Genomic DNA, 72,089 nt, shown 5'->3' on the forward strand with positions numbered 1-72,089 from the left:
TAGATTTAAATCTGGCCTCATCTGTAAAATGACCTGGAGAAGTATCTCTTCCAAAAGAATCCCAAATAGTATCACAAAGAGTTGAACACTATTGAAAATGGCTGAACAAACAATAACAGAAATGAAGTTTCTAATAAAGAGATAATTTAAAGAGAAAAAGTCTCATCATTTTTTAAGAATGGAGAAAAATTTGTGAAGATGTATTTCATATTTATGGAAGAGCTAGATTCTTAATGAATCAGGATATAAAGATCATAATAAAATAATCAATATATTTTAAAGTAAATTAAAATATGGGAACTGAATTGAAGGTACTTATTTATTTGGGAAAGCAATTTGAAGAGATCGATGACAGATGGCAATATTTCATGACAACAGATTTTTTAATAGCAAGGGCATGGGGGAAAAATGTCCATTCATTGAGGAATGGCCAAAAAAAAAACTTATGGTACATGAACAAAATGGATTATTAACTATACCAAAAGAAAAAACAAATATAAACTAGAATAAATATAAACTAAAAGGAGAAAGGGCTTTTTGTATGATACCTTATCCACTTTCATCAACTACCTTAAATCCTGACCTTCTGAATGTTAAACCTTGTACAGAATGAGACCAAGTTGTCCAGAATATCTTTCCCTTAGAATACAAAGAAATCAGAGATGTTATGTCCATTTTTTTTTTTGCATAGAAAGATCCCAAAGATTTAAATCTGTGATCTGTGGTATACAGCAAATTAGGGGACTAATCCCATGGCAGCCAACCATAGTCAGACTTCAATATTCCATGGAGTTGTGAAATATTGATAAAGTTGCTATATGGAGAAACCAGCGAACACTGGGCCACTGGGCAGATTAAAGTAGGAATAAAAGCAATCATAAGAGGGCTTATCAAAGTTATAAACCACACTAAATGTATTTAGCAAGATGAGATTATTAATTTGGTGGAGAGTGCTCTCAGTTTGGGCTACTAAGCCTAACTCATTATAATGGAGAAAGTTTATTGGAAACCACTTAATTTGTTCAAACTGGCCTGCATTATGAACATCAAGTATTGCCATATGTCTGGGTTGTTGCAGAGGTTTTCAACCTTAGAGCAGACATGAACTATACTAAGGGAGAGTAAAACTGAGGAATATGTTAACATATTGGCCATTGGCACTATCATTCTCCATAAAAAGTTACTGATATTCCAATTGAGTTTTTTCCTCTCCTATTTTGGACTCTTGATATGGGGGAAGTTTCTGAGGATTTGGATATGTTAAAAACCCTAGTGTTTGATTTCTGGGGTGTTTCTAAGTATCTAAGTGTTTTTTGTTGGTCTCCCAGGGACCTTAGCTGGTCAATTTTTCTTGTTTATTTTTTCCTTTAAAATTATTTCAAAGAAAAATTGACTATATTGGGGAGAATAAAATAAAATAAAAACAAAAGACATTAATAAAGCACTAAAAAGAATGAAAAATTGGAGCAGCTAGGCTATACAGCAGATAGATAACTAGCTGTAGAGTTAGGAGGATCTGAGTTCAGTTTTGAAATCAGTCAGTAACTATGTGGCTAAGGATATGCTACTTAACCCTGATTATCACCTCCTTAAAAAACAGCAAACTTCTCTGAAATGCAAAGGAGAATATTGAAGAAAGGGGGGAAAAAAGACAGAGAGAAACAAAAAGGGAGAAAGAGAGACAGGGAATGGGGGGGAGAGAAAAAGAGAGACAGAGACAGAGACACAGAGAAAGAAACACAGACAGAGAGATAGAGAGAAAGAGGGAGAAAGGGAGGAAAGGAGGAAGGGGGAAGAAAAATGCAGGAAAGGAAATATTTTTCAGGTAGTCAGTAACTTGGACATATCTGCTATGCCCCTTCATAATATATTGAGCACAGTGTCTTAAGAAACCAGAAATATAAAGAACAAATCAGTGACAGTTTATAAACATCTACCTATTACATTTATTTTTATTTAATGATCTATCAAAAACATAATATTAAACATCAGCAAAGCCAATTTAACAAGCTTTGAAAGAATTAGCAATTAAATAATTTAAAATCATAAAATATAACATTTAATTATTCTCTTTAAATTTTCATTAATGTCTTTTACCCATATATTCCTATTCACTTTTCTCCTTAAAAAGTTCATATTTACTCTGTATTTTGTTGGTCGTATACTATTTCATGAGAATTTTTCCTTATTCTTAATCCTCATACTAATTCCGTCTTTTTCAAAATAGTATCTCATTGCATTAACTTATTCTACATCATTTACTTATAGGAATTTTCTCCCCTTTGAATCAAGGCTAAAATTGCTACTTTGCAACTGTTCTCCATTGGTTCTAGTTCTGGCTTCTCACATTAAGAACAAAACTTATCCTTTTTCAGCATAGCCTGAAGTATAGTGCTGAAGTACTATTATATTCACCCAAATAATCTCTACTTAGGAAACTTATCTCCTATTCAATTAACAGATTCACATATGGCATGATTTGAGACTCTTCACCATACCATGTCCTAAAATAGAGTCCAGAACTGGATGAGATACTTAAAATGGGGTCTAATCAAACTATAATTTGACATAGCTATCATTCCTTGGAAGCTATGTTTTTCATGATACATTTATGCCTTTATAAAAATGATTAATAAAAATGATATGCAAATACTATATGCAGCATAGCTGGTAAGTATCAAAAGAAGGATTGTGACCTCATTCTTCCTGACACAGACCAACATTCTATTATATATTCATGAGTCTTTCATCTGTCAAGGAGAATGTATTTTTCCACAAACTTTGTGAAGAGAAATATTCAACAATCTATCACAAGTTTGATGAATTTAATAGAAATGTTCAAAGGATATATAGCTAGTCAAATCCTATTAGCCATCTTTGTGGAAGGGTGCTAAATTCTCAAATACACAATAGGTTTTTTTGTACTAGGGATTTCTTTTTTTATAGCTTTTTATTTAAAAAAAGCATATGCATGGTTATTTTTTTCAACACTGACCCTTGCAAAATCATCTGTTCCAAATTTTCCCCTCCTTCCTCCCACCCTTCCCCTAGATGTCAGGTTGTCCAATACATGTTAAATATGTAAAAATATATATTAAATTCAATATAGGGATACATATTTATACAGTTATATTGCTGCACAAGAAAAAACAAATCTAGAAAAAAAATTGAGAAGGAAAACAAAAATACAAGGAAACAATAACAGGAAGAGTAAAAATGCTATGTTGTGGTCCACACAAATCCCAGTCCTCTCTCTGGATGTAGATGGTTCTCTTCATTACTGAACAAGTGGAACTGATTTGAATCATCTCATTGTTGAAGACATCTACATCCATCAGAATTGATCATCATATAATCTTGTGGTTATTATGTATAATGATCTGGTTCTGCTCATTTCAAGCAGCATCAGTCCATGTAAGTCTCTCCAAGCTTCTCTGAAATCATTTATATAAAAATAATATTCCATTAAGAACTCTCAATGTTTGAGAAAAATTGCTCAAGAAATTGGAAATTAGTATGGCAGAAACCAGACACTGAACAACAACTCCATACACCAAGATAAGGTCAAAATGGGTTCATGATCTAGGCATAAAGAATGAGATTATAAATAAATTAGAAGAACATAGGATAGTTTACCTCTCAGACCTGTGGAAGAGGAAGGAATTTGTGACCAAAGAAGAACTAGAGATCATTATTGATCACAAAATAGAAAATTTTGATATCAAATTTAAAATTTTTGTACAAAAAAAAATAATGCAGATAAGATTAGAAGGGAAGCAACAAACTGGGAAAACATTTTTACAATCAAAGGTTTCAATAAAGGCCTCTTTTCCAAAATATATACAGACTTGACTCTAATTTATAAGAAATCAAGGGATTCTCCAATTGATAAATGGTCAAAGAATATGAAGAGAAAATTTTCAGATGAAGAAAATGAAACTATTTCTAGCCATATGAAAACATGCTTCAAGTCATTAATAATCAGAGAAATGCAAATTAAGACAACTCTGAGATACCACTACACACCTATCAGATCAGCTAGGATGACAGAGAAAGATAATGCAGAATGTTGGAGGGGATATGGGAAAACAAGGACACTGATACATTGTTGGTGGAATTGTGAATACATCCAACCATTCTGGAGAATGATTTGGAACTATGCTCAAAAAGTTATCAAACTGTGCATACCCTTTGATCCAACAGTGTTACTACTGGTCTTATATCCCAAAGAGATCTTAAAGAAGGGGAAGGGAAATATATATGCAAGAATGTTTGTGGCAGCCCTCTTTGTAGTGACCAAAAACAAGAAACTGAGTGGATGCCCATCAATTGGGGAATGGCTGAATAAACTGTGGTATATAATTGTACAGCAAAATAACTGTTTGGACATGTATACATATATTGTATTTAATTTATACTTTAACATATGTAACATGTATTGGTCAACCTGCCATCTGGGTGGGGGAAGGAGGGGAAAAATTGCAACAAAAGATTAGGCAATTTGTCAGTGCTATAAAATTACCCATGCGTGTGTGTGTGTGTGTGTGTGTGTGTGTGTGTGTGTGTGTATATGTGTGTGTGTGTGTGTATGTATGTGTGTATACATGTGTATATATATATATATATAGCTATAATAATATTAAATAAAATTCATATACCATATTTAGTCATTCTCCAATTGATAGGCATGCACTTAATTTCTAGTTTCTAGCCACTACAAAAAAAGCCTGCAACAAACATTTTTGTACACGTGGGTCCCTTTCCCTCCTTTAAGACCTCTTTTCTATATAAGCCCAGTTGAAACACACTGGGCCAAAGGGTATACACAGTTCAATAACTTTTTGAGCATAGTTCAAAATTGCTCTCCAGAATGGTTGGGTTTCTTGGAAGTTTGATTGGTATAGCACTAAAGAAATAGATTACTTTAGGTAGTATTGTTATCTTTATTATATTAGCTTGTCCTATCCAAGAGTACTTGTGTTTTTTCAATTGTTTAGATCTGACTTTATTTGTGTGGAAAGTGTTCTGTGGTTTTGCTTACATAGTTCCTGACTTTCCCTTGGCAGAAAGATTCCCAAATATTTTATACTATCAACAGTTATTTTAAATGAAATTTCTCTTTGTATCTCTTGCTGTTGAATTTTGTTAGAGCTCATAAAAATGCTGGTGATTTATGGGGATTTATTTTGTTTCCTGCAACTTTGCTAAAGTTGTGGATTCTATTAGCTTTTTAGTAGAATTTCTGGGGTTCTCTAAGTATACCATCCTATCATCAGCAAAGAGTGATAATTTGGTTTTATCATTACTTACTTTAATTCCTTTAATTTATTTTTTCATCTCATTACCGAAGCTATCATTTCTAACACAATATTGAATAGTAATGGTGAGAGTGGGCAACCTTGCTTTACCCCTGATCTTATTGGGAATGGTTCCAGTTTATCCCTATTACATATGATGCTTACTGACTATTTTGAGGAAAATTCTATTTATTTCTATAGTTTCTTGCGTGTTTAGTAGGAATGAGTGTTGGGTTTCATCAAATGCTTTTGCTGCATCTATTGAGATAATCATATGTTTTTTGTTAATTTATTTATCGATGTAGTCAATTATGCTAATAGTTTTCCTAATATTGTACCAGCCCTGCATTCCTGGTACCAGTTCTACTTGGTTATCTTGTATTATCCTGGAAATGATTTTCTGTAATCTCTTTGCTAATATTTTATTTAAGATTTTTGCATCAATATTCATTAGGGACATTGGTCTTTAATTTTCTTTCTCTGTTTTAATCCTATCTGCTACATAAATATAGATAACAGTACTATGTGTCATAAAATGAATTTGTTAGGAGTCCTTCATTTCCTATTTTTTCAAATAGTTTATATAGTATTGAAGTTAATTGTTTTTTAAATGTTTGGTAAAGTTCACATGTAAATACATCTGGTCCTGGGGATTTTTTCTTAGGGAGTTGATTAATAACTTGTTCTATTTCCTTTTCTAAAATGGGACTATTTAAACAGTGTATTCCATCTCTGTTAATTTGGGCAATCTATATTTTTGTAAGTATTCCTCCATTTCATTTAGGTTATCAAACATATTGGCATAAAGTTGAGCAAAGTAACTCCTAATTATCGCTCTAATTTCCCCTTCATTGGTGAAATATTCCCCATTTTTATTTTTAAGATTAACAATTTTTATTTTCCTCTTTCCTTTTTCTAATCAAATTTACTAAATGTTTACTTATTTTTTTTTCATAAAACCAACTCAATTTTGTTTATTATTTCAATAGTTTTTTGTTACTTTCAATTTTATTAATCTCTCCTTTTATTTTTAGAATTTCAAGTTTGGTATTTGATTGGGGGTTTTTAATTTGATATTTTTCTAGATTTTTTAGGTGCAATCCCAATTCATTGATCTTCTCTTTCTCTATTTTATTCAGGCATGCCTCTAGTGCTATAAAATTTCCCTTATTAGCATTTTGGCTGCATCCCACAAATTTTGGTATGTTGTCTCATTATTGTCACTCTCCTAGATGAAATTATTAATTGTGTCTGTGTTTTGCTGTTTCACCCCTTCATTTTTTGCTTTTCCTTGCTATGAGATCAGGATTGCTACCTCTTCTTTTTTGACTTCACCTGAAGCATAATAGATTCTGCTCCAGCCTTTTACCTTTACTCTATATGTATCACTCTGCTTTAAATGTGTTTCTTGTAAACAACATATTGTAGGATTCTGGCTTTTAATCCAGTCTGCTATCCACTTCCACTTTATAGGAAAATTCATCCCATTCACATTTATGATTAAAACTACTAATTCTATATTTCATACCATCTTATTACCTCCAAATGATACTTTTCTCTTTCATTTTTCCCCTTTTCCCTCCTCTCCAGTGTTTAGCTTATGAGCACCACTTGTCTCAAGTAGCCCTCTCCCTTTAGAGTCCCTCCCTCTTTCTTATAACTTTCCCCTTTTATTTTTGTTTCCCCTTCTATTTAGCCTATTCCTTCACTTTTCACCTTCCCCTTACCACTTTTCAATAAAGTGAGAGAAGTTTCTCTGTAAACTAAACATATCTAATATTTTTTTCCTTTTGAGCCAGATCTGATAAGAGTAAGATTCACACAATGTTAATTACCCTTCTTTCTTTTCCTCAAATGTAATAGGTTTCCTTTGTCTCTTCATGAGATATAATTTACTCATTTTATTTCCACTTTTCCCTTTTTCTGGAACCATCTACTTTCCATCTCAATTTTTTTTAATTTTAATAGTATTTATTTATCTTATAACAGTAAAATCAAATTATACATGCACTCTCTATGGGTACAATTCTCAAGAGTTCTTTTTACCTTTTTATGCTTTTCTTGAGTCTTACATTTGGAGGTTTTTTTTTTTTTTTTTTTTTTTTTTTTAGCTCTGGTCTTTTCATCAGAAATAAATGGAATTCATCTGTTTCATTGAATGTCCATCTTATTCCCTGGAAGAACATGCTCAGTTTAGTGAAAAATTTATTCATGGCTGAATTCCAAGTTCCTTTGCTTTTGGAATATTAAATTTCAGGCCCTTCAATCCTTTAATGTGGAAGCTGCTAGATCCTGGGTGATCCTTATTGTGGCTCCTTGGTATTTGTTTTTTTTTGTTTTTTTTCTGGCTGCTTATAATATTTTTCCTTGATTCAATAGTTCTAAATTTAGTCATGATATTCCTTGGGTTTTAATTTTGGTGTCTCAGCTGGAGTTCAATGAATTAATTCTTTCAATGGCTATTTTACTTTATGATGCTATGACATCAGGGGAGTTCTCTTTGATAATTTCCTTAAAAATATTTAGGCTCTTTTTTTCCATTACGGTTTTTAGGGAGTTCAAGAATCCTTAGATTGTTTCTTTTTGATCTATTTTCCTGGTCAGTTATTTTCTCAAGTATGCATTTTACATTTTTATTTATTTTTTCTTTAATTTTTTTTGTTGTTTTGTTTTGCTTGACTGATTCTTGGTGTCTCATCAAGTCATTCATTTCTACTTGTGCAGTTCTGATTTTCAGTGAATGATTTTCTTCATTTACTTTTTTACTTCTTTTGGAATTTGTCCAATTGAGTTTTTAAATGAGTTGTTTTGTTCTAAAGATTTTTTTTTCTATTTCACAAATTCTGTTTTTTAAGGAGCTATTTTATTTTTTTCATTTGACAAATTCTGTTTTCATGGGAGTTATTTACCTTTTCTATTTTACAAATTCTCTTTTTTCAGGGAGTTGTTTTCTTTTTCCTTTTTGTCAAATCAATTTTTAATGAGTTATATGCCTTTTCCAAAACCTCTTGCAAAGTTTTTCTTCCCTTTCCCCATTTTCTTCTAGTTCTCTTTTGAGATACTTTTTAAATTTCTTCTAGGAGAGCCTTGTATAATTGGGACCAGGTTATATTTTCTTTTGCAGCTTCATCTGAAGACAATCTGTTTTTGGTTTCCTCAGAGTCTGCAATCTGTTCTTCTCTTTCACCATAACAATTTTCTATGCTTAGAGTTCTCTTTGTCTTTTTAGTCATTTTTTAAAAAGTAGTATCTGCTTTTAGGACCAAGGAGTTTTTGTTGTTGTTGTTGTTGTTTATTTGTTCGGTTTTTTTTGTTTGTTTTTTGTTTTTGTTTTTGTTTTTTCCCAAGCTTCCTCTAACAGTGGCTGCAAAGTGGCTGCAGGCTGCACTAGCATCATGCTGACTTACTCCCAGAGCTGGGTGGCTGTGGCCAGGTCGTGGGAGACTGAAGTTTTGGGGTTCACTATTTACCTTTTGAGTTTGTATTGGATTTTTATAAATTCTCTGCTGATCTACTGGCAAAGCAACCAAAGCAAAGTATTCAACACTGATACAGATTCTTCTCAGTAGATTCTCAGCCATTTGGAGTGTGTACTGCCCTGCAAAAACCACACCACTCCCTGGGTCTGCACAGCATGGGCTGGTTTCCATGCTTTGCCTACTTGTGCCTGGTCACCTCTGTACCTGATTAATTCTGGCAATCTTCAAAATCCTCTTCTGCTATTAATTTGCTGCTCTCCCAATATTCATGAATTTTGCCAATCCAGAACTAATTCTGAGACTGATTTTGATAAGTAGTTGAGGGTTGTAGAAGATCAGAAAGAAGAGTGTGTTCTCCCTGCCATCTTGACTCCATCCTACATCATTACTTCTGGGGATTTTTTATCTTTTCAAACTGTAACCCAATTAGCTTATATAATTTTGTTGCCCATTCCTTTTATGATATTCACAGAAGAAATATCCAAGACAAAATAATCTCAGCCAGATCACATATTTCAGTGGTGATTAGTAGGTTCCTAAAATATCATCAAAACGTAATCGTTGAACCTTATGAAATTAGATGTATGACACAATTAACAATTAATAGGCTAATTAATCTAGGATTCTTATCTTTTCTTAGATATCCAAGTAAGAACATATACTGATAATTAAGCTTATTAACCTACTATAATCATCTATCTGTGGATATATATAAGTATAAACATATAGAATAAGAATTAACAAAAGAGACTAGAGAAAAAAAGACATGGAAAAAATTAAAAGGGTAAGAAAAGATGAAAATAATACGATATAACAGGATATTAAAAACTGCTGCTGTAAGACAGTATATAGGAGATAAAAAATATGCTGTCTCTCCAGGAGATTACTAGTAAATGTGTAAAAATTGCCCCTGCAGAAAAAAAAATAATCATACATAATGCACTTTTCAGTTTAAGAGGAATTATTCACACTTTTCTCAATATAAATAAGCCACAAAACAATATGTCAGAACCTGATTTGTAGCATTTACAGATTTCTGAAGTATATATGTTCACTCTGAAAGTTTAATAATTGGTTCTTCAGAGCTTTGTCAAGTTGACTTGAGCACACCTCTGGTTCTACCATTCCTACAAAAATTCCTTGTTCATTTCTATATAAGTTTAGAGTTCCAATAAGACTGTCTTTTACTTTAACTATAAGACCAATAACTTTGCAATCCCAAGATATTCTCTGAAATTTTATGTTTAGGATGCTATCTATTGAATTTAATTAGAGAGAAATGGTTCCAGAAAAGTCATAGGAAATTCAGGAAAAATAGGATTATAGGAAGTCATGAGTCAAGTTTTAGTTGTATTAATCTTAGATGACAGTGGAACATCCTCTTAGAGATGTCCAATGAACTGTTGGAAATTTTACTCTCATGTTTGGGAGAGAGATCAACATGCTACATTAATATTTGGCAATATTTTACAGAGACAATAATTGAAATAATTCAAAAAATAAAGAAGAGAGAAAAATCATAGGTATAAAGATTAATTAATTCATACCTTAAAGTGATAGGAAAAAGAAGTGAATCCAATGAAAGTTATAAGAGAAGAAAATAATTATGCTCAAAAATGTTACATTATATACCCAAATTCACACAGCTTTCCAAAATTCTTATACCAGTTTATATTTCCAACAACAATGTATTTTTAATTTAAAAGTATTTTGTAACTATTATATATTTTATTTAATATGTTTTTCTTTTTTTATTATAGTTTTTATTTACAAGGTATATGCATGGGTAATTTTTCAGCATTGACAATTGCCAAACCTTTTATTCCAATTTTTCCCCTCCTTCCCCCGACCCCCATCCCTTGATGGCAGTTTGACTAATACATGTTAAATATGTTAACGTATAAGTTAAATACAATATATGTATACATGTCCATATAGTTATTTTGCTGTACAAAAAGAATCAGACATTGAAATAGTACAATTAATTTGTGAAGGAAATAAAAAATGTAGGTTAACAAAAATAGAGGGATTAGGATTTCTATGTAGTGGTTCATAATCATCTCCCAGATTTCTTTCTCTGGGTATAGCTGATTCAATTCATTACTATTTTATTGGAACTGATTTGGGTCATCTCATTGTTGAAGAGGGCCACGTCCATAAGAATTGATCATCATATAGTATTGTTGTTGAAGTACATAATGATCTCCTGGTCCTGCTCATTTCACTCAGCATCAGTTCCTATATGTCTCTCCAGGCCTTTTTGAAATCATCCTGCTGGTCATTTCTTACAAAACAATAATATTCCATAATATTAATATACCACAATTTATTCAGTCATTGTTTAATTGATGGGCATCTACTCAATTTCCAGTTTCCTGCCACTACAAAGAGGGCTGCCACAAACATTCTTGAACTTGCAGGTCCCTTTCCCTTCTTTAAGATCTCTTTAGGATATAGGCCTGGGTATCATGGGTGGAGCTGGGGAGGTGCTCTGTGAAGAGTCCAGCTTTGCAGATTAGTGACTGCCCTGGGGCTAGAGGCTGAGTAGGGAAAGTGTCACTACCCAAGCAAAAGCCAGCTGTGGGTATTAGCAGTTGCCCTGCCCTACACTGCACCAGAAGTTTCTCTGCCCAGAGGAGCATAGTTGAGCTGTGGCAGTTCTATTGCCCCATGCTGAGCCCCACACTGTGCCGATTAGAGGCTGCCCCAGGCTGTGCCCTCCTGCTGTTCAGATTTGTGACTGCCTGGAGCAAGCCCTCTGCTACAGAATGTGACTGAACTGCTGTGCAATTCACTCATTTCTGGTTTGGGGTGGGTGTATAGTCAGATCCTGTTATGTTCTGGCATTCATTAGAGTATCCTCTACCTTTGGCTTTAATTTCTCTGCTGGTCTCTTGCTTTGCAACCAAAGCAGAGTAGCCAACCTATGGTACAGTCCTCTCTGTAAATTTTCCAATCTCAGAGACCACCCCTGCCTGGTCTGCTCAATATGCTAGCCTCTGGTTCTATCCCTGTTTGCACTGATCTGCTCCTGCTGCTAAGGACAAACCTTTTCTGGCAATTTCAAGATTATCTTCAGCTGGTAAGTTGTTGCATTTCCAATCTTCGTGAATTTTGCCAATCAAGCACTTATTTTGAGGCTGAATTTAATGATTATTATTGAGGGTATGAGAGAAGCTCAGAAAGTTACATGTGCCTTCTCCACCATCTTGGCTCCACCCTTGTAACTATTATTTTATATTCTGTGGGCATTTTCAAGGGTCATTTTTGTTAATTATGATGTGTAAAGTGACACTTCACATTTGTTTTGATTTACATTTCTTTTTTCATTAGTAACATTCTTTCATTATGTTCTGATATTTTACAATTCTTCTTTGAGAATTGTTTGTTCATAGTTTTGCTCACTTTGGCAAGTGTAATTTTTTTTATTTAGAATTTTTTTCCACACTATATATGCATGAGTAATTTTTTTATAATATTATCCCTTGTATTCATTTTTTCAAATTATCCCTCCTCCCTTTACTCCCTTGCCTTGATGACAGGCAATCCCATACATTTTACATATATTACAATATAACCTAGATACAATATATGTGTGTAAATACCATTTTGGCAAGTGTAATTTTAATCAAAAGCAAGTAAGATGGACTATGCTTTTGGTAGGATGGGGAAAATTCCAAAGTCCAGTGAAAAAAGAGGTTGATTTTATCAAAACCAAAGTACTATTAGTCATATATTCCCATATCTCTTGGGAAAATATTCTCTAAATATGATTTTTTTATTATATTGTTAAGGAAAAACTACTCTCGTAATAGCATATATTATCAATAATCTCTTGGATATATATTATATATAAAATATTCAAGAATGAAAGCCAAGGTTACAAAGTGGATAGATATGTCCATAGAAGAAAATGAATATTAGCCATATTACATATCTCCCACCATTCCTCATTTATGTCTTTATGTTGTAAATAGTTTTCCATTTTCAAAACCCATCTTTTAAATTCTATATATACCTGGAATGTGTGACTAAATCTTAATTATCTGTTAACACATTGGGAAAGATAAGTTAATAGCAAAATGAAAGCAAATATATAAGGGGCATATAACATATATACCAGAAAATGGTGAAAGGAGAGAATACTATAGAGTGGAATAAAAGAGATGGAAGTATATAAAGCAAATACATACTTCACCTATTTTGTGAAGGAACCTGAACAAAACACTCCATTATTGCATTTTTAATGTGTTTTAAATTTCATTGCCATGAAATTCTTTATTTTTAAACCAGATCTGTTATATTTCAGATCAAAAAGTCTTTTTTCCTTTTCATTCCCGCATCAATAGAAATGAAAAACTGTTATTGTCCTCTATAAGAAACACTGACATAACTGAAGAATTATTAAATCAGCCTGCAGGCTTTTATTATGTAGGATGAATAATCAAAAGGTTTTCTACAGGAACTGAATTATACATGAATGATCCAAGACCAAGGCTTATTAGGGACTGGCACAATAATAATTAGTAATTTCATAGAACATTAATAATACTTGAACTTTGGAGTTTCAATTATCCCACTGGCTTTGATAAGTTTTTATTGTATCATTATTGTTGCTTCTTTTTTTTTTGGCATGATGACATTGGAAATAGATAAAATATCAACCAAAATTATTGTGGTGGCAGAATCAAAGAGGGAATTTTATGAAAAGAATCATTTTTAATACTATGGGCTGTATATTTGAAAAAACTCTAAAAAAATTTTGAAAGGATTCAAACCCTCATCATCATGATGTGCAAAGCTATTGAGATCCTAATTAAGTGACATAAAAATGAATAAACTTTTTTGATGGAAATGTTGGATTTTTTGAGCAAGAAGATTTAAAAAAAATACTATAATTGAGTCAGTATTCCTGGTCTTACTTTAAAAAAAAAAAGAATCTGTGTTTTTGTTCTTCTTGGTTCAATTCCAACAAAATATTATTCCCACCTTCATGTACATATTTTCTTTTCTTACCAGCATAAACCTGTGCTTAATGGAGAGTCAAGAATCCTATTATGAAAATAGATCTAAATCAATACTACATAGACAGTGCTTAATGATGTAAGGCAGCTTGTTCAAATACATTTCCTGACAGCATCCCATCCCTCTGGACACAAATTATTGGGAACACATCATGAAATGCACACTGTGATACAAAGAATGCATGCAGATGCCTACTGCTTGAGACTGAATTTAATCACCTCCTACTTGAGACCATTTGGCAGCTTTAGGAAAGTTCTCTTCTGAACCAAACCTCTGAAGCTGAGCTATTAAAGTGCTAATTAAAGAAATTCTATGGAAGACATGAACACTAGGAGTCTGGAGTAATTGGCAACAAAAAAGACAAGGCTCAAATATATCAGTTTATCTGCTCCTCCTGATTAAATTCTAATTTGAATACCGATATTTCATCACATGCTAAGGTACGTTGGGAGAGGTCTCAGCCTGTCAAGAGAATGGACAGCCCTTTACTAAAGGGTATGGGGGAAAGCACATTTTTATTCCATGTTTATTCTGTTAGTGCTATTGGAATCAACAGAGAAGCAAGCCTAGGAAACCCTTTCCTTTTCATCCTTCATGGTAAATTAAAAAAAAATCAGAAAAATATTAATTCAAAACAAACCCTTTATGGGAACACATAAGTGAATTATGAAGTAGAAGACATTTAGCAAATCTACTGCAACTGACAGAAAGTATTGAAAAGTTGATCATCTTCCTTTTAAATAAAATTAAAGCATGTATGTATTTCCATCTTTTCTTGAGGTGAAGAAAAACATGCTAGATAGAGATAATTCTTTAAAATAAAGTCTAATTTCAATCTACCTTTCTGCATTAATTTCATTTTTTGGCTGTTTCTTAATATTCGGAATTCTAGTCATGTTGGCTTACTAAAAGGAAGCCGATGTTCCATCTCCCACCTTCCATTTATGTATATAGTCTTTTCCATATGTCTAGACTGAATTCTCACTACAAATTTACTTTTTTGCAAACTGAAACTCTTGAGTCTCATCTCAGGTTCCACATTTTACATGAAGCTTTTTCCAATTTTCCTGTTTTCTAGAGGTCTTACTCCCTCACTTATATCATATTATATTTCCCTTATCTGTAATAATAAGATGTCATCCTTATAGAATGGAAGCTCCTCGTGGGAAGAGTTCTCTTGTTTTGTTTGTTTTTGAGTTTATATAATCAGCTATTAGAACAGCACCTTGTAGACAACAAATATCTTATTGATGCTTGTTTTCATTTTTATTATACAAAATTTAATTTAAAAGTCATCCAAGTAGTAGATAAAATTGATGAGAAAATATGTTAGGATTACTAGGTGAGAACTCAGGTTGACTTGACACTTCTCTGGCTCAGACCTGTAAAGGGAGTTTACACCTTAGGAATCCTAGAAGGAGCAAGCTCATTGGTTGAAGTGGTTCTTCCCAGAAGCCCTTGCATTATCCCACGCCCATTCTTTGGGAGGATAAAAAGAGGCAACATTGAGCTTGGAAAGCAGTCTGGACTGGGGAAGGACAAGGGCTGGAGGACAGCACTCCAGGAAGAGGAGAAGTCTCTGCATTACATCAGGCCTGACGGGGCTTTCTGCAGGAAGGGAAGTCACTTCTCTGGACAAGAGTTAACGGCAACTGCCTGGAGACAAGGGTTCTCTACAGGAAGAAGAATCTGTCTGAGAGATTTGAGTAGACACAGCAGATCTCTTCCCAGAGAGCGATCTGGCAGCTTCTGGAGACGACAGCTCGCTACAAAAATATATATTTTTTAAAGTTGATCTATCTTTGTAATTGTTTGGTGTTCCTGATAATATAAAGGAATGATAGATAAAATCTAATCTTTGTCTAGAAATGTCATGAGTTATGTGAGTAACTTTATGGAAAATGGCTATACCTTGTTCTTATGTGTAATTCAGCATATAGCTTAACAAAATAACAAGAATAAGAGAGTATTATGGAAGAATTGTTTAAAGCAACAAGTTATATTTCAACAAGCAACAAAACCTCAACATTTAACTAAAATTTTGAATCTGAGTGAAGATTTTCATTACCCAGAACACAGTAAAAACATGCTTAGAAATGAAAAAAAAAAAAAAAAAAAAAAAAGGAACTGTAGAAGCCATACATGTATTTGCTAAGACAGGGACCTTGAGTATGGAATCATTATCCAAATAATATGGAAATTTATAGATAGCATATTTTTATGTGAGTTTAAACTAGGATATGCTCATCTATCTTTTAAAACAATATTATTAATGTTACCTTCTTAATACATTTGGCATTATGTAGCAGTACAAAATAAGCAGCTAAGTGACAAAATGAGCCTGGAGTCAGGTTCAAATCTAGCCTCAGTTACTGGCTGTATGATTTTAGCATAGTCACTTAAACCTCCTGGCCTCAGTTTCCTCATCTGCAAAATGAGCTGGAGATAGAAATGACAAAACCATTCCAGTATTTTTACTAAGAAATGAGATCACAAAGAGACAAACATGACTCAAACAACTAAAATAATAACAACAAAACAGCATTAGATAAGGATTTTAAAACTATTTATTTGTTTGTTTGTTTATTTAATTTTGCTAGAGCAATTGGGGTTAAGTGACTTGCCCAGGATCACAGTGCTAAGAAGTGTTAAGTATTTGAGGATCAGATTTGAACTCAGGTCTTCCTGACTTCAGGGCTGGTGCTCTATCCACTGTGTCACCTAGCTGCCCTCAGAATTTTATACCTTTGAAATATTTTCCATACGCATCAGCATATTTTCTTCTCCAATTTCTATGAGGTACACAGGACAAAAATAATTATACTTATTTTACATACAGGAAAAATAAGTAGAGAAAGATTAAGTGAAATTTCATTATTACACAATGATGGAGATCAGGCTAGTTCTATTTATTCCTAATTCAGTGTTCTCATAACTAATGCAATGCCTTATCCTCTCATCAAAAATACTTCACAATGAGGGAGATATAATGGATTCTTATTTTCTTTAAGAAAGTACTCCAGTGTTATTTCTATATGAAATTTATTAGCTATGAGGTGAGTTTTGAACATTAGCTGTAGTTCTGAAAAACTATGTCATAACAAACTACTTTACATTGGTCTGTTAATTTATATCAAGAAAAGTAAAGCCCCAATAAAGTTTTAATATGTCAAAAATTCAATAAACCTTTAAAATCACACAATTAAAACTAACATTAAATATTATTAATGATAAAAAAATGTAAACAAAAAATATCTTACAATTAACATTATATCTGTATCTACATACATACTCATATATATATATATATATATATATATATATACACACACACACACACACACACACACACACACACATATGGACATATACATATTGACCACATATATTACAATCATATTTTCTTCTTGCTTCCTCATACCTGGGGCTTATGGTAAGCTAGCCATACTCTTAACAGGAAAAGAGAGGGACAGAGCCCAAGACATTCTGAGATTTAAACAGAATGAAAAAAAAAAATAGCATGGATAAGAAAAGTGGAAAGAAAAATAAAACTATGCATGAGGAAAAAGAAGGAAAATGTCTAGGGGAAAAAAAGGATATATGATTTTAATGAATGATATTAGCAGCCAACTCCTCAGGGAATATTAAATTCTGTTTTTGTTTGATAACATTATCTTTAAATTTTCCAAAGAATTGATGCACTGCACCAACTACCTGCCTCATTTTTCACAGGCTTAAGTATAAAATTATCACTAAGTTAACAATTTATTAATATTTTGATTTTAGATGAATGATACTGGAATTGTTGTTGAATTCTTCTTCACCAAGAAAACTTATTTTTAAGGAGTTTAAAAAATTATTACTGGGGAAGTATCAACTATTTCACTCATCCACTCTAAGTAATTTGTGTAATGTATGTTAACATGTAATAAACATCTATTTTTATTATTATAACTTTTTATTGACAACATGTGCCTGGGTAATTTTTTACAACATTATCCCTTGCACTCATTTCTGCTCCGACTTTTCCCTTCCCTCCTTCCACCTCCACCCCTAGAAGGCAGGCAGTCTTATACATGTTAAAAATGTTATAGTATATCCTAGATACAATATATGTAAACATCTTTTTTATTGTTCTTTTTGTCTTTTCAAGTGTTTAAAAGTATTGAGAGGCATCATGAAAGTGGTAAAGTCCCTGGACTTGGAGTAAGAAAACCTAATTTGAGTTTTAACTCTAGCACTGATTTGTTATAGAGGTATGAGCCAACGTGTTTTATTTCACTATGCCTCAGTTTCCTTATATTAAAATGGAGTTAGTAAAATTTGTCATTTTTCTTAAATATTTAAATTTTCAAATTACATGTAAAAATAAATTTTAACATTTTACTTTCTTTTTACCCCCTTTTTTCCAAGGCATCTGGGATTATATGACTTGTCCAGGATCATTCAATTAGAAGGTATCACGTGTTGGAGATAGATTTGAATTCTGGTCCTCCTGAGTTTAGAGCCAATGTTTTATACACTGCACAATCTAGCTGCTGCATTTTTTTAAACATTAAAAAAAAAATAAGTTCCAAATTAATTATCACTGTTTTTCACTCCCATCCCCTCTCAAAAAGAAGGCAAGCTGTTTATATATTATAAATGTGTAGTAATGCAAAACATGTTTCCATGTAACTTTTGTTAAAAGTTGTGATGTGTTAAAGAAAAGTTAGAGTAATGCTTAAAAAAATACAGGCAAAAAACTATGTTCTGATCCACATTCAGACTCCATCAGTTTTTTCTATGAAGGTGAATTGCATTTTTCATCATAAATTGTAGTGTGCTTTCTACAACCCCCACACTGGGGTGCCAAAATATATCATCTAACTCTAACTAGCTCTCTGGAGGATCTCGGGACCAGCCCGAATCCTTGGTCTTAGTGGAGGAGTGAAGAAGGCAGGAGACCCATGAGGATGGTCAACGATGGAGTCCGTTTATTTCAAGTCCTCTCAACCCCTAAATACCTTAGTAGGATTACATCACTACAGCACAATGCCAACTATAGAACCATTACATCACCACATCTTCACAGCACACTGTGCAAGTGCTAACTATAGTAGCATTACATCACCATAGCACACTGCTATAGATATGTCAATGCCTCTTATTGTAAATATCTCTGGCTTCAAATAGAATACACGTGGTTACACCCTCCTTGACCTTTCAGGAAAAGTGAGAGTCACCAAAGGGGATGGGGAGCCAAATCAGACATTGTCAGCAGGTTTCCTCTGTGCTGAAGGATCTTAAATTTACCCAGAGTTCCCCCACTATCTGCAGCCCTCTACAATATGTCATTCAGAATTCTCTTAGGTTACTGTATTGATGGGAATATCCATGTCATTCATGTTTGATCATTATATACTATTATAACTGTGTGCTATGTTGTCCTGTTTTTTCTTACATCGCTTTGCATCAGATCATGTAAGCCTCTTCAATTCTTTCTGAGAATATCATGCTTCTCATTACTTTTATAGCGCAATATTATTCCATCACAATCATGTACCAGGACTTCTTTAGCCATTACCCCGTGGTTCCCCAAATGATAAAAGGTCAAAATAAAATAATAGGTATTTTTCAGACTAAGAAATGAAAGTTATTTATAGTCATGTAAAAATGCTCTAAATTACAATTAATAAGAGAAACATAAATTAAAAACAAATTATTTGACCCCACCTCACATTCATTATATTAGATAATAGAAGACAATAAAATTCTTTTTTGTGTTTATGTGTTTCTTTTGGTTTGTTCTTCTTTTTAACATAAACAATAGGAAAATATAGGTCTATATCACACATGATTGTCTTGAGCAACTCCACATTGCAAGCTAATGTCTTCTCACTCTCATCCTACTGTAGGACCTCTCTCTCTCTCTCTCTCTCTCTCTCTCTCTCTCTCTCTATATATATATATATATATATATATATATATATATATATATATATACATATATATACATATATAATTTTTGAACCTTGTTATTGTGTATATTTTTCATTAATGCTAATGCATTAATACAATCTTCTGGTATGGTCCTGGGAGCTTCTCAGCTTGGCCTCTCACCAGGTCCAAACATTCATGAAGTCATGATTTTTTACTTGTAGAAAATAAAAAGAAAACAAAAACAAACAAACAAACAAACAAAAACAGAATTTGTCTCAATTTGTTCCAGAGCCTTCTTTGGTGTATCGTTTATCCCAGGCTTAATTGTACAAGAGGTTCATGAGATTAGGTCTTTATGAATATGGGCTACATATAGATTGCTAACCATTGAGTTGTCTGGATCATGTTTTCGGACAATTTCTACATTCAGTATATCATGCCAAAACAAGCATTAAACTCACCAACACTAAACTTCATTTGGGAAAGATATAGAATCATCTCATCCCTCTACCTGCTAATGTCCACAAATACTTAGTTTTCGTAGAGAGTGGATACTGCTGCTTCTTCAGAAAATCTAAAATTTTTGTATTTGAGAAGATACTAAATAACTAAAATTGTGCCTTTGTTTTTCCAAAAATAGCACACTGAATCATTAAAAAGACAGACACTGTAGGTCTTAAATTCATTCTTTCAGTTGTCCCACCTCAAACACATAACTCTCACTATCAATTTTAAAAACTTTTCTTTCATCCTACCTATCTTAAGTGACATTTGGTCCAAGACTTCTTTCAGTTTGATGACATACAATGGTGACTTTAATGAAAAGAACTTGAATTTTATGAAGACTATTAAATAGAAGTTGAGTGTAATGACGTATCCAATATGCTATGTTCAGCAACATAGGGTCCTCAATCACTGGTAAATTTATGATCCAGTGAATTTAGTCACTATTGACCTTTTAAAAATCTTCTTATAGTCTCAACTTTTTTCATGTGTGTTTCCCATAGGAAGGAAAGAAAGCACATATTTGGGTTTCATTGAAGTTAATGATATTGAAAAGAGTAAAAAATATATGCTCAGTATATGATTTCATAATGTTCACACATACAGAACCTGGGAACTTCTGAAGTTCCTTATATAATTAGAAAAAAATAAAGTCCAAGCTGCGTGTATAATAAAATCTTTTAAAGATGCTTCTGAATTATCTATCAAAAACTTATTAAAAAGGAAAAAAATGAGGAAAAAGTGCACAATTATAGATATTTTCAAAGCTCTTTTTCTGGGAATATGTAACAGAATGAATTACAGAAAGTGAATGAATTACATAAAGTGCAACCCTGAAATTCAAAATGTAAAAAAATGCCCTTTTATATATGGACATTTTAGCAGTCAAAAAGGGAAGGGGAAAATATTACATGAAAAATTGGATTAAGACAACTTTGAATACATGAGAAAGCAGCACCCTTGAGAGTATTTCATAGGCACAAGCACTGACCCAGAATGAGAATAGTTGCAAAACATTTCATATATCTATGCTTGTGTGTGTGTGTGTGTGTGTGTGTGTGTGTGTGTGTGTGTGTGTGTGTGTGTGTGTGTGTGTAAGATAGAACTGACTTGAGACTCTGTAATTCAAGCAAAGATAAGAGTGGGGAAGGCAGGTTAAACACTTGAATAGGAAGAAGACTATTGCTTGAAAGACTTAGAATGGAAGGGAAATAAGTTAATTAAAATTGAGTGGTTCAACAAGAATTAGCTCAGAGAGTGTTACAAAACCTGAAAAACACTAAAGTCACTGGGAGCTCATCTGAGAAAAGCTCATTGTATAAAGTGCTGGCTGAGTTTATTGTCCATCTATAGCTTAAGAGAAGAGCAAGAGAGCCTTTCTTTTTCTTGACCTTGTTGACCTCCTCTATTGGCCTCTTTAACTTCAGAGAAAAGAAGTGAGATACTTTACGGATTTTTAGTTTAAAGCAACTGCTTGTCACTGAAAAAAAATAGTACTTCCATGACAAAGGAGGAGTTCTGGAAAACTATAGATACTGGGTTTAGGGCTGCTATTTCACTTAAAGTGTGGAATGCCTTGCTTTACTAAAGAGAACTTCATTCTATTTGAACAGATCCAGAGTAAAAAAGAAACTGCTTTGTCCGGTATAAGACAAACTTTTCTCTAGATGAAATTTCTCAAGTCAATCTATAGTGTTTTAGAACAATTTTTTTGCATATGATTGGAAATGACTTTAATTTCTTCATCTGAAACTTATCTGTTCATATCTTCATCTTTTTATCTATTGGGGAATGGCTTATATTCCTATAAATTTGAATCAATGCCCTACATATTTTAATGAAGCCTTTATCAAAAACACTGGTCTATGGCTTCTTTTGACTTCTTGCAAGGACGAAGCAACGCGCTTGGCGCGCTGTCGACAACCTGAGTCCCTTGTGGTTCCTTCTTGCTCTTTTGGCGATGTTCCCTCTGTTTAGGAGGGCCTTGAGCCGCTTCTCAGTTCGCAGCTTTCAGCAAACTGTTGAAAGGCAGAACCATCAGGACAGGCTGCCTAATTTTCATAATAAGTATGGCACCCCGATATTGCTAAGTGGAGCCACTTTCTGTCTTGCCATTTGGGCATACGCAGCAACACAAATTGGAATCGAATGGAACCTGTCCCCTGTTGGCAGAGTCGTCCCAAAAGACTGGAGAAGCCAGTAAAGGAGAAATTCCTTTCCAGCAAAGCTGGCATCATTCTGGATTGATTATTCCAGAATTATAATAAGAAGTTAAAAGGTAGTCTGTCATCTACTGTAACGTGGCATTATTCCTGTAATAAAATGCATTTGAAATCTTTGTTGTGTAGATCTTATTCATTTCCCATATAAAAAAAAGCCTGTGCTCCAATTAGCTTAATGGTCTTGTGAATGTATTAGTATTAATATTAAGAAGCACTGTTGCATTTCTACATTAGCTTTTCCCCTTCCCAGCAAATGGAAATTTGGATACCACGGAAAAGCTAACTTGCTGTACTTATAACTTAAATAATTGAGAAGTAGCAGCGAGTTCACAAAGCTACATCCCATGTTACCTGAGCTTCCAAGAATTTGATATCAAGGTGGCCACCCAATTGCCATTCACTTCCTACTTTATCTTCTGTTAATAAGTCAAGGTGCTATGGAGCCTTTAGGGAAAGAGGTCTACTTCTGAGAGTTCCGCAGAATCAGTGAGAAAGGGTCTCCATCCTGTTCAGGCCATATCTGACAGTCATCTAGTCTCTGCTTAAAGACCTCCAGGGAAGGGAGAATCCACTGTTTCTTCAGACAGTCCCTTCCAGATGAAATCTAAATTTGCTTCTTTAATGACTTCCATCCCTAATTCTGCCCTTTGGGGCTAATCAGAATTTCTCTAATTCCTCTTCAGATAGCTCTTTAAATACTTAGTTGAAAATGATCTGTTAGTTTGAGTCTAGATTTTTATGGCTTGTATTGATGTAAATGTCTTCTTACATTGTCATTTAAAAATGAAAACATTTGTAAACTTGACACTTGATAATGAAAACTGCCTTCTATCCTACCCCCATTGGGAAAAAAAAAAAACCAACAAAAAACTTGTAACAAATATGTATAATTGAATAAAACAAATTTTTGGATTGACTATGTCCAAAAAATGTCTTGATATGTAACCTGAATCCATTACCTGTTTTGTCAAGGAGGTAGGTATTGTTTCATTGAGTCCATTGAAACTGATTGATCAGAGTTCTTTGTCTTTTAAAATTCTTGATAATGTTATTGTATAACTTGTTTTTCTTGATCTGCTCACTTCATTCTGCATTAGCTCATAAATCTTCCCATGTTTCTCTGAAAACATCTCCATTTCCTATAGTGCAGTAGTATTCTGTGACATTGTGATTAGCATACTTTGTTAAGCCATTCCTCAAGTGATGGGTATTTCCTTTCTAGTTCTTTGTCACCAGGAAAAAGTGTTATTCATATTTTTATTCCTTTTTTCTTCAATCTCTTTGAGGATATAGTCTTATTAGTGATATTGCTGGGCCAAAGGATATGTGCAGTTTACTAACTTTTCACATTGTTCCAAATTAATTTCTATAATGGCTGGGCCAGTTCACAGTTCCACCAATTGTACATTACTGTATCCATTTTCCCACATCCCCTCTGGCATTTGTCTTAACTTTTTGGTCAACATGTGTAATCTGATAGTTGTGAGGTATAATTTACAATTTTCTAATTAGTGATGTGGAACATTTTTTCATATGTGTATTGATAGCTTAGATTTCTTTGAAAACTGCATTTTTGTATCCTTTGACCATTTATCAATTGGGGAATGGCTTTTGGGCTTATTAATCTGAATCAATTCCCTGTTTTATCTTATTAGAGAAACTTGATGCAAAAATTTCCCAGTTATGCCCTTCTGATTTTCTCTGCATTGGTTGTGCCAAAATTTAAATTTTATGTAATCAAAATTGTCCATTTTATCATAAATTGGCTTTTGCTAGATAATGCAACACTGGGGAAGGGGGGGGGGTATATGTTATGTGCTTTGCCAAGTGTTTAAAAAATATTGTGCTTGATGTGCAAAATAAAGTTTCATTGAAACCAAAAAAAAAAACAACAAAAAAAAAAAAAAACACTGGTCTATAAAAATTGTTTCCTAGTTTTTTGGCTTCCAAAATCTTGGTTGCATTGGTTTTGCTTGTATAATACCTTTTTAATTCAATGTAAATAATATTATTCGTTTTGCATTTCCTAATGATTTCTAGTTCTTTCTTGATCATAAATTTCTCCCTTCTCCACACATCTGACAGGTAGCATATCCGTTGTTTTCCTAATTTGCTTATACTATTACCTTTAATGTCTAAGGCATGAATCCATTTCAAGCTTATCTTGGTATTAGAGTGTTAGATATTGGTTAGTGTGCAGCTTTTATCACACTATTTTCCAATGCTCTCAGCAACTTTTTGTGAAATAGTGAGTTCTTATATCTTAAGCAGGAGAGAATGAGGGATAGAAGGAAGAAAGAAGGGAAGGAGAGAAAGAAGAAGGGAAGGGAAAAAAGAGGGAAGGAGAGAAGGAAGGAAGAAGAAAGGAAGAAAGCAAGCAAGGAGAGAAGGAAGGAAGGAGGGAATGAAGAAATCTGTACTATTTCAAGTTAAAACAAAGTGGAATAAATGAAATGAAATGAAAATTGTGATTGAAATTCTTCATCATTTCCTCATTTGTAGCTTGATGCATACTAAATTCTTATATTAGAAGGCTTTTAGATGAAACATAAAATGTCCTCTAAGCAACTTTGACTTGCTAATAATTATAATTTAAATACTCACCTGGCAGTCTTTAAAATAGCAAATTAAATTATGTCACAGAGACTCTAAACATTTGTAAAATATCAGTGACATTCATAGCAATTAAATATACCAGTGATAAAAGGAAACATAACTCATTGTGGATATTGGAATAAGGTAATGTAATATGTGAATGAGGAAACCCTTCTGGATACAGATTTTCTGAAGAATAGAGGAATTTCATATTGAGATTTCATGCTAAAGTGTACCATTTCCTAAAAACCATAATTTCAAAAAGTGTAAATACAATTGAGGAAAAAAGAGGGATTGTAGGAGCAATATATGAAAAATGGGCTAGTCAATCAATAAACTTTAAGTGCCTATTATGTTTTAGGTGATATGACTTACAGTACTGGAAATTAAAAAAAAAAAACATAGAATGTAGCCACTGACCTCAAAAAGTTCACAATCTAAAGGAGAAGAAAAATATTCAAATAATAATTTAAATTAATTATTGTTAGGATTACCAGGTGAGAACTCAGGTTGTCTGGACAGTGACAAGGTGAGAATTCAGGTTGTCTGGACAATTACAAGGTGAGAACTCAGGTTGACTTGACAGTTCTCTGGCTCAGACCTTTGGTTTGGGCCTTTAAAGGGAGTTTACACCTTAGGAATTCTAGGAGGAGCAAGCTCATTGGTTGAAGTGGTTCTTCCCAGAAGCCCTTGCATTATCCACGCCCATTCTCTGGGAGGATAAAAAGAGGCAACATTGAGCCTGGAGAGCAGTCTGGACTGGGGAAGGACAAGAGCTGGAGGAGATTCAGAGCCAGGATTCAGGAAGAAGAGGCTGGCTGGAGGCTCCAGAAGCCTCCCAACAAACTTGCTCATAGAGGAAAAGATTATACAGAAAAGAAACCTCCTCCCAGAGAAGGATTACAACTGAGAGACGATCAGAACATTACAATTGGCGTCCACACGTGGGGCAAGGACTTTTGCTTATCCTGACAAGGACTTATTCTGAGCCCTTCAGAGGAGGTAGACCGGACCATCATAAATTATATAAAGAATAAGTTGAAGAAAACCAACAGTGAGAATGTAGAATAATTAAGCAAGATCAGGAAAGACTTTTTATTGAAGGTAGAATTTTGATAATGACTTGAAGGAAGGCAGAGAGAGAAAGCAGTAGGCAGAGATGAATAGACAAATCATTCCTGGCATGGTATGATAGTCAGTGAGCATGTTCAAAGTTAAAACTTTTTTAACATTTTGTTCAAAGAAGAAAAAGGAAATTAGTGTCCTTGGATGGCAAAATATTTGGGAGACAGATATAATAAGACAAAGAGGAGGAGCAGATTAGCTATAAATGACTGAATGCCAAAGGATTTCAGATTTGATCATAGAGGTAAAAGAGAAGAACTTAACTTTGATGGCTAGTAAGGTCATATGATCAAAGAAATTTTTTGGGAAGATCACTTTAAAAAAGTAAATAAAAGACAGACCTGAGTAGAAAGAGATTTGTGGAGGAAAGATTCTCATGGTGTCAGAGGAGAGATGGGGATACATGGGGGAAAACAGTTTTGGCAGATTTGAGAAGGAATGAAAATATTTGAAAAAGTTGTTGCAGCTATATGTAAAAGTATATCTTGCTTCAATGAAGGTGTAGTTGAAATTATGTAACATACATTTGCAGTGCATTCTATCAACAGAGTACTTTTTTTTCCAGTTTCATTCCACAGCATATTAGTTTTCTCAGCCCTTTAAAGATCTTTCTTTATTTTTTTTTATGATTTTCCTCATTGTTTTGTATGTTTGAATTCTTATTTCTTCTTTTTCTGTTGCATTTCTACTCTTTTATTTTCTTTAATTTAAAAATTTTATCTTCCCCAATTGTCTATGGAAACAATTTCAATTTTTTTTAAAAATTTCAGAATTCCAGATTCTCTCTCTCCCTTGCTTCTTACCTCATTTAGAAGATAAGCAATTTGATATAGGTCATACATGTGTAGTAACGCAAAAAAAAACTTTCCATGTTAGTCATTTTGTAAAAGAAAACACAGACAAAATAAAAGAACAAGAAAGAAAGGAAAGGAAAAGGATGCTTCAATCTATATTTGTACTCCATCAGTTCTTTCTCTGGACATGGATAGTATAAGTCCCTCAGAATTTTATTGGATTATTACATTGCTAAGAATAGCTTACTCCTTGACAGTTGATCATCATACAATATTGCTGCTATTGTATAAATGTCTTTCTGATTTTGTTCATTTCACTTTGCATAACATCATGTAAGTTTTTTCCAGGTTTTTCTGAGATCATCTTGTTCATCATTTCTTATAACATAATGGTATCACAATCCATATACAAAAACTTGTTCACGTCTATTCCAGAATTGACATTCCCCTCAATTTCCAATCTTTGCCACTACTAACAGTGATATAAATATTTTTGTACATATAGTTTTTTTTTTCTTTTTGTTTTTTTTTATTTCTTTGGGCTACAGACTTAGTAGTGATATTGCTTGGTCAAAGGATATGTTTTATAGTCTTTTGAGTATGATTCCAAATTATTTCACAGAATGATTGAATCAGTATAATACTTATTAGTGAATACATTTTCCATATCTATTCCAATATTTTTCAGTTTTCTTTTCAGTCATTTTAGCTAACTGGATAGGTGGGGCCTGTAGCTCAGAATTGTTTTAATTTGCATTTCTCTATTCAGTAGTAATTTGTAGTATTTTTTTTCAAATGTGTACAAATAAGTTTGATTTATTTGTCTGAAAATGCTCTGTTCATATCCTTTGACCACTTGTCAATAGATGAACATCTCTTATTTTCATAAATTTGATGCAATTATTTTTACATTTGAGAAATGATGTCTGTATCAGATCAATTTATTGTAAATTTTTTTCAGTTATGCTTACTAATCGTGTATTTCCCCCCATCCTATTTTCCATCTCTTTATTCTGTTCTCTCTCTTTTTTCTCTATCCCTTCTCAAAAATATTTTACTTCAGAATTTTGGCTCCCCCAAACCACTCTTCCTTTGACCAGCCGCATCCCTTTTTCTGATTTCTTTCCCCACCTAAATTCAGGTTAGGTAAGATAGATTTATTTCTATAACTACCTGAGTGTATATGTTATTCCTTTTTTGAACCAATTTTAATGAGAGTAAGATTCTTGAATTCTCCATCTCACTTTTTCTATCTTCCCATCCACTGTAAAATCTCCTTTGTGCATCTTATGTCAATTAATTTCCCCACATTCCACTGAACCTTTCTCCTCCTAGTGCATTTCTCTTTCTCACAGCTTAATTCTATTTATTTAGATATATATCTCATCACCTTCAACTCAAACCTGCACCATCTATTTGTACTCCTAACTAGACTAATAAGAAAGTTTTTATGAGTTACAAGTATCTATTTTCCCATGTAGCAATATAAACAGTTTAGTCTTATTGAATCCCTTAATGATTTCTCTGTCCTGTTTATCTTTTTTTATTCTTCTATTGAATTTTTAATTTGAAAGCTAATTTTTCTATTCACTCTGATTTTTCATCAGGAATGCTTGAAAGTTATCTATTAAATTGAACATCAATTCCCCCCCTAAAGGATTATATTTAATTTTGCAATATAAAGTGATTCTTGGTTGTAATCCTAGCTCCTTTGCCCTCTGGAATATCAGATTCCAAGCCCTTAGCTTCTTTAATGTAGAATCTATTAAATCTTGCATTATCCTGACTATGGCTCCATGATATTTGAATTTTGTTCTGCTTCTTTAATATTGCAGATGTCATGATCAATATAATGGGAATAGAACAATTACTTTTCTGGTTCTGCCAGTTATTACTTATATGATCTTAGGTATCAATTCCCCAATATATATAATAAAGTGTTTAATTCTCTTAATTGTTAAGGTCCATTATAGCTCTAATGTTCTAGGAAGCTATGCTTCAAGATCTCATTAAAGAAAAATAAAATAAAACAAAATGACCCTCTTACCATCATGAAACTTTCTGATCTTTAGTCTCTTTAGCTCCTACCACATAATTACTTTTTGTCATATCTCCCTGAATCATCAATCCAGCAGTTAGGAGTTAAATATTCACTGAGATCATAAATAGATTAGAGGAACAGAGGATAGTCTACCTCTCAGACCTGTGGAGGAGGAAGGAATTTATGACCAGAAGAGAACTAGAGATCATTATTGATCTCAAAATAGAAGATTTTGATTACATCAAACTAAAAAGTTTCTGTATAAACAATACCAATGCAAACAAGATTAGAAGGGCAGTAACAAATTGGGAAAATATTTTTAAAAGTAAAGGTTCTGACAAAGGTCTCATTTCCAAAATATATAGAGAACTGACCCTAATTTATAAGAAATCAAACCATTCTCCAATTGATAAATGGTCAAAGGATATGAACAGACAATTCTCAGATGATGAAATTGAAACTGTATCCACTCATATGAAAGAGTGTTCCAAATCACTACTGATCAGAGAAATGCAAATTAAGACAACTCTGAGATACCACTACACACTTGTCAGATTAGCTAAGATGACAGGAACAAATAATGATGAATGTTGGAGGGGATGTGGGAAAACTGGGACACTAATACATTGTTGGTGGAGTTGTGAAAGAATCCAGCCATTCTGGAGAGCAATTTGGAACCATGCCTAAAAAGTTATCAAACTGTGCATACCCTTTGACCCAGCAGTGCTACTACTGGGCTTATATCCCAAAGAAATACTAAAGAGGGGACAGGGACCTGTTTGTGCCAAAATGTTTGTGGCAGCTCTTTTCGGAGTGGCTAGAAACTGGAAGATGAATGGATGTCCATCAGTTGGAGAATGGTTGGGTAAATTATGGTATATGAAGGTTATGGAATATTATTGCTCTGTAAGAAATGACCAGCAGGATGAATACAGAGAGGCCTGGAGAGACTTACATCAACTGATGATGAGTGAAATGAATAGAACCAGAAGATCGCTGTACACTTCAATGTTGTATGAAGATGTATTCTGATGGAAGTGGATATCTTCAACATAAAGAAGATCCAACTCACTTCCAGTTGATCAATGATGGACAGAAACAACTACACTCACAGAAAGAACACTGGGAAGTGAATGTAAATTGTTAGCACTACTTTCTATCTACCCAGGTTACTTATACCTTCGGAATCTAATACTTAATGTGCAACAAGAAAATGGGATTTACACACATATATTGTATCTAGGTTGTATTGTAACACATTTAATATGTATGGGATTGCCTGTCATCAAGGGGAGGGAGGGGATAATTTGGAAAAATGAATACAAGGGATAATGTTATAAGAAAATTACTCATGCATATATACTGTCAAAATTTATAAATAAAATTTAAAAAATACATTCACTATGTACCAAGTACTAGTTTAGATGCTGGAGATATACAGACAAAAATACAAAGTCCTTGCTCTCCAGAAACTTACATTCTATTGGAAGAAATGACATTTAAGAAATTACAGTATATATTCAAAATAAATTTAAGGACATTTGGAAGGGGTGATACCTGTGGTAATTGTTGTGGTAATCAAAAAAGTGTTCACAAAAATTGTAATGCTTGAAGTGAGCATTCAAGGTAGCTAAGGGATTCTATGAAGTACAGGAAACATAGGAAGCAAAAATAATATCTTTTTCAATCTCTTAATTTAGTATTTTTTTCACTGTCAGTTCTGTATTAGCTCCCATTAATTTTTCAACTCTACAACTTCCAATTTATTCTTTATTTTTAAGCCAGTTGTAATGTAATTTGACCAGATATTCTACCTGGGATAAAAAATGGGGCTGTGTGCATGTACATAGTCTGATTCTCCTTTATATACACAAGTTTAAAAAAAAATCCATTGCTAAGCCAAGGTAGGGGCAGATGGGTGGTGCAATGGACAAAATGTTAGGCCTCAAGTCAGGAAGACTCATTTCCTGAATTCAAATATGGTCTCAGACCCTTACTAACTGTTATTCTGTGTTTGCCTCAGTTTTCTCATCTGTAAAATGATCTGAAGAAAAAAGATGACAAATCATGCTAATCTCTGCCAAAACAAACACAAATGGATTCATAAAGAATCAGATACAACAGAAAAATGACAAAACAACAAGCCAATATAGAAATGTGAGTTATTGAATTGATTCTTTGAAAGCATTGTAATTAGAAGTTATTATAACCATGTCTAATTAAAAGCAGGGTAAAAAAAAAGTTTCACATTTCCTGATGAAACTATATATTGAACATGGAATAGGCAGCAGTTTTTCACTTTATATAAAGCTAAAGGTTTTTCTGTAATCTATATAAAATTAAAGGCTTTTCTGTATTCTTCAGAGTGATAAAAAAGAAGTGAGGAGCTTCTTTAAGATAGTCATTTAGTAGCAAAAAATAAGCTAAGATAGGAATTTTAGTTTTAAAAATAGAAAAGGGGTCTCAAAAAATCATCAGTCCCTTTTGCTGTTTGTAAAACAACTAAAATTGTTCCACATTTCCATAGGTTATAAAACCAGAATCAAAATATGATTAACCATGATTTAATAAAAGTAACACAGCCCAGTTTTTGCCAATTAAATCTGGAAAGAACCCAGTGCTTTTTGTGGATACATGACATGCTATCATTAATAAGGCATTGTGTCTTTTCATTCCTTCTAAGTGTTCTGACCATAATGGAATATTTTAGCATTAATGATCAATTCCAGGGGGGATTGTTCAGCTTTGTATATAGAATGACCAATAAAATGAAGTGCCCCCAAACCCTAGATTCAATCAAATTCTAGGCTAGGTAAACATCTTCCTGATCCCTAAGTCTATTATATAAATTATTAAACACTGGGGGAAAAGAGGGAAGAGAGCGAGAAAAGGGAGAGAGATGTAAGATTGCTCTTTATATAAACTTAAATAATTCTTAACCCAACTTAATAAAGTTCTCTCTTTATAATTGCCTCTATTTTTTACAAAAAAGTTAGGCATGTCTATACCAGCAAAAAAAAAGGGGTAAACATTCATCTATGTGTATATTAAGAACATTTGTTTTTGTGCTATTATTTCAAATTCATTCATAGAGGAATAACCTACTTCCTGAAAAAAAAAGAGAAAGACAAATTTTACATACTTTAGGAAAGACAGAGAGAGAGAGAGAAGAGAGAGAGAGAGAGAGAGAGAGAGAGAGAGAGAGAGAGAGAGAGAGAGAGAGAGAGAGAGGCATAAAGAGACAGAGAAATAGAGACAAAGACAGAGAGAGAGAGAGACAGAGAAACACAGAGACAGAGCGACAAACACACAGACACACACAGAGGCAGAGGAATATCTTGAACATAACTTTTTTATAATTATATGATTTATTTTGTTTTTGAGAACTTGAAATCTCTAAGAATTTGTTCAGATTTAAATCTCCCTTATGTATAACATGCTGTTGCAAGAGGACCCATTAGAAACAATTTGCTTTCTGGAGGGAAAGTAGAACAAAATTCCTCATCACTGAGTACAAGTTAGTTAAAAGATTGGTCTTTTAGATCATTTATGAATCAGGGGCATTCAAATCTTTCTATTTCAAATAAATAACTTTTTCTTGAAGTTAATTGAAATCAATTAGCAAAGAAAGGTAATGTTTGTTGAATTTTGCAAAAAATAACCTTTGAATAAATACCCCAATGAAGAAAGTGATGTTTACTCAATCCCATAAAACCTTCTTTTATCCTACAACCTCTGTACTGAAATAGTATTTATCCCATTCTCTCAGTCGGCAAAAATTGCAGTCTCTAATCTTTCTGGGGATAAATATTTTAGAACCACAATGGACTATTCCTTTTAAAGGAAAACACATTTATTTATCACTTTTAAATTGCTTAATAAAATGGAAGTTGTGTTGATGTATATTTAAGGGAATTAAGTTTCTTAGATTTGTTAGATATCTTACTTTTATACCCTACTTAGTCACTTGATGTTTGAAACTGAGGCAGAGGTAAGTCTCATGCTTTGTCCAGTTCTCTCTTTTCTACATAGTAGTAATCTTTCTGGGGATAAGTATTTTAGAACCACAATGGACTACTCTTTTTAAAGGAAAGCATTTTTCTTTATCACTTTTAAACTGCTTGATAAAATGGCAGTTGTGTTCATGTAGATTTAAGGGAATTCAGTTTCTTAGATTTGTTAGATGTCTTACTTTTATACCCTACTTAGTTACTTGATGTTTGAAACTGAGGCAGAGGTAAGTCTCATGCTTTGTCCAGTTCTCTCTTTTCTACATAGTAGTATTCTGGGGATAAGTATTTTAGAACCACAATGGACTACTCTTTTTAAAGGAAAGCATTTTTCTTTATCACTTTTAAACTGCTTGATAAAATGGCAGTTGTGTTCATGTAGATTTAAGGGAATTCAGTTTCTTAGATTTGTTAGATGTCTTACTTTTATACCCTACTTAGTCACTTGATGTTTGAAACTGAGACAGAGATAAGTTTCATGCTTTGTCCAGTTTTCTCTTTTCTACATAATAGTAATAATTATTACTGCCAACCTGCATCTCTGGAGAGTTGTGCTTAATTCCAAGATCTCTCTCCTACAGATGAAAGGTAACAAAGAAATACTATCTATTCACTGAACTATGAATGCAATGCCCATTTTACCCTATATCCTTTTCCTCAAAAGCAATCTATCTACAATACCATTTCCCTCCCGATAAAATCTCCAAACCCTCTCTCTCTCTCCCTACTTTCAAGACCCTTAGCTTGACAAAAACCAAAAGCTAAAAATGATTTCCTCTTAAGATCTATCTTTTGAGACAGTGTGGAAAGAGAGAGAGAGAGAGAGAGAGAGAGAGAGAGAGAGAGAGAGAGAGAGAGAGAGAGAGAGAGAGAGAGAGATACAATTTTAGAGTTAAAATTCAGAATTTAAGTAGTGACTATATCACTTCATTTAATCTTTCTGACCTTTAGTTTTCCCTTCTGTAAAATAAGGGTGGTGAATACCATTTCAACACTAAATCTGTGATCTTAATTCTCTTCAGATATAAAATGTGAGTTCTATGACCCAGTAACTCCTTCTGTCCCTCATTCTCCAATAAGCTATTTTTCTTGGTTCTAGGACTGAAAAACCCCTTTAACCACATCTATCTAAACATGTATATTCTATGGCTCCTTATCACTTATCATCCTACAACATTAGTTTACAAGCCATTTTATGTTATTATTGCATAGAAAATTTAAGTGAAAATATTTTGGAGACCACTAAAGAAAATTAACCGTACTCATTTATTGATTCCTTAAGCTCATTTAGCAATTAAAAAGTTATTCAAGTGCATAAAGCATGATTTTCTATGTTTCTCTAGATATGCTTAGGAAAAGGGTGTATGTTTTGCTTGGAAAACTAGATTCTTGCGATGAGTAGGATCTTATTTAATGTACTTTTCTATCACTTTAGTTTTACTTGGTAAAGACATTTTTACAAATGTGTTGGTGAGGGTAAAATTAAAAATCCTTTTGTAGCCCCAAATAGACAGCAATAACTGAGGATTAATATAAGATCAATATAAGATTGGGATTTCTAATGCCCAAAGAAAAATAATTCTGTACAATGGAAATATCATCAATTATGGTGCTTAGAGCTAAGACTAAAATTATAAAAATACTTTACTTTGTAGAGCTACCTATAGCCATGCTACAGATTTCTTTCTTGTCAAGTGAGGATGTCAGGGACTTTAAAAAAAATTAATTTTACTTATTTTATTCTGAATTTAAAATATACAATAAGGCTTTCCATAGGGGGGAAAATGATTATATATGTAATTGAAAAGCTATTATGTATAACTTGCTATTCCTTTTAAATATATAATAAAAGTTATTATATAATTTTCTTTTTTTGTTCCGCTTTCCCATCTTGGAGATGGTTATCATTAGGCCTCCATAAACATCCATACATACTCACACACAGATAAATATAGATAGATGGATAGATGTAAAACCATACTTCTATCTATCAGTTATTTCTATGGATGCGGATAGTACCCTCTTTTACATACCATTTATTGTTAATTTAGGTATTTATGTAGTTAAAATGACTTAGTCACTCAAAGTTGTTTTCAAAATAATATTGTTGCTACCATATATAACTTTCTCTTGGTTCTGTTCATTTTGCTCTTCAGTATTTCTTGCAAATCTATCCATAGACTATTAATAGTCACTTTGGAATTAAATATTTTACTACTGCCAATGCATTCCAACATGCTTATTTTGAGAACCAATAAAAATAAATCTTTTTAATGAACATAAAATGTCATGAAGTCTTACATATCTGCTAATTTGAATAGCTAATGGATTTTTCTAAAGAGCTATAAATTGCTTTTAAAAATTCATTGACAGCTCTAAAATCTCTCTAATATCTCATTTACATATTATTGTATGTACACACAGTGATATTTCCTGAATTCCTAAGTTTATTTGGGAATTCCACATTCATGTGCTACAAAGCAATAAAAATCATATAGTTCTTATGAAATTACATTTACTCTTTGTGATGTTTTGTTATGCTTTTCCTATCTACTTTTCTTATGCCCCAGAATAAAGTACTATATTAGAGTTGGGAGGGCTAAAGAGAAATAATATTAATTTATTATTATTTATTAATATGGGGCTTTAAAAAATAGGGATAGAGAACGGACTTGTTATTTTACCAGCATAAGAAATTCACAGGAGAGGAAATTCCAACTACTAATACAGATTGTCATAGTCCCTGAAAATCATAGTCTTAAACACTAAATCTTAGGCAGTAGAGTGGATAGAAGGCTGAATCTGGAGTCAGGAAGAACTGAATTCAAATACAGCTACATATACATTCAAATTATATGATCTTGGACAAATCATTTAATTTCTGTCTACCTCAGTTTCCTTTTTTTTTCCAAAAATAGTGGTAGCAATAGTACTTCCCAGTACCTACTTCCCAGAATTGTTATGAATATGAAGGTAGTCATATAACATGTATGTATATTTTACACACATATACAACACATATATATGTGTGTGAAGAAATACATGTGTATGCACACACACACACACACACACACACACACACACACACACACACACACATATATATATATAAACTAAACTTGAACCCAGCCCTCTCAGAGATATGAAGCTGGCTTTTAATCTGCTCTATAATATTGACTCTACACAAGGCTGCTTAATGAGTATTGAATTGGGGAGGAGAAAATATAATAATATATAAAATAAATCTAATTAACCATATCTGTATAGTTACTATCAGCAAGATAGCATTGACAATTCAAGATTATTTCTAGATTGATTTTAAGAATATATTTAATTATTTAAATATTTTTTAGAAATAATTTTTTGGGAGGAAGAAAAAAGGAAAAAAATAAAGTTACATGAAAACAATATTTGGTATTTAAAAGCATTACCAAGCTATACATAATAAATTTGTGGTTTCATATACAATCATTTTTTCCTATTCTAATTAGTTACAGAAATAGTTGTCTTATTTATTAAGTTCATAATAAAATAAATAAAAATTTTAAAATAATACAATAAGGAAGAATAATTCAAGGTTATTTAGTATAGATAATTCTATGATTATACATAGCAATCTATCCCAAAGTACTTTGAATAATTCAATAATTTTCATAATTAAAGTGGCCAGACAATGGTCATCAACAGAGGATCACATCAATAGAATATTGCTTATCAAGAAATTATTTTAACCACATTAGCAGACTAAAAACTGGTTACTTAAGGACAGAAAAGTGGTCATCTGTATTTACAGAGGAATTACCCATGAAAATTATTCATGAGCTTTCAAGTTAACTTAAATCCACCAATATTGGACTATTTATCAGAATATGTTCTTAATAAAGCTGTGAAAAACACAATCAGGATCCTTTGAATGTTGTATATGAATGTTGTTACCAAAAAAGAAAAAAAAAATTTACTGAGCAATATTAGTCTTTCTTCATACATTCCTAACAAGTCTCTTTGTTAAATTGTATCATTAGGAAATGAATTTTATGTATTGTTATAAAGCTCTTTTGATGTTATTCATTTGACCAAGTCTTCAGTGGCTCCATTTTTCCCAAATAAATGAAGTCCAAGGACTTTTGCCTGTCATTTAAGCCCTTCTACTTCCATTCTCCTTAATATATGTGTTAAATTTTGCTGCCAAAAGTGGTCAGGCTTATTGTTTACATATATGTCAGAACCTCCTAATCCATAAATAAATTTAAAAGAGCTATAGAAGACATTTATACTCACCCTTATCTGAAGAAAAAAAAAAAAAAAACACTTTATATTATGCCTAGTAAAAGTAATCCAATCTTTTCCTGGATATGGAGTGAATGGAAATTCAGTACCTCATGAGAAAGCTCATTCTACTTTTGGATAGTTAAAAAATTGTCCTTTCATTAATATTGTATGCTTCTTTGCAGTTTTATTTCAATGCTATGAGTGCTATGTTAAGAGTCAGCTAGATCAAGTGTGAAATTTCTTCTTCGTGACAGCCTATCAAATACCTGAAGAAACATAATTTGCTCCCTAAGTTTATCCTTTAAGCTAAAGACTCAATTCCTTTTAATACTCATATGATATAAATTCAAGAGTTTCTTCACCATTCTGTTTGTTTTCCTTTGAATACTTTAAGTTGACAATGTTTTACCTAAAATATGAACCTGAAAAGAAAATACCATGAATCTTGATCTCATCAGAAATGAGTCTAGTAAGACAATAACATGTCTGTCCCTAAAAGTTATAAATTTCAATACAATGTGAACTAACATTTCTTTCTTGGCATATCATACTATTGATATATATTGAGCTTGGAACAACTAAAATATACAGATTTTTCAAAAGTAGATTTGCTATATAGACGTGTTTTTTTCGTAATTTTAAAAACTCTGGTATGAATCTGTTTTTTAAATTTTTTTGAAGTTTTTCTTATTTCAAAACATATGCAAGATATTTTTTCACCATGTAGCCTTGCAAAACCTTGTATTCCAATTTTCCCCCTTTCCCCCTACCTCCTCCATTACATGGCAAGTAATCCAATATATATTAAGCATGATAAAAATATATGTAAATCTAACATAGGCATATATATTTATACAATTATCTTGCTGCACAATAAAAATCTGACCAAAAAGGAAAAAAAAAGATGAGAAAGATAATAAAATTCAAGCAAACAACAATAAAAAGAATAAAAATGCTATGTTGTGATCTACCCTCAGTTCCCACAATCCTCTCTCTAGGGGGTTGGGTTTCAACAGTTTAGGACAGAGAAGGAACATGAAAAGCATTTATTAAGCACAAAAAATGTTATGGGCACTGAGACAAGCAATCATGCAAAATCATTGGAAGGAGACAATGGAAGGAATACTACAGAGTTTGTATAGGAGAAGGCACTTGGGCCTTATAGGAAATTTGGAATTCTATGACCCAGAGGTGGATTCAGTGAACACTCTGAGAATGAAAAATATCTTCTGGACTTTTGATAAAGCATAAAGATGGAAGATGGCATGTCATTATGGAATAAGTAGCCCATTTTGATGAAATTTTGTATTTTATAAAAAAGAAAAATGCATGAGGATTCTGCAAAAGCTGGAGCTTAGCCTATAAAGTGATTTATATGTGAAAGAGATGAGTCTACATTCTTTCAAAGAGACAATAGAGAATTACTATAACTTTTTGAGCAGGAAAGCTATATAATCAGTTCTATGCTGGAATGAGCCAAGAAGTAGCAAGCTATAGTACAGTTATGTTTCTCCTTTACTCCCACAAAATGTAGAAAATGCAAGACTGAATCCTGATAGTAAATTCAGGAATAAGCCACAATTGCTTATTTTTCCAGCAGAGGTCAGCATAGGGATTCAAACACAGAAGTCTTTGGACACTGGGGATATAGGTCAGTTAGTCAGTAAACAGTTATTAAAGATCTTTTATGTGCCAACTACTGTACTAAGCTGTAGAGATACAAAAGCAGGTAAAAAGATAGTCTCTGCCCTTTTGGAAGTAAGAATTTCATGAGGGAAACATAAGCAAATATGTACCAACAACCTATGTTTAGGATAAATAGGAAATAATTTAAATAGAAGAGACATTAGACTCAAAGAAGATTGGGAAAGGATTCTTGTAGATTTTGGTATTTTTGACAGGACTTAAAGGAGGCTAAGGAAGTCAGTAAGTAGAGATGAAAAAGGAAAGTATACCAAGAAAATGGAACGGAGAAAATTCCTGGAATCAAGAGATAGAGTATGTTATTTGTGACCAGTGTTCGTCAGTGAAGAGGTCATAAACATGGGCAAGAGGAGGGCTCAAACTGGAACGACACAACAAGGAACAGGTACCAACTGACATCTTTGTTATCCATTATAAAATTACATATTCTAAAATAAAGATGTAATTTGTACCATAACTTGGCAGTACAGTTTGAGTAGTTATTTTGGGGTACTGGGTGTTATACCTAGTAAAGAGAAATGTCTAGCAGTGTGATGGCTTAGACCCTAGGAGAAGAGAATGGTCCAAGCTATAGTTTCAATCCAGCCTGAAAATAAACAGAGGAGCAATTTCAGACCCCAGAAGAACTGTAGTCTATCAACATTTGCTGATTGAGAGAGGATGAATCAAGCAGTCTATTTTTGATCAGACCCAAACCTATATCAGGAGCTTGCAGAGTTCAGAACAGAGAAATGATAAGCAGACTTTGCTGTGGATCAGGACACTCTAGGAGCACTGAACCTTGCAAGTCCCTAGCATGAGCTGTTACTGAGATCTCAGAACAAACCGTTCATTGCTCAATGCCCCAAGAAAGCAGCAGCAGGACTAACCCAGAATTTCCTTCAAGAAGGGGGATATGAAGATCCTGCTCCTAAAAACTCTTTGTGTGTGTGTGTGTGTGTGTGTGTGTGTGTGTGTGTGTGTGTGTGTATTTACATATACATATTTCTTCTCTCATATATATGTGTATATTTATATATGCATGTATGTATGTATACATATATGTTTGTATGCATATGTATAAATGTGGTGTGTGTGTGTATGTGACAGACAGACTTAGGAAAGCTTGAGTTCAAATATGATCTCAGACTCTTACTATGTATATATGGTTAAGTCACTTAAATTCTGCTTCTTCAAGTGTAAAATGAAGATAACAATAATACCTACTTCAAGGTGTTTTTCATGAGAATCAAATGAAATAATTATACATTACACACACACACATATATATACACATATATGTATATATGTTATTATATATATACATTTAATATGTATATATTCAAATATGCATTATTGTTCACCCATAATATTTTCTTTATACAGTTCATCTTTCTCTTCCTTTTTAGAATCATTTGTTCATCTTCAGAAATTATTCTTGAGAGATTTTGATTATTCCAGAACCAACATTCCCTGAATTTCACATTATTCTTTCTGTGTTTTCCATGAATTATTTGAAATTTATACATAACAAACTACGGTACCCATCAGACTAAATCCAGTTTTTCCTCTCTTTAGCATGAACTCTAATGTGAAATGATCACTTTCTCCTAAGATTGTCATTATCTCTACTTCACCAATCAGTTGTTTTTTATTGATCAGATTCCTGCCCAGAATAGCAGTTCCCTTTGTTACTTCCTCCATCTTTTTCAGAATGAAATTATTGCTAAGTCAAGTATTCACCAGCTGCTCTCTTTTGGACAGTGAGAGAACTCCAACAGATTTTCACATAGGTGAAATCCCTTGGCAATACTATATCATGATTCATTGCCATATTTGCAGTGTGTTTACTGAATTTCTCATCCGATTTCTGAAAATAAAATATGAGGACAATGAAATTTTTGCACTCTGCAGCCTGCTGTGAAAGTAACATATCAAGTCTAAAGGCAGGGTTTCTGGAAGGAGAAAGGGCATCAGGTTAGGTAACAAAATAGACAGACTACTAGGAAATATAAAGACATTATAGATTAAGATCAGCACTTCCAGTAAGCAAAAATATGACATGAAGAAAGTTCCTACCCCTGGAAAAAAATAAATAACATTAAGGAAAATTATTATTCAATTCAAGGCCAGATACAAAAGTAAAAGATCATAGATTCAGGCAAAAATAAAGTCAAAACTGGTTTAACAAAACTGAGAGGAGCCACACCTTCAAAGTCTGATAATTTGGCTAACTTTATACCTACTCAGAGCATTGGCTGACACCAATTTCCACAAAATTGACTGTGCTTTTAAAACAAGGTTAAAATTGCCAGCACAGTGGATTTATTATTTCACATTTGTTCGAAGAGTCTTAGTGAAGGATTTGCCAAAGATAGGAGAAACCAGTTAATTTATGCTAATATGACAAGAGTCACTGGACTAATTAGTAGCCTTAAGTCTTAATAGTTTTATCATACTAAGATAATAGCACTGAGAAAACATAATTTGTATCCAGTCTTATGCAGAGAAATTCCTGGAATATAACACCAGGAAAATACTCTAAAAGTAATTACCATCTCAAACTTTCATGAACATGTTCTCCGGAAATGCTAATGCTTAGGAGAATAATATAGAAGTTGATAAAGTATGTATAATAGTTGCTCCATTACATATATTATTTTCCCTCTTCATAAATTTATCATAGCAAGACAAGTTAGGTGTGACATAAAATGCATTTTTAATTTATTTGTCCTATGTGTGTGTGCATGTGGTTCAATGGATGAAAAAATGTTACATTGAATTCTATTTCTAAAACTGGACATGTAGGTTCTAATCTTTATAAAAGTTTATGCTCTAGTTTAGGAAGAAGTAACAAGCTGTATTTCTATCAAATTTAAAATCGACCATCATATATATGATTATGATGAAATATTATTGTGCTGTAAAAAATAATAAAGTTTCAGAAGAATTTGGAAAAATCTATATGAATTGATGTAGAATGAAGTGAATAGAACCAAGAGATTTCTTTTTCTTCCTTTTTTTTCTATGTTTTTCTCTCTTCAATTTACTCAACTCTTGTGGATTCAATTACTATCTATATATTCACTCTAATCTTTTTTTTTTAATTTCAATCCCTCTTCAATTGCCTATTGAACATTACAAAATGGATATTGTGTATCTCTAACTCATCACGTTCAAATCAGAGGTTATTTTATTTCTCCCCAAATCCATTAATCTTCTGAAAATTTCTGTTTATGTAAATAATATCACCATGCTTCTAGTCAGTCAACTGCATTCTTCACTGTCTTATTCAACTCTTTATTGTTAGTCACACAATACAACCAATGAGCTGTGAAATGTTGTCATTTCTATCCTCACAATAGCTCTAATTTATGTCACTCACACAACTATTACCATATTTGAAGCCTCCCTCATATGTCACCTGGGATCCTAGCTTCAAATTCTTCCCTATTACAATAAATACTCCATATAATGAGCAAAGTCATTTTCTTAATGCACAGATCTCACCATATCATTGCTTTTCTTGAGGAATTTCAGTGGCTTTCTCATAATTCTATGGAAAAAATAAAACTAACAGAAGATTAAATATTAAAAGCTCCTTAAAATTTGGAATCATCTGATATTTTCTCACGTGATTTTCTATGTCCTTGCTTTGTAGTAGCTGTTATGCATACTTAGAATTCTCTCCTTCCTCTTGAAATCCCTGACTTTCATCATGATTTGGTTTATATTTCACATTCTTAAGTAAACCTTTTCTTTCCTTTCTTACTTGTTCTTTGTTTTTTTTCTTCCTCTCTCCACAATGACCAATAATCCTTCTCCCTCTATGAAGGAGTGTAAATCTTATACAAATAAGATATACTATCATATAGTATAATGCAAATACAGATTTAGAATGTAAAATAGTTGAAACAAAGATTTATGTTATATCTTTTTTAATCTTTGGCACATGTGTAATTTATTAATAAAGGCTTGTTGATAAAAATTGCTTATTTATTGAATTGACCGGAGTTTGATAGAGTTTCATTCTCTATCTTGATGGATAATAGTGATGATGAAGAATAGATCAATTCTTCTCTTAATTTTGTTTTGACTAGCAAGTAACTTGATCTTTGATATGAGAAAGGTAGAATAGAATAGAATTGGTTAACAGGAAATTGAAACCCAAGATTAGTAAGGACATAGAAAGAAGCATTAAACTGAATATATGAGAATAAGAGTACAAACTCCCTCACATGTGCTGTTAAATGGCATAATTAATCCTCAGGAAATAAGCAAAGAATTTGAGTGAACTGGAAGCTGCAAAAGTTGTTATTGATTCTTCTACATTACAGCATAGGCCTTTTGAATTTGTAGGACTAGAAATATGTCTAGTAAAAACAAATTAAAAAAAATAACTGCCAACCATTGCTACAATGATATAAAAATGCATGTCATGGGCAGAGTAATAAAAAGACTGGAGTACTAACATTTTTAATCACATATTTTTACATCTCTTGTGAATATTATGAATATTTGTGGCATTTTTAAAAATAACAAGTTGTACATGGTGAATTTCATATGAAATTATCTTTTTTAAAAAAAACTATGCTATGGAAATGTTTCATTGTGTAAATTTAAAAAAAAATTACATTTTTAAAATATCCTTTATATTGCTAAACTCATTTAATCATTCAAGGATACACCAAAACCATTGTCAGAACAAGATGAACCTATAACATCTGAGCATATTTATGAGACTATAAAACACTTATTCCCAAAGTGTTTGGGGGATATTTTTAATTCTTATGGAACTGGAATTCTTATCCTCATTTTAGGAATGATGAATGCTAATACTTTGTTGGTAAGTAGAAAAAATACCCCCTCACCCCAGATTTCCAGATAAAACCTTATGGTTGTTGTAAGATATTCTGTTTATCCATATGTTTTGACTACTTACCTACATAGTAATGGGTTTTATTCTTACATATTTATGTTAATTTATATATCTTTTATGCCAATCCCATATGTGGGAAATTTAATAAAATAATTATTTTTCTATTTTGGGTGGCATTCCCACTTCATTGAACTGTTCTTTATTGATTAAATACTTTAAATTTATAAATATTCTCCTGATTATTGCTATATCATGTCATAGAAATTTTGGTATATTGTTTCATTGCTGCAATTATCTTTAATGAAATTGTTGGGTTTTTGTCTTACATAATTTGTTTCTTGATTCACCCATTCTATTTGTTTGTTTGTTGGGTTGTTTTCCTTTTTTTTTTTTTTTATTTTTATTTTATTATAGCTTTTTATTTATAAAACATATGCATGGGTAATTTTTCAACATTGACCCTTGCAAAACCTTCTGTTGAAAATTTTCCCTTCCTTTTCCCCAACCCCTCCACTAGAAAAAAGAATTAAGCTGTATTGAATATATGAGAATAGGAGTACAAACTCCCTCACATGTGCTGTTAAATGGCATATTTAAACCTCAGGAAATAAGCAAAGAACTTGAGTGAACTGGAAGCTGCAAAAGTTGTTATTGATTCTTCTACATTACAGCATAGCCCTTTTTAATTTGTAGCACAAGAAATATGTCCAATAAAAACAAATTTAAAAAAATAACTGCCAACCATTGCTACAATGATATAAAAATACATGTCTTGAGCAAAGTAATAAAAAGACTGGAGTGTATGTTAATGCATATATATGTTAAATATATGTAAAATCCAATATATGTATGTGTACATGTATATATACATATATATACATACATATATATATATATATATATATATATATATATATATATATATATTTACACTTATCTTGTTTCACAAGAAAAATCTGATCTAGAAAGAAAAAAACTGAGAAGGAAACAAAAATGCAAGCAAACAAATACAGAAAGAGTGAAATGCTATATTGTAGCTTACGCTCAGTTCCCATGATCCTCTCTCTGGGTGTAGATGACTACATCTCATCTCATTATTGAAGAGAGTCACATCCATCAGAACTGATAATCTTATAGTCTTATAGTTCCTTTGTATAATGATCTCCTGGTCTGCTCATTTCACTTAGCATCAATTCATGTAAATCTTTCCAGGTCACTCTGAAATCATCCTGTTTATCAATTCTTACAGAAAAATAATATTCCATAACATTCATATACCATAACTTTTTCAGCCATTCTCCAATTGTTGGGCATCCATTCAGTTTCCAGTTTCTAGGCATTACAAAAATGGCTGCTGTAATTTATCAAGTGCTTTTTCTGAATCTATGGAAATAATCATATTTTTTTTGTTAATTTGGTCATTGATATAGTCAATGATGCTAATAGTTTTCCTAATATTGAACCAGCCCTGCATTCCTGGTATAAATCCTACTTGGTCATAGTGTATTTTCCAGGGGATATTTTCCTCTAATCTTTTTGCTAATATTTTATTTGAGATTTTTGCATCAATATTCATTTGGAAGATTGAAATATATTTTTCTTTCTCTGTTTTCCTCATACTTGATATAGATATCAGTACTATGTCTGTGTCATAAAAAGAATTTGGTGGTCCTCCATTCTCTATTATTTTTTTCAAATACTTTATATAGTATTGGGGTTAATTGTTCTTTAAATGTTTGGTAGAATTCACATGTAAAGCCATCTGGTCCTGGGGATTTTTTTTAAGGGAGTTGATTAGTAGCTTGTTTTATTTCTTTTTTCAAAAAATGGGACTATTTAAGTAATTTATTTCCTCCTCTGTTAATCTGGCCAAGCTATATTTCTGAAGGTACTAATCAATTTCATTTAAGTAATCACATTTATTGGCATAAAGTTGTACAAAGTAACTCCTTATTGCTCTATTTTTTTCTTCATTGGTGGAAAGTTTTCCCTTTTAATTTTTAAGACTAACAATTTGATTTTCTTCTTTCTTTTTTCTGATTAGATTTACCAAGGGTTTATCTATTTTATTGTTTTTTTTTCTTAAAACCAACTCTTAGTTTTATTTATGAATTAAATAGTTATTTGGGTTTTTTAACTTTCAATTTTATTAATCTCTCCTTTTATTTTTAGAATTTCAAGTTTGTATTTGATTGGGGTATTTTAATTTGCTGTTTTTCTATTTTTTTTGTTTGTTTTTGTTTTTGTTTTAATTGCAAGCCCAATTCATTGATCTTCTCTTTCTCTATTTTATGCAAGTAAGCAAGTAAGCATCTGGAGATAGAAAATTTCCCCTTATTAACCCTTTGGCTGCTTCCCACAAATATTGTTATGTTGTTTCATTATTGTCATTCTCTTGGATGAAATTATTAATTGTGTCTATGATTTGCTGTTTCACCCATTCATTATTTAGGCTGAGATGATTAAGCTTTCAATTACTTTTTGGCCTATTTTCCCCTGACTTTTTATTGAATCTAATTTTTATTGCATCATGATCTGAAAAAAAAAAAGTTGCATTTGCTATTTCTGCCTTTCTGCATTTGATTTTGAGATCTTTATGTCCTAATATATGGTCAATTTTTGTATAGGTTCCATGAATTATCATGAAAAAAGTCCTTTATATCTCCATTCAGTTTTCTCCAAAGAACTATCATACCTAACTTTTCTAGTATTCTATTTATCTCTTTAACTTCTTTCTTATTTATTTTGCAGTTTGATTTATCTAGTTCTGAGAGAGCAAGGTTGAGATCTCCCACTATTTTAGTTTTGTTATCTATTTCTTCTGCCAGCTCTCCTAACTTTGCCCTTCCTAACTATACCACTTAGTGCATATATGTTTAATATTGATATTGCTTCATTATCTGTTACCCTTTAGCAAGATATAGTTTCCTTCTTTATCTCTTTTAATTAGATCAATTTTTCTTTTACGTGATCTGAGATCTGAATAGCTACCCCTGTTTTTTTTTGTTTGTTTGTTTGTTTTTTACTTCATCTGAAGCATATTAGATTTTGCTCCAGCCTTTTACCTTTACTCTGTATGTATCACTATGCTTAAATATGTTTCTTGTAAAAAACATATTGTAGGATTCTGGCTTTTAATGCAGTCTCTTATCTGCTTCTGCTTTATGGGAGAGTTCACCCCCTTCACATTTACAGTTAAAACTACTAATTCTATGTTTCCTGCCATCTTATTATCCCCAAGTTATACTTTTCTCTTTTCCTTTTCCCTTTTTCCTCCTTCCCAGTATTTAATTTATGAGCACCACTTGTCTCAAGCAGCACTTCCTCTTTAGAATCTTTTAGAGTCCTTCCCCCTTTCTTATATCTTTCCTCTAATATTTTTTCCTTCATATTTAGCCTACGCTTACCTTTTTGCATGCCCCCCTTTTCAATGAAGTGAGATAAGTTTCTTTGTAAATCAAATATGTCTAATATTTTCTCTATCAGCCAAATCTCATGAGAGTAAAATTCACACAATGTTCATCCCCCTCCCTTTTTCCCCTCAAATACAATAGTTTACTTTGCCTCTTGGTGAGATGCAATTTCCCTCATATTACCTGGATTTAGTTTTTAGTTATTAGCTTAGTTTTTTTCATTAGAAATAAAGAAAATTCAATTGTTTCATTGAACGCCCATCTTTTTTTTTTTCCCTGGAAGAAAATGCTCTGTTTAGCAGGGTAGTTTATTCTTGGTTGCATTCCACATTACTTTGCCCTTTGGAATATCAAATTCCAGGCCCTTTGATCTTTTAAGGTAGAAGCTGCTAGATCCTGGCTAATCCTTACTTATTATGTCTCCTCAGTATTTGAAATTTTTCTGGCTGCTTGGAATATTTTTCCTTGGTCCCATCATTCTAAAATTTAGTCACAATATTCCTTGGAGTTTTAATTTTAGGGTCTAATTCAGGAAGTGATTAGTGAATTCCTTCAATAGCTATTTTATCTTTTGATTCTATGAAATCAGAGCAGTTCTCTTTGATGGTTTCCTGAAAAATAGGATCTAGGCTTTTTTCTTTTTCTTTTTTTCTTTTTTTTTTTTTTTCCATCATGGCTGTTGGAGAGACCAATAATCCTTATATTGTCTCTCCTAGATCTATTTCCAGATCACTTGTTTTCCCCAGTAGGTATTTTACATTTTTTTCTATTTTTATTTGTTTTTTGATTTTGCTTGATTGATTCTTGATGTCTCATTAAATCATTCATTTCCATTTGTTCATTTCTGATTTTTAGTGAATTATTTTCTTCATTCACCTTTTTTAAACTTGTTTTTGTATTTGTCCAATTGAGTTTTGTAAATGAGTTATTTTATTCCATGGATTATTTTTCCCATTTCACACATTCTGTTTTTTCAGGGAGTTTTTGTTTTTGTTTTTGTTTTTCCTTTTTTTTCCCATTTTGTCAAATCTATCTTTTAATGAGTTAAATGCCTTCCCCAAACCCTTTTGCAAAGTTTTCATTTCCTTTCCCAATTTCTCTTCTAGTTCTCTTTTAAGATCCTTTTTAATTCCTTCTAGGAGATTCTTATGTGGGGACCTATTTACATTACCCTTTGAGGCTTCATCTGGAGAGAATCTGTTTTTAGTCTGCTCAGAGTTTGAAATCCGTTCTTTTCTTTCACCATAAAAACTGTTTATGGACAGAGTTATCTTTGCCTTTTTACTTATTTAAAAAAAAAAAAAAAAAGGGATCTACTTTTAGGGCAAGGGAGATTTTCCAAACTTCCTCTACAATCAGTGGCTTGCTGAGCTGAGTCAGTGCTGACTCACTCTTGGTGCTCAGTGGGCATTTCAGGGTTTATTACCTTTTGTGTTTGTGTTGGATGTTTTATAATTTCTCTGTAGTCCTGGCTTGCAACCAGGGTAGATTAAGGCAATACTGCTGTAAATTCTTCTTTGGAGATTCTCTGCAACTCAGAGTCTGCATCACCCTGCAGAGACCACACCCTGCCCCGAGTCTGCACAGTCTGAGATGGTGTCTGGCCTGGCCTGGCCATCTCCCTACATGCTCAACTGAAAGAGACCTTTTCTGGCAATATTTGAAATTATCTTCAGCTGATAATTTGTTGCACTCCCAATATTTGTGGATTCTGCCAATCCAGAACAACGTAAGAAGCTGGATTTTTTAATTAGCTGAGGGTTGTGGGAGAAGATCAGAAAGAAGCATGTGTCCTCTCTGCCATCTTGGCTCTGCCCCAATTCATCCATTCTTTAGGATTGTTATATAATTTCAAAGTAATGTTTAATTATTACTTAAAAGATTTTTTTTTTTACAGAATGTAATTTTTGTTGAATTATAGTTGGTAAAAGGACATTTAATAATTTTGATTTTCTGCATTTGTTTATGAGATTTTTATGTCCTAATACATGGTTAATTTCTGTGAATGTATAATGTATAATTGATGAATAGATTTACTTCTTTTCTTTCTTATTATTCTTCAGAGGTCTAGCATATCTAAGTTTTCTAAAATTCAATTGAAGTCGTTATTTTATTTCTTGTTTATATCTTCATTTGATTTATGTCCAAGAGAAATAAATTGAGTTTTTTTCCACTGTTAAAATTTTATGGTATATTTTTACTTATAACTCATTTTACTTTTCCTTTAAGAATGTAGATAATAGGCCATCTTGTGAATCTTTGTTTAATATATATTTTTTTTTAATTTTACTTAAACAAAGCTGTTTCCTGCTTATTTCTCTTAATGGGATCTAGTTTTATTTTTTCTTTGTCTAAAATCATGATTGCAACCCTCTTTTATTTATTTTTTTAACCTCAGGTGGAATAAAATAGATTCTGCTTCTGCCCTTTACCAATCTGTGTATTTCAAGTGTTCTTTTTGTAAATTACATTTTATTGGATTTTGATGTCTCATTTTGAATTTATTGTAAAATACAGTGCAAAATATTCATCTATACCTAATTCCTGCCAGACTGTTCTTCAATTTTCCTAGTAGCAATTTTCAAATGGGAAATAATTTTCTAAGTAATGTATTTTTTGAAATTTTGCACAACTCTAGGTAATTGAGTTCCAATTTTTTTTTTTATCTTGTCGATTCTATTTATCTATATCCCTTCTCTCTTTTTTTTTAAGCAACATGAAATGTTTTTTATTACTTTGGTTAATACAGTTTGAAATAAAGGAGGGCTACTCCTCTTTACTTCTTACTTTTTGGGGAGTCATTTTCTTAAGTATGCTAAATATTTTATTCCTATAAATTCTTTGATATGACTTTATCCAGGTCCTTCAAGTATCTCTCCAAAGTTATCAGTTATCTCTTAATTGTTTACTACAGGAATACTACTGTCAATTATTGTTATACTTGATATTCTTTCTCTCTGTTTTTATGACACTGTTCTTTCCTGGTTTACTTTCTAATATTCTATCTTTACAAGAAGCTTTTCCTGATCACACTTAATAAGTCTTCCTTTTTTTTTTTTGATTATCTTCAATTTATCTTGATAATATAATTTTGTATAATTAGTTGTATGTGTCTACATCTAGTAGAATGCGATCTTGTGCAGAGAAGGGGCTTTTTACTTGGTTTTGTTTTTCTGTTTATACCCAGAGCTTAGCAAATCATTGCATTTAATAAATGATTCTTAATTGAATGGCTTGCTAATTAATATTAATCAAATGACTTTGATAAAATTGTTACATCTCTCTGGGCCTTAGGTTACTCATATATAAAATTAGGAAACTAGACTAAATGCCCTCTAAATTATCTTCCATTTTAAAATCTTATAATCTATCTTACTCAGTAATCATTTGAAGGAAATAGAATTAGGTAAAAGAACACTAAGATAGATTTAGAGGAGAAGGGACATTAAAAAAAAAACAGTTACAATTATTTTACACTATAGATTAAAAAAAAAAAAAGAAAACCAATAGAGATAGTCACCTGTATATATGAATAAATGTCAAGCATGATTCATACCCAAGTCTCCTAAACAAAAATCTAAATAAAAGTAAAAAGTCACACATGACTTTCTAAGCTGCTCTTATGCCCTCATTACAAATTTTTAAAATCAGCCTCAAAAATAGCACTTGGCTGGTAAAATTCACAAAGACTGGAAGTACAACAACTTACCAGCCAAAGATAATCTGGAAGATCACCAGAAAAGGTTTGTCCTGAGCAGCGGGAACAGAGCAGTGCAAGCAGGGATGGAATCAGAAGTAGGGACAATATCAGTGGCTGGAAGGTTTACAGAGAGGTTTCTGCCACAAGCTGACTGCTTTGCTTTGGTTGTTGAGTAGTGGACCACCAAAGAAATTAAAGCCTAGGGTAGAGGGTGCTCTGAAGGATGCCAGAGCCTAACAAGATATAGCTGTGCCCACCCAGGACAGAAAGTGACTCAGTGCAAACCATCACACAGCTCTACAGTGGCATTCTGCAGAAGGGGTTTTTAAATTTGCATAGCAAGGGGCATAGCCCAAGAAAGCCTCTAATCTGCACAATAAGGAACTTGGCCAGGGGCAGTGAAATTTCCCCAGCTCCACTACGATCCCCAGGCAGAGACACATCTGGTGCAGTGAGGGACAGGGAAACTGCTAATATTCAAAGCAGGCTCTTGAGGGGGCAGTGATACTTTCACTGCTCATCCTCTAGCCCCAAGGCAAATGCTAATCTTCTCATCGAGGCTCCTCCCAGGGCACTTCCACAGCTCTGCCCATAATAGTCAGATCTAGTCATTTCCAGTGTGAAGCTCTTCCAAGAGCACTCCCGCAACTCAGCCATTCTTTGTAGCCCATTGACAGGACAGCTACTGTCCATATACCTATCCCTGCTCTGTAGAAGAAGCTGGTAACCTCCTTGCCTTGAAGGCAAACCCAAAAGGCTTTAAAATATGAGTAAAAAAATCAAAAGAACCATCCATAGCTTCTATACAGAAAGAGAGCAGATTTTTCAACCCCAAGGAGACTAATAGCAGAGTTTCCAGACAATGCCCAAAGAGGGATGTAACCTGGTCCCAAACACAAAAGGCTCTCCCAGAAGAAACTGTAAAAAAAAAATTTAAATGAGAACTAGAAGGAAAATGAGGAAAGGAAAGAGAAGCTATGCAAGAGAGCAAAAACTTCCTGAAATGTGAATTAGAAAAGGTAAAGAATTCCCAGGAAATATAGGGAAACAGAATTTGTGAATTGAAAAGGTAAAGAACTCCCAGGATAGCAGAATTTATGAAGTGGAAAATATAAAGAACTCACAAGAAAGTAGGATTTGTGAATTTGTGAATTGGAAAAAAAAAAATAACTCGCAAAAAATATTTAGTGAAATGGAAAAAAAAATTCCATAGAGCAAAACAACTCATTTAAGAACTCAATTGGACATATACAAAAAGAAGTAAAAATAGCTAATGAAGAAAATAACTCATTAAAAATCAGACTGAACAAATAGAAAAGAATGATTTATTGAGACATCAAGAATCAGTCAAGCAAAACCAAAAGAATGAAAAATTAGAAAAAAACATTAAATATCTACTTGGAAAAACAACAGACCTGGAAAATAGATCTAGAAGAGATAATCTGAGGGTTATTGGACTTCCTGAAAATTATGATGAAAGAAAGAGGCTAGATAATATTTTACAAGAAATCATCAAAGAGAACTGCCCAGATGTAATAGAATCAGAGGTAAAATAGGCGTTGAAAGAATTCGTCAAACACTTCCTGAAAAAGACTCTAAAATAAAAACGACAAGGAATATTGTGGCAAAATTTCAGAACTATCAAACTAAGGAAAAAATATTACAAGCAGCCAGAAATAAACAATACAAATACTGAGATACCACAATAAGGATCATTGAAGATCTGTCTGATTCCACTTTAAAAGATCAAAAAGCATATAATTTGATTTTCCAAAAGGCAAACAAACTTGGAATGCAGCCAAGAATAACCTACCCAACTAAAATAAGCATTTTCTTTCATGGAAGATGGACATTTAATGAAACAGATGAATTCCATTTGTTTCTAAGGGCAAAAAAAACCCCACAGATCCAAACCAAAAAAACAAACAAAAAAAAATTGATCTCCAATCATAGGACTCATGAGAAGCAGAAAAAGGTAAAAAGAACTCTTACAACTTTATTTCTGTTGTGGATATACATAAAGAGTACATGTATAATATGATTTTACTGATATAACATAAAAAAGGGAAGTAGAAATGAAAAGGGGATAATGCCAGAAAAAGGGGAAAGGGAAGATAAAAAAGGGAAACTACATCCCACAAAAAGGCAAAGGACACCTACAATATCTAAGAGAATTTAGAGAGGGATAGGAACATTGTGTGAATCTTACTCTCCTCAGAGGTGGCTCAAAGAGAAAATAATTAACACATTTGTTTTACAAAAAAAAAAAAAGTTCTCTCATCCTATTAAAAAGTGAGAGAGGAAAAGGGAAAATGAAAAGAGTAATGAGGGAAAGGTACAAGAAAGGGGAAGGAATTCAAAAGGGGTAGTAGGGATTCTAAAGAGGGATAACTACATGAGGCAAGTGGTGCTCATAAGTTTAATACTGGGTAAAGTGGTAAGGGTAGACAAGAAAAAGAAAAGTACAATCTGGAGATAATAAGATGGCAGGAAATACATAATTAGTCATTTTAACTGTAAATGTAAATGGGATGATCTCTCCCATAAAGCAGAAGCATTTAGTAGACTGGATAAAAATTCAGAAGCCTACAATGTGTTGTTTACAGGAAACACATTTAAAGCAGGAGATACAGGGTAAAGGTAAAAGTCTGGAGTAATATTTATTATGCTTCAGGTAAAGTCAAAAAAGCAGGGGTAGCCATCCTTATCTCAGATCAAGCAAAAGCAAAAATTGATCTAATTAAAAGAGATAAGGAAGGAAACTACATTGTGCTAAAGGGTAGCATAGACAATGAAGCAATATCAATATTAAACATATATGAACCAAGTGGTATAGCATCTAACTTCCTAAAGGAGAAGTTAAGAGAGCTGTAAAAAGAAATAAACAGCAAAACTATAATAGTGGGAGATCGCCACCTTTCACTCTCAGAATTAGATAAATCAAACCACAAAACAAATAAGAAAGAAATTAAAGAGGTAAATAGAATATTAGGAAAATTAGGTATGATAAATCTTTGAAGAAAACTGAATGGTAACAAAAAGGAGTATACTTTGTTCTTAAGAGTACATGGAACCTATATAAAAATTGACCATGCATTAGGACATAGAGATTTTAAAATTAAATACAGGAAGGCAGAAATAATAAATACATTCTTTTCAGATCATGATGCAACAAAAACTTCATTTAACAAAACATTAGGGATAAAAAGATCAAAAATTAATCTGAAACTAAATAAGCTCTTTTTAAAGAATGATTGGTTGAATCAGCTAATTATAGACACAATTAATAATTTCATTCAAGATAAAGACAAAAATGAGACATCACACCAAAATTTGTGGGATGGAGCCAAAGCGATAATAAGGAGCAATTATACATTTTTAGAGGCTTACTTGAATAAAATAGAGAAAGAGAAGATCAAGGAAATTGAGCTTGCAACTTAAAAAAGCTAGAAAAAGACCAAATTAAAAAGCCCAAATCAAATACTAAACTTGAAATTCTAAAATTAAAAGTAGAAATTAATAATATTGAAAGTAAAAAAAAAACACTTTTGAATTAATAAATAAAACTAAGAATTGGTTTTATGAAAAAAAAACAATAAAATAGATAAACCTTTTGTAAATATGATTAGAAAAAAGAAAGAAAAAAATCAAATTGTTAGTCTTAAAAATAAAAAGGGAGAATTTTCCATCAATAAAGAGGAAATTACAGCAATAATGAGTTACTTTGCCCAACTTTATGCTAATAAAGTTGATAACCTAAGTGAAATGGATGACTATCTCCAAAAATATAGGTTTCCCAGATTAACAGACGAGGAAGTAAATTGCTTAAATAGTCTCATTTCAGAAAAAGAAACAGAACTAGCTATTAATCAATTCCTTAAGAAAAAATCCCCGGGACCAGATGGATTTACATGTGAATTCTACCAAATATTTCAAGAACAATTAGCCCCAATGCTATATAAACCATTTGAAAAAATAGGGAATGGAGGACTCCTGTCAAATTAATTTTATGACACAGACATGTTACTGATACCCAAACCAGGTAGGTTGAAAATGGAGAAAGAAAACTATAGACCAATATCCTTAATGAATATTGATGCTAAAATCTTAAATAAAATATTAGCAAAAAGACTACAGAAAATCATCGCAAGGATAATACATCATGATCAAGCAGGATTTACACCAGGAATGCAGGGCTAGTTCAATATTAGGAAAACTATCCGTATAATTGGCCATATTAATAAGTAAATTAACAAAAACCATATTATCATCTCAATAGATTCAGAAAAAGCATTTAATATAATCCAATATCCATTCCTATTAAAAACACTTGAGAGTATAGGAATAAATGGACTTTTCCTTAAAATAAAACCATCAGTAAGCATCATTTGTAATGGGGATAAACTGAACAGTTCCCAATAAGATCAGGGGTAAAACAAGTTTGCCCACTCTCACCATTACTATTCAATATTGTATTAGAAATGCTAGCTTTGGCAAGAGTTGAGAAAGAGATTAAAGGAATTAGAGTAAATAATGAGGAAACAAAATTATCACTCTTGGCAGATGATATACAGATGGTATACTTAAAGAACACCAGAGATTCTATTAAAAAGCTATTAGAAATAATCCACACGTTTAGCAAAGTTGTAGGCTGCAAAATAAACCCACATAAGTCATCAGCATTCTCATATATCACTAACATAATCCAACAGTTAGAGTTAGAAAAAGAAATTCTATTTAACGTTAACTACTGATCACATAAAATATTTGGAAATATATCTGCCAAAGGAAAATGAGGAACTATATGAGCAAAACTACAAAACACTTTCTTTTTTTTATTAATTTTATAATTATAACATTTTTTGACAGTACATATGAATAGTTAATTTTTTACAACATTATCCCTTGTACTCCCTTCTGTTCCGAGTTTTTCCTCTCCTTCCCTCCACCCCCTCCCCTAGATGGCAGGCATTCCCATACATATTAAATATTGTTATAATATATCCTAGGTATAATATATATATATAGATAGATAGATAGATATCTATCTATATCTATATCTATATATATCTATATCTATCTATCTATCTATCTATCTATCTATCTATATATATATATATATATGTGCAGAACCAAATTTTATTGTTGTTATTGTTGTTGCAAAAGAAGAATTGGATTCAGAAGGTAAAAATAACCTGGGGAGAAAAACAAAAAATGATAACAGTTTACACTCATTTCCCAGTGTTCCTTTTCTGGGTGTTGATTCTGTCCATCATTGATCAATTGGAATTGGATTAGCTCTTCTCTATGTTGAAGATATTCACTTCCATCAGAATACATCCTCATATAGTACTGTTGTTGAAGTGTATAATGATCTCCTAGTTCTGCTCATTTCACTCATCATCAGTTGATGTAAGTCTCTTCTGTATTCATTCTGTTGGTCATTTCTTACAGAAAAATAATATTCCATAACATTCATATGCCATAATTTACCCAACCATTCTCCAATTGATGGGCATCCATTCATTTTTCCAGTTTCTAGCCACTACAAAAAAGGGCTGCCACAAACATTTTGGCACATACGGTCCCTTTCCCTTCTTTAGTATTTCCTTGGGATATAAGCCCAGTAGCAGCAATGCTGGATGAAAGGGTATACACAATTTGATAACTTTTTGGGCATAATTCAATATTGCTCTCCAGAATGGTTGGATTCTTTCACAACTCCACCAACACCATCAGTGTCCCAGGTTTCCCACATCCCCTCCAACATTCATAATTATTTGTTCCTGTCATCTTAGCCAATCTGACAGGTGTGTAGTTGTATCTCAGAATTGTCTTAATTTGCATTTCTCTGATCAATAGTGATTTGGAACACTCTTTCATATGAGTGGAAATAGTTTCAATTTCATCATCTGAAAATTGTCTGTTCATATCCTTTGAACATTTATCAATTGGAGAACGGCTTGATTTCTTATAAATTAAAGTCAATTCTCTGTATATTTTGGAGATGAGGCCTTTATCACAAACTTTAACTGTAAAAATGTTTTCCCAATTTGTTACTTCCCTTCAAATCTTGTTTGCATTAGTTTTGTTTGTACAAAATCTTCTTAATTTGATGTAATAAAAATTTTCTGTTTTGTGATCAATATGATTTCTAATCATTTTGGTCACAAATTCCTTCCTCCTCCACAAGTCTGAGAGGTAAATTATCCTATGTTCTTCTAACTTATTTATGATTTCGTTCTTTATGTCTAAATCATGGACCCATTTTGATCTTATCTTAGTATGTGTTGTTAAGTGTGGGTCCATGCCTAGTTTCTGCCATACTAATTTCCAGTTTTCCCAGCAGTTTTTGTCAAATAATGAATTCTTATCCCAAAAGTTGGGATCTTTGTGTTTGTCAAATACTAGATTGCTATTTTTATTCACTATCTTGGCCTGTATATCTAACCTATTCCACTGATCAACTAGTCTATTTCTTAGCCAGTACCAAATGGTTTTGGTGACTGTTGCTTTATAATATAGTTCTAGATCAGGTAGAGCTAGTCTACCTTCATTTGATTTTTTTTCATTACTTCCCTTGAAATTCTCGACCTTTTGTTCTTCCATATGAATTCTGTTGTTATTTTTTCTAGGTCATTAAAATAGTTTCTTAGGGACTCTGCTGGTATAGCATTAAATAAATAGATTAGTTTGGGGAGTATTGTCATCTTGATTATATTCGCTTGGCCTATCCAAGATCACTTAATGTCTTTCCCGTTATTTAAATCTGACTTTATTTTTGTGGCAAGTGTTTTGTAATTTTGCTCATATAATTCATGACTTTCCTTTGGGAGATATATATTCTCAAATATTTTATACTATCAACAGTTATTTTGAATGGAATTTCTCTTTATATCTCTTGCTGTTGGATTGTGTTGGTAATGTATAAAAATGCTGAGGATTTATGTGGATTTATTTTGTATCCTGCAACTTTGCTAAAGTTCTGAATTATTTCTAATAGCTTTTTAGCAGAGTCTTTGGGGTTCTCTAAGTATACCATCATGTCATCTGCAAAGAGTGATAGTTTGATTTCCTCATTATGTACTCTAATTTCCTTGAATCTCTTTCTCAGCTCTTATTGCTGAGGCTAGTGTTTCTAGTACTATATTGAATAGTAATGGTGATAGTGGCCAAACTTGTTTCACTCCTGATCTTACAAGGAAAGGTTCCAGTTTATTGGCATAACATGTGATGTTTACTGACCTGTTAGGTTCTTACTAAGTGCTAATAAGATAATGAGATATTAGGTTCTTACTAAGTGCGAAGTTGGTACTTGACAATTCTCTAGTTCCGGCCTTTCCTGGGGAAGAGCTTGCATGCTTAGGACGAGCAAGTTCATTGGTTGAAGTAATTCTTCCCAGAAGCCCTTGCATTATCCCACACCCATTCCTCCCATTACATCTTTCTACCACTTACAGAATTCAAGGAAGATTCAATTGCATAGGATAAAGGGGGAAGCTCTGGAAGAAAAAGGGAGTTGTTTTCTGGACCAGACTTCAGGCTGCTCTCTGCAGGAAGGGAAGTCGGCTCTCTACAGTCAGAAGAATCTGTCTGAGAGATTTGAGTTGACACAGCAGATCTCCTCCCAAAGAGAGATTGGCAGCTTCTGGAGACAACAGCACGTTACATATTGGTGTCCACAACGTGGGGCAAGGACTTTTCCTTATCCTGGCAAGGACTTATTCTGAGCCCTTCAGAGGAGCTAGACTGGACCATTGCAATTTGGTGCCCAAACAGGGACTTGAATCCTATACCCTCAGATCTGAACCCTAACACTGACCGTTTTAAATATATGCTCCTTATTATTTTGTGGAATATCCCATTTATTCCTATACTCTTAAGTGTTTTTAGTAGGAATGGGTGTTGGATTTTATTAAATGCTTGTTCTGCATCTATTGAGATGATCATATGGGTTTTGTTAATTTGGTTATTGATATGGTCGATTATGCTAATAGTTTTTCTAATATTGAACCAGCTCTGCATTCCTGTTATAAATCCCACTTGGTCATAGTGTATTATCCTGAGGATGATTTTCTGTAGTCTTTTTGCTAATATTTTATTTTATTTAAGATTTTAGCATCAATATTCATTAGAGAGATTGTTCTATAATTTTCTTTCTCTGTTTTCAGCCTACCTGGTTTAGGTATCAATACCATGTCTGTGTTATAAAAGGAATTTGGTAGGACTCCTTCAGTCCCAAAGAGAATTTAAAGAAGGGAAAAGGACTTATATGTGCAAGAATGTTTGTGGCAGCCCTCTTTGTAGTGGGCAGAAACTGGAAACTTAATGGATGCCCATCAATTGGAGAATAAATTGTGATATATGAATGTTATGGAATATTATTGTTCTTTAAGAAATGACCAGGAGGATGTTTTCAGAAAGACCTGGAGAGACTTACATGAATTGATGCTGAGTGAAATGTGCAGGACAAGGAGATCATTATATACTTCAAGAACAATACTATATGATACTCAATTCTGATGGATATGGCATTCTTCAATACTAAGATGAACCAAATCAGTTCCAATAAAGGAGTAATGAAGTGAACCAGCCACACCCAGTGAAAGAACTCTGGGAAATAAGTATGAATCATTACATAGAATTCCCAATCCCTCTATTTTTGTCCACTTGCATTTTTGATTTCCTTCACAGCTTACTTGTACAATATTTAAAAGTCTTATTCTTTTTGTACAACAAAATAAGTGTATGGACATGCATACATATATTGTATTTAACATGTACTTTAACATATTTAACATGTATTAGTCAACCTGCCATTTGGGGGAGGGGTGGGGAGGAGAGGGAAAAATGGGAAGAAAATGATTTTATAATTGCCAATGCTGAAAAATTACCCTTGCATATATCTTGCAAATAAAAAAATATAATAAAAAGTATAGTTTAAAATTTTTATGTCCATAAAGCTTCTTGAAGACATTATTTTAAATCGATCTCTGACTTGAAAAAAAAAAGGGAGCAATATATGGTTTGTATAGAAAGCAAAATTACAATAATTGCATTGATTTGTATCTGACGTATAGAAATCAGTTATTGGAAACCTTTAAATATGTGTGTGTGAATTCTTTAAAATAATTTGATTTTGTATCAATTCTAGAAAATGTTTTTGCAATATGTAAAACTTAAAAACAAAGTGCATAGCAACAGGAGTTCCATTGAATTCGGAAAATATTTATTAAATTCCCAGGAGGGACAAAGCCTCCATTAAGTCAGGTACTTAGTAATGTATGAAAATAAAGAATTTGCCTTCAAGGAATTTATGGTGTAACAGAGGAGATAGTATATCCTCATTTAATTATGCAATGTAAAATAAAACTTGATGAGTACATAAGAGAAGCTAAAGTGCTATGATATTTTTAGGAAAGTGTAATCATTTTTTTTTCACCTGAGGGATCACGGGAGTCTATGTGGAAGAAGTGATATTTATTTTAAATCTTAAAAGATCAGTAATATTTTGATTTCTGGCCAGGAAGAGTGAGAAATATATGAATAGGAAATGCCATGGATGTTAAAATCTCATTTCAATGACATATATTCATATCTAACAAATAAAGGGACATAACAACAACATATAACAATAATATTCCAACAACAGTAATAAACTGACAAAGGGAATATATAAATAATCTAAAAATAAATATTTTTGAAAGCAGCAAACATATATTTGTTCCAAATTGTGAAGTCTTGAATGCTAGTATAAGTTTTACTTTATCTAGTACATAACTGAGAGTCATTGAAAAATTTTGTGTGATGAATTGATTAGATATAAACATTAAAATATGTTATTGGCAATGAAGGAAGCAATTAGTGGAGTTGAGGTTTGAACTAATCTTACCAAAATTAAAAACCCTGCTAAACATGATCACACAATTCTCCTATTATAACCCATTCAATAATATTTTAGTTTTATTCATTTTGCAGTGATTACACTGCATAGACAACAACAAGCACAACAAAATTTTAATTATCCACAGCATAACAGGAACTAGATATAAGTAAAAAAAAATCTCAGAAACATGCAATGTGACCTTTGCCATCAAAACTATATTCTTTAATCACCAAGAAATACAACAAGGACCCAGAAACCTAAAGCCTATGTACTTAAGAACTTAAAGCACAGAATGAATAATTTTTGCCTTCTTCTTTAGTTTTCACATTATACATCCTATTTCTTGAGTTGAAAGAGAGTTTGAAAATGAAGCATAGAAAAGTGACAACTGACATTTGCATTCACTTCTCAACTTTTTGCAAGAAAATTCCTTTCATCACTTTCCTTTATTTTCTCAAGTGAAATTTTTCTCCAAGGTCATCAAGGATCTCATAATTGGCAGACTCAGTGTTCTTTTCTTAGTTCTCATTCTTTTTGACCTCAACAGCATTTGACACTAATGACCACTCTCTCCTGCATACTTCCTGTTCCCTGGATTTTTGTAACACTACACTCTTTTATTTCTCTTCCTGCTCATTACACTAATTTTTCTAAGCTGCTTTGCAAAATCATCATTCCTGTTCTTCCGCCATTGCAAAGGTATGTCCCAATCTTCTATCTGTACTTTCCTCTTCTATTTCTACTCTTTCTCAATGATTTCATCTTTTGTCATATTTTCAATTGTTTATCAGCTCTATACAAAAGATTTTCAGATCTGCACATTCAGTCTTTATCTCTCTACTGAATATTATCCTAAATAATAATAATCACAGTTAAATAACATTTACCTCATGAATGGTAAAATGCACATTAGTATGGTGTTTTTTATATTCATATTTGGTCTTACATCCTCACTGATACTATGGACTATTATGGGTGCTGTTATAAGTGGTTGTTTGACCAACTCATACCTATTGTCTACTGTTCTTGCCTCCCAATAATCATTCTTTTGAGTATTTGCTTTCTGGCTATTTCTAGTGTTACATGTGTTACAACTCTTCTTGCAAAATGCTCTGGGATCACATTGACAAAATTTGTTCTTGGGAGCCTTAATCCTGAGAATTAGTTTGTCTACTGGTTTGTTGTTAGGGTTCTTGATCTTGGCTTTTCCCCAAAAAAAATCTGAGGTATAGTTCTTGTGTAAGTTTTCCCAAAGATGCAACTAGTGTTCCCTCTATATAGTTACACAGTACTTATTAATAACCATACCCAGTAAGTGATATTTTCCACCCTCCTACTATGCCATGATTTTTATCCTTTAGCTAAAGGAAAAATTCCTTTTCCTTCTCCAATTTTATATCATTGATGAGATCTATTTCCTCCTTGTGTCCAATGTCCAGTTTTTCAACTTAGCACTCATTCTCTGGAGAATTTTAATTGTTAGTGATGTGGTTCTAATAGTGTGAGAATCGGGTGGGGAATCCCCTTTGATCAACACAGGTCCAATGCGAAAGAATTTGCAAACCTAAAAGTCTGAGGCAAAAGGTAATTTTATTGGCACTGAGAACCCAGCTTAGCTAGAATGACAGACTCCTCAGTGGCAAGGTCCTGTCAGGGAAATAACAAAAATTAACACTGAGAAGAGGAAATCTTCACAGTGGGCAGGAGTCCTGGCAGGCAGTCTTGCCCAGAAGAGAGCTCCATGGGCAAAGTAAATTCCTGTCTCAGGCTTATGCAGAGATATGGAGTTTAGAATTGTCTTATTAGCTGTTTGAGTTTAGGGCTTCCATTCAAAACTGAATGAGAATACCCCAATGTTGTCAAAGCCACCAGGCCTCCATTTTCAATTGAAAAGAGAGTACTTACCTTGGAGTTTCAAGCCACTGAATAGGAATATCAGGCCTAGATCTCCAATTGAATGAGACTACTTAAGAGGGCTTTAGGTGGGAGAGGTATTTTTTTTTCCAGGGGAGAGCTAGAGATCCCAATCACCCTTCTTTTACAGATTAAAGGGGACACAGTTCCAGGGTTCAACTCAGTCACTTTTATCTTTAAATTTATATAACCCCCATTACCAGAAGTCTCCTTTCCTAGAATTGTTTATTTCTGATATTTGTTTAGAAGAGAAACAATAATAATTAGACAAGTACTGGAAATCAAAGAACTCCTTTCTTAAGGTACTTGTCATTTATGTCTTTTATAATTTGGTAGGTAAAGTTATCTTTATTACAATATTTGATTCATTTTATGTCATATTCTATGTCTATATAATGGCAGGGAAAAGACAGTTATTGAGGTTACTAACCTAAAAATTTCAAAATATTATTTCATTTGATTCTTCTCACAACTTTGTGAAGTGAGTGATATCTGTGAGAGTCTCTGTTTTATAGTTGTGAAAATTGATCCAAGACAAGTTTAAGTTACGTGCCTACTGAATATTTGAAATATAATTAGAACTGAGGTCTTCCTGAATCCAGACCCAGAACTATATACACTTATGCTGTGCAGCCTGCTTCATGTCTAAATAGCATCCACATGATTCCAAGCTTTCACATTAAGGGAGTTTATTTTAGATTAAAAAATACTAAATTCACAATATTTCTAAGCACCTAGCTGGGTAAATTTGTAAAATTTGACAAAGGTTGCATTTTCCATTTAAAACCAGACTATGGAAATATTTAAGTAACAAAACTACATTTTATATTACATAGTCTTTGGATAATTGGAATTTCATTTGAAAGTGGATAACAGATCTTATCATGATTTCCTCCTGTTTTAGTTATGGTTACATTTAGGACATTAGGCCTGGGCTTTCTGTTCTAAGAAAATGGTAGTGTCTTTCCTTTCTTTGTCCCACTGCATTTTCCTCTTTTCACTGGTTGCTCAGGGGATGTAAACTCTGAGCTCATCTTTCTATGATCACTCCTTCAATACCGTCAGAATCTTTGTCTCTGAGTAGCTCCTTTTCTTTATGAAAATTCCTTAGAATATTACCTTATTTAGCTTTCATTAACTAAAGGAGGTATATAGACCCTGTTCACAGTTTTAAATAATTGATTCAATTAATGCATTCTTATCTAAAACTTTAATTACTCTTAAGATTGTAGAACAACACATGGAGAAATCCCACCCCTTATATCCTCTTTTATTTTAATATGTGTTGTCCTCAGTAAATCTAATTGGCTATGTTTCACAGATTGCATACTTCCAAATCCCAAATAGCTCTTTAAATATTTACATTATTATTAATTTGAATGTCATCCCTAGTTCTTGGAATGAAAAAGTAAGGTGAAAATCTGCATTACATAGTTCAAAATCAAATCTAGCAATTAACATTCTTCCATCTCCAAAAGACTTAAGTTCTTGCTTTAATGGAAAAAAAAATCCTTCAGTATCAATTCTGAAATAGTTTTTTTTTTCTTTTTTCTGAGCTGAGGAGAAATCCAATTTCCAAGATCTTTAGGGTGTTAAGACCCCCTTGGAAAGCAACCAGTCCACACATCGCCCTTAGGATAGTTATAGTCATGTGATGATTACAATAGTGGGCTATATATACTGACCAGATTCTTTTGCAAATAACTAAAGTTAAAGTAAGCATTGTTATCAATACAATAATTATATGATGCTAATACCAAAAAAAAGTAATTGTTAGAGCATGTGACAATTAAAGTATGTATCAAAAAACAAGTAATTACACATAACTTGAAGATTGCCTTAGTAAGCCTAAACATTACCATAAGGACACATAATCGTTTCCCCAATTTCACTTGTTACATCAAAAATTAATCTGGTCAGATACGCCTTCCTTTTCCATGAATAACTCATATCTTTATCATGAAGTTAGTTGATAGTAGACTGGTAATAATACTAATCAAAACTGTAGTTTCTGCTTTCCAAATCCAGCGTTCCCTAATTAACAATGTTATTAGTTCTCGGGATAAAGGACATATTGTTTGTTTACTCTGAAAGGTCTATTTCTTAGCCATTCTTGGGGTGATGGGCAAGGATGAAAGATTTGAATCCAATGAGATAAATGTTTTTTGGTCTTTTGAATCTACTTAACTCTGTATTAGGGAATAACTTTAAATTTTGCCTGCATATTTGGTTATATGTCTATATTATATTATATTATATTGACTGGCTTGAGATTATTTTTCTTTTCCTGTATTTCCCCAGGAAGTTTGTGAAATAAACAATGCATATGCTTTCTTGGAACTTCAGAGGAAGAGTATAATTTGGAGTCCAAAATATACCCAGACCAGTTTGTCTTTGGGGAAAAAAAAAAGAAAAACTTATTTAAACAAATAAGACAATATATTAGGAAGCAAGAAGGTAGAAGATAGAAATATAGGAGAAGGTAGAAACAAATAAGACAAAATAGGAGGAAGATAGAAAAAGAGGCTGGGGAATCTACTCCTAGAAGGGCATCATCATGTGTAATAGAAGTGCCTTGCTCCATGTTTTGGAGCAAATGTAGAAATATTTAGCAACTGTTTCTAGTATGTTAATCATATATTAAACATTTGACTATTTATTAGATATATAGTTAAAACTGAGGTTTCTTTCAAAGGCATTAACTAGCTAATGTGACTTCTGCTGTCTTGCCTTGAGTGTTCAAGTATGCAGGTAAAAGACAGTCCCTTATCTTCCTACTAAGACTGACATGAATTAGAAAGCATATGTTCATATGTTTCTATCATCTCAATTGTGTCCATTTCTTTCTGCTTTAGGAAGAGAATGGCATAATTACTATGAAATTATGACTTCCAAAATATCAAAATAAGCCACTATAATTGAGGGATCTGGGTACTTTGACAGGATCTCCATAAACAAGATGGTGAAGAGTGAAGTTCAAGAGAATTGTCTAGTACAATTCAGACTGACATACTCATTGGATATGCCACATTTATAAGTTAACATGATAAGTAAATATAATTTAAAAATTTATACCAAACCCAGGTTTGAGGTGATATAAGGGAGAGTATGTTTCTAGAAAATTGTGAGAGATAGTTTATGACTTCTATTCTTTATATATATATATATATATAGTCACAATGCTTAGCTTATAGTATGTGCTTAATTTTTATTGGATAGTATTGCATTTAGATCTTATACCTCTGGCAGATCCTTCTCTCACTTAGATGTCATGAGTATCCCTTATCCAAAACTTGAAATTTATGTTTTTTCATAACATAAATACCAACAGATCAACAAAGGCTCATCTGGGAATATATATTTCAGTCTAGAATGGGAAAATATTTGACATCTGGAAGTCCAATATATGAGAATGATTTAATTGCCTTTTGTTCTATTCAAGATTATAGTTATGTCAATAAGAAAATAGTACAGTTTTCATTTTCTATTAAATCAATAACAACTGCATATACATTTTATGACACATAAAACAATCGAGAAGTATGTAGCAGAAATTACTTCTTGAATCCAGTGGGAATATGGATTTCATTTTAATACTTGACTCAACATTACAAAAGGAAATCACTAATTTGAGGAAAAAATAGGTAGGGTAAATTACGTTAATAATTGTGATTATTTTTGTCTTTTAACAACTTTGTACAGGAAAATAAAACCAAAACAAAATGAAAAACCTATCTTCATTTTTTTAATATTTAAAGCTTTTATTTAAAAAAAAGCATATGCACAATGTTCAATATTCATCCCTGCAAAAGCTTGTATTCCAATTTTTTTTCTCCTTCCCTTCTTTATTCCTCCTCTCTTAAATGGCAAGCAATACAATATATATTCAATATGTACAATTCATCTATACATATTTCCACAATTATAATGATGCACAAGAAAAGTCAAATCAAAAAGGAAAAAAATTAGAAAGAAAATAAAAAGCAAGCAACAGCAAAAAGGTGAAAACACTATATTGTGAACAACACTTAGGCCCCAAAGTCTTCTCTTGGATGCAGATGGCTGTGTTCATCACAAGACCATTAAAACTGGCCTGAATCGCCTTGCTGTTGAAAAGAGCTACAAGCATCCAGAATTGATCATTGCATAATTTTGTTGTTTTTGTGTATAATGTTCTCTTGATTCTTCTCATTTCACTTATCATTATTTCATGTAAGTCACTTCAGACCTTTCTGAAATCATCCTGCTGATCATTTCTTAAAGAGCAATAATGTTTCGTACCATTCATATACCATAACTTATTCAGCTATTCTCCAACTGATGGACATGTACTCAAGTTTCAGTTCCTTATCACTGCAAAAAGAGCTGCTAAGCATATTTTTGGACATGTGGGGCCTTTTTCCTTTTTGATGATTTCTTTAGGATACAAGCCCAGTAAAGATACTGAAAGATCAAAGGGCATGCACAGTGTGATAGTTCTTTGGGCATAGATCTATATTGCTATCCAGACTGGTTTGAATTAGTTCACAATGCCACACACAATGTATTAGTATCCTAATTTTCCCAAATCCCCTCCAACATTCATCATTATTTTTGCCTGTTATCTTAGCCAATCTGAGAGGTATGTAGTGGTACATTTGCATTTTTCTGATCAAAAGTGATTTAGGGCATTTTTTTTTTCATAGAACTAGAAATGGTTTTAATTTCTTCATTTGAAAATTTTCTGTTCATGTCCACTGACCATTTAATCAATTGGAGAATGGCTTGAATTCTTATAAATTTGATTAAATTTTCTATTTATGTTAAAAATGTCAGAAGTCTTGCATATAATAATTTTCCCAGTTTACTACATCCCTTCTAATCTTGGCTGTATTGGTTTTGTTTGTACAAAATCTTTTTAACTTAATACAATCAAGTTATCCATTTTGCATTCCATAATGTACTCTAATTCTTTGCCCACAAATTAATTTTTTTTCCACAGATCTGAAAGATAGACTATCAAAAGAGAGGTGTTTTTTTTTTTTAATTTGCTTCTAATATCACTTTTTTTTTTTTTTTTGTCTAAATCATGAACCCATTTTTACCTTATGTTGGTATAGAGTGTTAGGTGTGTGGTCAATGCCTATTTTTTGCTATACCAATTTCCAATTTTCCCAGGAACTTTTGTTCTAGCTTTTAATCCAGTCTGCTATCTACTTTATTTTTATGGGAGAATACATCCCGTTATCATTCACAATTAAAATGACTAATTATATATTTCCTGCCATCTTTTCACCCCAAATTATGCTTTTATCTTTCCTTTACTTCTTTCTCTCTTTCCCTGTATTTTGCTTCTGACAACCACATTCCTCAAACACCCTTCCCTCTTTACAGCCCCTCTTTTTCTTATACCTTTCCCCTACTATTTCTGTTTTCCTTTCTATTTGCCTCCCCATTTCCTTTCCCTTTTCCCTTCCTACTTCTTTATAAGATGAGTTGTTTCTCTGTGAAACCAAATATGTCTAATATTTTCTCTTTAAGCCAAATCTGTTGAGAGAAAGAGACACAAAATGCTGATTTATCTACCTCTTTCCCTCAATTACAATAGATATAATAGATCTTCTTTGCCTCTTCATCAATGTTATTTCCCTCATTTTACCTCCATTTTCCTCTTTTCCCAGGATAATGCCTTTTCCACCTTGTTTCTTTTTTTTATAATATCACAGGAAAATCAAATTATACTTACACTCTTTAAGTATATCCATAACAGAAATATAGTTCTCAAGAATCCCTTCCTTTTTACCTTTTTATGCTTCTCATGAATTCTCTATTTGGAGGTCAAAGTTTTTGTTCAGCTGCAATTTTCATCAGAAATAAATTAAATTCACCTTATATCATTAGATATCCATTTTCTTCCTTGAAAGATAATGCTCAATTGAGCTGGATAGTTTATTCTTAGCTGTATTCCAAGTTGTTTTGCCTTTCAGGAATATCAAATTTTAGACCCTTTGATCCTTTAAGGTGGAAGTTGCTATGCCCTGGATAATCCTGAGTGTAGCTCCTTGATATTTAAATTGTTTCTTTCTGGCTGCTTACAATATTTTTTTCCTTGATTGATAATTCTGATATTTAGCTATGATATTCCCTAGAGTTTTCTTTTTGGGGTCTCCTTCAGGAGGTGATCAGTGAATTCTTTCAATTGCTATTTTACCTTTTGATTCTAGGACACTAGGGCAGTTTTCCTTGATGATTTCCTAAAAGCTAATGTCTAGGCTCTTTTGTTTTCATCATGGTTTTCAGGAAGTTCAATAATCCTTAGATTGCCTCTCCTAGATCTATTTTCCAGGTAAAAGTAGGTATTTTACATTTTCTTCTCTCTTTTCTTTTCTTCTTTTTTCTTTTTTCTTTCTTTTTTCTTTTTCTTTTTGGTTTTGCTTTATTGATTCCTGATGTCTCATTGAGCCATTCATTTCCAATTATTCAGTTCTAATTTTTAGTGAATTATTTTCTTCAGTTACATATTAAGTTATTTTTATATTTGCCCAGCTGACTTTTAACCTAGTTGTTTTGTTCCATGGATTTTTTTTCCATTTCAAAAATTCTGTTTTTCACAGAGTTGTTTTCTTTTTCCATTTTGCCAAATATTTTTTAATTTTATAATTATAATTTTTGACAGTACATATGCATGGGTAATTTTTTACAGTATTATCCATTGCACTCACTTCTATTCCAATTTTTGCCTTCTTTCCCTCCATCCCTTCCCCTAGATGGCAGCCAGTCTTATACATGTTAAATATGTTATAGTATATCTTAGATACAATATATGTGTGCAGAACCAAATTTCTTATTGCACAGGAACATTTGGATTCAGAAGGTAAAAATAACCTGGGAAGAAAAACAAAAATGCAAACAGTTTGTATTCATTTACCAATGTTCCTTCTCTGGGTGTAGCTGATTCTGCCCATCACTGATCAATTGAAACTGAATTAAATCTTCTCTTTGTCGAAGATATCCACTTTCATAAGAACACATCTTCATACAGCATTGTTGTTGAAGTGTATAATGATCTCCTGGTTCTGCTCATTTCACTCAGCATCAGTTCATATAAGTCTCTCCAAGCCTCTCTGTATTCATCCTTCTAGTTATTTCTTACAGAACAATAATATTTCATAACATTCATATGCCACAATTTACCCAACCATTCTCCAATTGATGGACATCCATTCATTTTCCAGTTTCTAGCCACTACAAAAAGGGTTGCCAAAAACATATTGACATATACAGGTCCCTTTCCCTTCTTTAATATTTCTTTGGGATATAATCTCATTAGTATCACTGCTGGATCAAAGGGTATGCACAGTTTTTTAACTTTGCATAATTCCAGATTGCTCTCCAGAATGGTTGGATTAATTCACAACTCCACCAACAATGCATCAGTGTCCCAGTTTTACCACATCCCCTCCAACATTCATCATTATTTTTTCCTGTCATCTTAGTCAATCTGGCAGATGTGTAGTGGTATTTCAGAGTTGCCTTAATTTGCATTTCTCTGATCAATAGTGATTTGTAACAGTCTTTCATATGAGTGGAAATAGTTTCAATTTCATCATCTAAAAATTGTCTGTTCATATCCTTTGACCATTTATCAATTGGAGAATGGCTTGATTTCATATCAATTAATGTCAGTTCTCTATATATTTTGGAAATGAGGCCTTTATCAGAACCTTTAACTGTAAAAATGTTTTCCCAGTTTGTTGCTTCCCTTCTAATCTTGTTTGTGTTAATTTTGTTTACACAAATTGCCAAATATATATTTTAAGGAGCTATGTACTTTTTCCATTTCATTAATGTAATGCTGTAGTTGGTTTTCCAGAGGTCTTGGAGCAGCCTTTGTTTCATCAAAGTAGTCACCACAAGAATAGCCAAGGATAAAATCCAAATTCTTTATTATCTCCTTCAAATTTCTTTGCCTGGGGCTTGACCCTTGCCTGAGGTTCGACGCTTTCATTAGTTCCTCCAGAATGTGTCTTGGTTTCTGTGGGGGAGGCAGGAGGATCACCACAATGGTCTCTATCTTGAAGTCTCTCTCAGGCGGAGGCCTTGTGCTCCAGCCTTTAGCCACCACAAAGGTGGGAGACAGAATGAATCTGTCTGGCTGAATTTGTCCCAGCTTATATGCTCTATTTTAATTACATCATAGTTGGGAATCTCATAGAACTAGAGTAAGTACTAACTACATGTACTGAACTAGAGAACTATTTATTAGTCACCATGGCAAACTAGATAACTATTGAAATTGCACTGACTTAACATGTTTTAAGAACCCTTGTTTCAGAGTTCTGGCCCCATAACACACTAACTTTTTTTATAAGAAGTTTTTTTTTTCAAATAATTTCTGTTTCCTTTTTCAAAGCCTCCTATAAAGATTTTGTTTTTGTTTTTGTTTTTTCCTTTCCCCATTTTTTTTCCTAACTCTCTTTTAAGAGCCTTATTGAATTCTCCCCAGGAAGCCTTGTAAGATGAGCACCTCTGGGGCTTCATTTTGAGACAATCTGCTTTTAGTATTCTCAGAATTTGAAATATATACTTTTCTTACTCCATAAGAATTATCTATGGTCAGAGTTCTTTTTGTTTTTGTTTTTGTTTTGTTTTGTTTTTTTTACTTATTTGGGGGGAAAAAAAAAAAAGGTTGAGGTATGTCTTAGAACAAAAGGGAGATACATTATCCAAGCTTCCTCTGCAGGTGACAGTGGCTATTCTGGGACTATGATGACTAACTTCAGAAAACTGGGTGGGTATGGCCTGGTCCCATCAAGATTCTGGAGTTTAGGTGCTCAATTTGTGCCTTTTGTATTTGTTTTTCATGTTTTCAGTTAAAATGCTGATCTCCTGGCTTACAATCAGGACAGAGTACCCAACACTACTATTATTCAGCATGTGGAAAACACACCACCCTGAGTCTGTGCAACATCTATGCTTGGGTTTTTGCACTACTGCCTGTGCATAGCCCACCTGCACTTGGCCTGCTTTCCTCCATGGCCAACTCAATCAGACCCTTTACTGGATATCTTTCAAATTACCTTCTGCTGGAAATTTGTTACACTCCAAATATTTGTGAGTTCTGTTGCTCCAAAAACCAGTTCAGAGACTGGATTTGCTGTTAATTTGAGGGACATGGGGAGAGCTCAGGAAATGGCATGTCTCCTTTATTCCATCTTGGTTCTACCTCCTATCTATGATAGTTTTAAATGGAATTTCTCTTTTTATCTCTTGCTGAAGGACTTTGCTAATAACATATAAAAATGCTGATGAGTTATGTGGATTTATTTTATATCCTGCAAATTTGATAGTT

At 32.6% G+C, this 72,089-nt stretch overlaps 1 pseudogene; it reads left to right on the forward strand.

The window, feature by feature from the left end:
* Window positions 1-22,101: 22,101 nt before the first annotated feature.
* On the forward strand, window positions 22,102-22,565 carry LOC141546317 (cytochrome c oxidase subunit 7B, mitochondrial pseudogene; annotated as a pseudogene).
* Window positions 22,566-72,089: the final 49,524 nt, after the last annotated feature.

The sequence above is a fragment of the Sminthopsis crassicaudata genome, chromosome 1 (assembly GCF_048593235.1).
Source record: "Sminthopsis crassicaudata isolate SCR6 chromosome 1, ASM4859323v1, whole genome shotgun sequence".
Classification (NCBI taxonomy): domain Eukaryota; kingdom Metazoa; phylum Chordata; class Mammalia; order Dasyuromorphia; family Dasyuridae; genus Sminthopsis; species Sminthopsis crassicaudata.